Consider the following 72,089-nt stretch of genomic DNA (forward strand, 5'->3'; position numbering starts at 1 on the left):
TCTGCTGCAAAAGACCTCTTTAAAGTGTTCAAAAGCAAAGATGTCACTTTGAGGACTAAGGCGAGCCTGACCCAAGCCATGGTATTTTCCCTCACCTCGTATGCATGTGGAAGCTGGACAGTGAATAAGGAAGACCGAAGAAGAATTGATGCCTTTGGATTATGGTACTGGTGAAGGATGTTGAATAGACTATGGACTGCCAGAAGAATGAACAAATCTGTCTTGGAAGAAGTACAGCCAGAAGGCTCCTTAAAAGCAAGGATGGCAAGACTTTATCTCACGTACTTTGGACATGTTATCAGGAGGGACCCGTCCCTAGAGAAGGACATCACGCTTGGTAAAGTAGAGGGTCAGTGAAAGAGAGGAAGACCCTCGATGAGATGGATTGACACAGTGACTGCAACAATGGGCTCCAAAATAGCACAGATTGTGAGGATAGCACAGGATGGAGCAGTGTTTCATTCTGTTGTACGTAGAGTTGCTATGAGTCAGAACTGACTGGACGGCACCAAACAACAAATAAAGATAGCGTTTATAGTGTTATGGACTCATTACCTTGAGGCTGAAAGAAGGCTTCACAGACAAACCAGAGAACCTTGGACCTGCCTCTTCTGTGTGTGTGTGTGTGTGTGTGTGTGTGTGTGTGTGTGTGTGAGTGTGAGTGGGGGTGCGGGGTAGGAGAAGAGAAAGAGAGAGGTATTGGCAGCAAAAGAGGGATGGTAAAAGTAGTTACAGAACTGGCTGGTGTTTTAAAACATGATCGTATTTTTTTAAACACATTGATGTCCTCAAGAAAAATGATTCATGTAGAAGTACTCTTGAAATCACAGAATGTTTAAATGTTTTTCCAACAGACTCAAAATTGTCACTACCCATTGCCGTTGACTCTAAATCATGGCAACCCCATATGTCAGAGTAGAGCTGTGCTGCTCCATAGGGTTCCCAATGAATGATTTTTCAGTAGATTGCCATGCCTCTCTTCCAAAATGCCACTGTGTGGACTCGAACCCCTAACCTTCTGGTTAGCAGGCGAGTGCATTAACCATTTGCACTGCCCAGGGTGTTGAGTAGGGGGCCCTGAAATTGTCGTAGAAGGGAGAAGGGGCCAGTCTCAAAACAAGACCATCCAGAGACATTCCAGTTAATTGGCCTAATATCATTTTTAGCACTTCTGTTCCCCCTCCTAGTTCGTTGTATAGTGTCTGGGTTCTTAAAAACTTGCAAGCAGCCATCCAAGGTGCTATTTGCCTGGACCAACAGAGGAAGAAGAAGAGTCAGGAAGAGGAGGAGGAAATGGAATGCATGGCTAGTTGCCTCCAGGGACAACTGCCTCTTTAGTCATGAAACTAGAAGAACTGGATGTCGCCCGGCTACCATTACCGAATGTTTGGATAAAAGATTTTATAGAAAAATCCTGATCATAAGGAAGGAAAATGCAGAACAGAATTTCAGTTCTCATAGAATCCAGACTTTCTGGAGCCATGGAGGCTGGATAAACTCCCAAAACTATTGCTCTGAGATAATCTTTAATCCTGAAACCTTAAACAAAAATATTCCCTGAAGTCTTCTTTAAACCAATCAACAGTTTAGCTTTATTATCAAAGAATATGTCTTGAGCACAGTGTCCTTTTAAAGAACTGTCTATATGAGATCACATTGACAACATTAACTCAAAAGATTAGACAGGAATCTTAGCGGGAAGTCAGTTTATATCGATGGAGAAGAACAAGTCAGAAAGGGAGGGTGATAATGGCTGTACAATTTGAAGAATGTAATCAATGTCACTGAATTGTACATGTAGAAATTGTTGAATTGGTGTATGTTTTGCTGTGTATACTTTTAACAACTCAAAAATTGAGATCATGAGGCCAGACGGATACTCCCTTTAAACAGATGGGAGCCAGGCGGTAGATCCTTCTTTTACATTTCTTCCAGTCCCTGGTGCCCAATCCCAGGCTCTGTGTGCCTCCTGCTCACCCCTTGAGCTCAGAAGGCCTGGTCTTCTCATGTTTTTATCCTTTGGTCCACCTTCCCTAACTCCTCTTCCTGGATAGACAGTAGCAGTTTCGGGTAACGCCAGACATGCCACAAAGCCACAGGCTATCTCTTGTCTCATCACGGTAACTAATGGAACAGACTCGGGAGCTGGGCTGCCTGGGTTTGAATTTAGGCTTACTATTTACTAACTACTAGGAACCCTGGTGGAGCCCTGTTGGCACAGTGGTTAAGAGCTTGGCTGCTAACCAAAAGCTCGGCAGTTCGAATCCACCAGCCACTCCCTGGAAACACTAAGGGGCAATTCTGCTCTGTCCTATAGGGTCGCTATGAGTGGGAACCAACTCGATGGCACATAACAACAACAAGAAGGAACCCTGGTAGCCCTAGTGGTGCAGTGGTTAAGTGCTCAGCTGCTAACTGAAAGGTTGGCAGTTTGAACCCACCAGTGGCTCCACAGGAGAAAGATATGGCAGTCTGCTTCCGTAAAAACCTATAGCCTTGGAAATCCTTTGGGGGCAGTTCTACTCTGTCCTATAGGGTTGCTGTGAGTGAGAATTGACTCGACGGCAATGGGTTTTTGTCTGGTTTATTTACAAACTGTGAGAACTAGTTCAAGTCAACCTCTGTGTGTCTCAGTTTCCTCACCTGTAAAATGGGGACGTAACACCCACCTCAAAGGGCCACTGCAAGATGGAGTGAGCTCATTCCTCTATTGTTGAGTGTACAGCATTTAGAACAGTGTGGGGTGCCATGAGTTTGCCATCATCACCCCTACCTTTCTCCCCTTGCTCCTTCCTTCTCCTTGAACCTTTTCTACAATGCTCCTGCACCATGGCTCCCACCCTCACCTCACTCAGGGCCGTTAACTGTCACTTCCCCCAAGAGGCCTTTTCTGACCACCTCATTTCAAGCAGCCTGCCCTCCTCCACCTCCTCGCTCCTCTTTCTTTACTCCCTTCCAGAACCACCCAAATTCTCCTCTGGACCCCCAGACTGTGCTGTGGGCCTTCGTTCCTGCCAACCCTTCATGGATCCTCCCAGGGCCTCCCGGCTTCTCTCAGATGCCACAAACCAGCCCCCCCACCCACTGCATCCCCCACATAGCACACATCAAGCTGGCCTGTCCACCTCACATTTTATTGTAAAAATGTTAAAATAAGTTACACTCGACATCATTGCCAGTATGTACATACAGTGTGTACGGTTCCAGGCCAGCCAGTGCCACCCCAGTCAGGTGGGGTGGGGGACTGTGACAATCGAGTTAACACAGCTCACAGAAAAATGCAATATGCCCCCTGCCCGGCCCCAGCCTGGCAGACTCACATCTACTAGAAGGTGAATGGGCCCGGGGACACACATACCCATCACATTCTTCACATGTTGGGGGGAAGCTCTGGCCCATTTGCCCCACAGTAGTGGGGAAGGGTGCTGAGAGTAACCACCCACCTCTGTCTGGCATCCAGTTGCCTGCAACTGATGCCCCGCTCTGTGCTCACCTGCTGATCAGTGCCCCTCCCCACTCTGCATGGGGGTTGGCTCTTGACACCATGACCTTGGCTGAGGCCACTGAGAAAGGCCCAGTGGGTGGACCCTGGTCTTTAACCTCCTCTTTTCCCCACTGGCTCGGAAGCCAACAAAATTCCAGGTATATAAAAAACAGCAGTTTATTAAAAAAATAACAAAACACTCAGGGCTGGAAAAACCCCAGAACTCAGGCAGCAGTGAGTTCTACCAGCCCCCTCACCACAAACAGTCCGTTTACAGTTTCACATTATCTCTTGCTCCCCCATCCCAAATCCTTTCTTCAAAAACAAACACAAAAATGACAAACAGCAGCTGATCGGGGTGAGGGGCTTGATTCACAGATTTGGCTGCTCACCACTTGTGAGAAGAGCAATTTCGTCTCTTCTCCTCGGGAGGCAGGTGGGAGGGTGGGTGGTGGTCCTTGCTCAGGGCAAGCGGGAACGAGGAGACAGGCTGAGGTGAAGGGTGGGGAGGGCCGGGGCTTGGGGCTGGGCGGCGGGTGTGCAGTCTGTCTAGAGGGCTGGGGGTGGAATTGGCCAGAGTTGAGCCTTTCTTTCCCAGCAACCTGGCTACCAGCCCCGGGAGGCCCAGCCCCGGGAGGCCCAGCCTCCTGTGGCCCGTGCTCCGCCACCCTCTTCTTCCCACCACTTCCTGGGGAGGGCAGAGAGCCTTGCACCTGCCATCCCTTGCCCAAAAGGTATCTGAAGCAGGGCGCTGGGCCCTGGGCTTGGTCTGAGTAAATCAACAATGTGGGCCCGGGACACTGGGCCCACACTCTGGCCTTGCCTCAGGTCCTCTGTATCAGGAGTGTTTCAGCACCTGCCCATTCACTCCTGTCCCCAGCAGCCTCTTCTCGACCGAGATCTGCCATCGGGGGCCAGCAAGGCAGATGACACAGGGATGGTTTAAAAAAAAAAAAAGTACATGCCCAGCCCTGGGCCCCGCCACTCCTGTGATCCCAAAATGCACCTCCCCAAACACATTAGAGCTTGCAAAGGCAGGACCCAGGCCTTACACTTCCTTCCTCTTCTCCAGAATGCCTAGTTCAGTGCTAGACACACAGAAGGGGCTCATTTAACACTGATGAACTTAAATGGCTAAGGTCCCCCACCTAAGAGAACCGTGTGACATTATCAACCGAATGACCCATGCAGTTGTGTGCTGGCCTCTGCAGGGTCAGTATTGCCCACTGGCCCTGCCAGCCCACAGATGTCTTAGAACCATCCGAGGACCCAGCCATGCTCAGGACAGGTGCCTCCCACTGCCAGTGCCTGTTCAGCTGGAGAGCGGAGGCTTTGTCCTAGGCGTGCGCCATGTTTGATTGGTAGCATATAGCTGGAGGGGATGGAAGGTAAAGAAGGCCCCTGGCCCCCCACTCCCAGTTCCAGGGCTGCCCCTCACCAGGGGCAGGGGTCCCAGCCATCACAGGACACCTCAGGGTGAGGGGAAAAAGAGGCCATCTACTGTAGGGTGGGGAGCCAGGCCTGCCTCACGTGCCTTTGGGACTGTTTGCCTTATTGTACTCGTTCATAAGCTGTTCGTAAGGCACAGAGAGCTCAGACTCGGTGCTGGTGAAGGTAGACTCATCTGAGGAGGGGAACTCGCCCAGGTTCAGGGGTACCTCAGCCTCAGCCCTCTCCTGGGGCTGCTCCTCTCCAGCCACGTTGTCTTCCAGCGAGGACTTGGAGGTCTCCTCATCTGAGAGGCCAGCCTCCTCGCTCACAAAGGTGATGTTGGCATTATGGAAGATGAGTGGGTGGTAGTCCTGGGCATCCCACAGCTCACCTTCTTCGCTGATGCGGTCCAGCTGGTTAATGAACACCTCAGCGGTCGGGGAGCCATCCACGGGGGGCCCTTCCTTACCAGGGGGCCTTGACATATGGCCTTTGCTCCTTAGTGTTTGTGACACCTCTTCTAAGCTGGGCACCCGGTTCTTGGAGTAGACCACCAGAGGGGTCAAGGAGGAGGGGAGGGCTGGCAGCCCACCCTCTGGAGACCCTGGTCCGGGGACCCCCTCTCCAACCCCACTCGTCTTCATTGCCTTCTTCCCAATCTGCTTGATGAGGTCATTATAGGTCTCCTCCTTTTTTGAGAGAAAGCTGAAGATGTTGACGTCCTTGGAGGCTGCATTTCCCGGCATCTGCGGGGCCCTTTTGGAGTGTGGGGGGCTCTCGAACGACTCCTTCCGCCGCCGCCGCCGCTTCTTAATGGCTTTGTGGACTTCCACAAACATGCTAACCTTCCAGTTGACAAAGAGGGACAGCCAGGCCAGTCCCAGATAGATCCAGAGCTCCACAAAGTAGCGGTACAGGGCATGGTAGTTGGCGTCGGGGTTCACACCTGCAGGAGGACAAGAAGCCCAGAGGGCCAGGAGAGGGTCAACAGGGGCCCAGAAACACACAAAGGCCAAAGCTGTGTTATCTAAGAGGAGGCATAGCAGAGCTAGAATACAGAAGGGGGGCGCAGCGTGAGAAGAAGGAAGGAGGCCTGTTCTAGACCCAAGCCTACTCCATTGTCCTGAAGGACCCTGCCTCAGTCACTCGTGCCCCTATTCCCGGATCCCAACCTATCTGAGCCTCAGTTTCCCCAACTATAAAAAAGTCAGGAGAGTGGTTACCACTACGGGTGAGGGTTATATTGAGGAGGGTTTTTTTTTTTGGCGAGGGGAAGGTAATATAACCAGCAGAGTCAAGAAATATACTATACTTACCTATTCTGTGCACTTTTTTGTAAGTATGTTATATTTAAGTTAAAAACAGGATGGAAATTAAGTGAGGGGATACCGCAGACATGCACAGAGCTGGAGATGGGCTGGTTTAATATGAGGCTGGTGGCTAGGGGAGTTGATGACTCACACACACACCCCTCCACGGGTATTTTAGTAATCTCGCTGGGTCCACGATTGTGGCCAACTCTCATCATGACTATCAGTCAATGGGAAGTGGGTAACTATGGCGGGAGGTGCCCCCTCCTTCCTCATGCTTGGCTCTAGGAAGGGGATAAAGCTGGATAGGAAAAGCCACTAAGATGGAAGCAGAAAGGGCGAGATGCACTGATCCTGACAGGAAATATTACGACCCATTTTTATTCTTCTTGAAGGTCTGGTCTGCCTCCCCGTCTTCCTGCTTCTGCCTCCTCACACCAGCTCTCCTCTTGGCCTGGAGGGCCCTGCCCACTCTATATCCCCCTCCTCCAAGGCCAGGCTTCTGATGCCTGCTCCAGGGAGCCTTACCAGGTAACCCTCCACCACAGCTGATTGCTTTTCTATACTCCAGGATTACAGACATCCCTTGATATCCAAGGGGGACTGGTTCCAGGAACCCCCACGGATACCAAAATCAGAGGATGCTCAAGTCTCTTATGTAAAATGGCACAGTATTTGTATGTAACCCACACACATCCTCCTGGATACATTAAATCATCTCTAGATTACTTACCATACCTAATACAAAGTAAATGCTATGTTTCATCACAATTGAAGACTTGCTCTGGAAGGTAGTCTTTCTCTTCTATGAGTTTCTTGAGCTCTTCTGGGAACGCTGATGCTGCCTAGGCATCAGCCAATGTCAGTTCTTCTGTGATCTTGAAGTTCTTGAGGCTGTAGTGCTTTACACAGCTAGCCAGCCATCCCATACTAGCCCGAAACCCCTTCCACTCACTGTCCTCAACCCCCTCACACTTAGCCTTTGAGGACTGCTCTGTCTTTTCACAGAAACAAAGGGTGCCCACAACACAGGTAGCAAACAAACAAGACCTGAGGTGAACAGCGATCAAACATGGAGTGCTGGAGAGAGACGAGGATCTGTGAAATGGTGGGAGGCTATACAGGGGATGCCTACATGTCACTTCATTTGCGTGGATTCAGCAAAGTGCTTGGTGTGCAGCAAATTCAAGTTTTGCTTTTTGAACCTTTTTTTTTCCCCCAAATGTTTTCGATCCACAGTTCATTGGATCTGGAGACATGGAAACCGTGGATACAGGAGGGCCGACTGTATTTGAGTTTTCTTTTATAATTTTACACTTAGAGGCCTGTTGATCTATATTATTATGTCCCTTACAATCTGTATCCTGTCTCTTCCCTCAGACTGGGAAGGGGCTATATCTCCCTCATCAGATTATAGGTTCCCTGAATGCAAGGGCTGTGTCTCCCCACTCAGGCAGGTGATCTGAGGGGTTGGTTCTCTGGATCATTGGCAGGGTATGATGATGGCAATGATGACCACACTCACTAACCTAGCCAGGCCCTACCCTCAGCACTCATGAATAGCATTATAGATTGAATTGTGTCCCCCAAAACAAGTGTTGTAAATCCTAACCCCTATACTTGTAGATGCAATCCCATTTGGGAATACAGTTTTCTGTTATGTTAATGAGGCCATATCAGTATAGGGTGTGTTTTAAGCCAAACACTTTTGAGCTGTAAAAGGAGCAGATTAGGCACAGAAGCAAGCAAAGACAAACAGGGGAAAGTCAATGCCCAGTGGAGATCTCCAACGACCACTGAGGAGAACGCCAGAGAAGCTGAGACGAGGATTTTCCCCCAGAGCAGGCAGAGCCTTTCCCTAGAGCTGGTGCCCTGATTTCAGTCTTCTAGTCTCCTAAACTGTGAGAAAATACATTTCTGTTCACTAAAGCCACCTACCTATGGTATTTCTGTTATAGCAGCATTAAGGAACTAAGACAAATAGTAACTCATTTAATTTTCTACCACCCCGTGGGGTCGGTGCTATTATTTTTACCAATTTTACAGATGAGGAAACTGAAGCACAGACGTGTGACATCTTGCTGGAGCTGGTATGGGATCATTAAACACCCTACTGTACTTCCCCAATACAAAATGCTTCTCCTTACCCTGCTCTGGGCCCCAAGGACTAGACAATGGCAAGCTTGTGCTTCAGACTAAGTTAATCTCTCAGGACAGCAGACCCAGATTTGCTAGGGTCATTGGAGTGGTCAAGCCTCTCTTTCCTGTTCCTCCTACCCACTCAGCCATCCCCTGCCGGCACTCCTTGCACTGGGGTAGAAGGGTAGTGACCTCACCCCGGCCCCAGGAGGGAAGGGTGGCAGGGACCAGAGGCCCCTGGAGAGAGGAGAAGGTCAAATGGGCAGGGCAGCTGGCTTGGAGGGAACAAAGGCGGATCAGTGCAGCCAAACAGGGTGTCAAGAGGATTAAGAGCCAAGACGCTGTGCAGGCCACAGGCACAAGTCCATGAGTGGCTGGGGCCAGCTGCAGGCAGTCAGACAAAGGGCCAAAGAATCTTATCACCTCCTTGGATTAAGCCGGGAGGAGTGGGAAGGAGTGTCTGGGGCAGAGGGGGTAGGGCGGCTTGGGAGAAGGCCTCCTTTGTCTTTAATTAAGCTGCAAAGTTTTGGGCCTCTGAGCCAAGCCTGCAAGGACAGGCTCTGGAGTAACAGAAGGTGGTTCTAGACGAGGAGGCGGCCTGGTTTAGGAAACATGTACAAACCCTGCAGGCAGAAGACTGACTCAAGCCACTATCCCAGGCCTGAGGAAGCCCACACTCAGCAGACAGGAGGGAAGGAGGATATCAGAGACTAAACACCAGGAGAGGAAAGAAGGAGGGGAAAAGCCACATCCGAGAGAGGGATATAGACAGAAAAGAGTCTTCTGCCAGTCCTCTGTGCCTCAGTTTCCCCTTGTAACTGGCAGGCTGGAATGAGGATCCCACTGGGTAGAGGAAATGTCCAGAACACCGAACGCCTATCAGGGTCCCCAGTAAAGGCCAGCTGAGTTGGAATGGGAGAGGAGAAGCAAAATGAGAAGGTGGGAGGCAGAGAACAGGGAGAGGGCAGGGGCTCACCAGCCACGAAGTCGCCGAAGCCAATGGTAGAGATGGTGATGAAGGAGTAGTAGAGGCCCTCGATGTAGTCCCACTCCTCCGTCACCATGAACACGAAGGGCGGGATCACCAGGTGGACCAGGATGCCCCACACGATGAAGATGGCTGTGCATGTGATCTGTGCCTTCCGCTGATGGGGGTTGGGGAGGCCAAGTCAGACAACAGGGGAGACCAGGGAAGCCCAGCAGGGGCAACACCCAGGAAAGGAGGGAGGAGGGATGCTCCCAGCCTGACCCTGGAGGGCTGTGGGCCGAGAAACTGCCCTCTTGCCACCTGTCCTAACACCCCTGATCAATTCTTAGATCCTTCCCATCCCCCCATCACCTGCCCCAGCCCCCCATCTCTGCCCACTACCTATGGTAGGGGACATACCAGGCTCACTCCTCTCTTGGTTAGGAACTGGCCCAGCCTCTTGGCACGTCCCCCGAAGAACTTGCCCAGGGCACTGATCCATGTCAGACAGAGTGGCACCCCAAAGAGACCATAGAAGATGCAGAAGAGGCGCCCGGCAGGGGTCTTGGGGGCCACGTTGCCATAACCTGAGGAAGGAGGAGGGAGAGAGTGAGGCCAAAAAGAAGGGTCTTTGTAGGAAAGAAATGCAGTGGGGAGGGTGGGAGTGAGAACAGAGTCACTGCAAGGGTGATGGACCCAGACTCAGAGTGGCCCTCTGCCTCCTCTACCACACATATACGCCCCAGCTCAAGGGAGGCCCATTTCTAAGCCATACTTACACATACACTACACCAGTTGCCATTGAGTTGACTCTAACTCATGGCAACCCCGTATGAGTCAGAGTAGAGCTGTGCTCCATCGGGTTTTCAATAGCTGACTGCAGATCACAAGGCTTTTCTTCTGAGGTGCCTCTGGGTGAACTCAAACATCCAACCTTTCTGTTAGAAGCCGAGCACATTGACCATTTGCACACCCAGGGTCTCCAAGTCATACTTAAGTAATGACTTTCCCTTGAGCACACTATGATCACAGGATCATTTGTTGCAATTATGATGGCATGGGCTATGGCTCCTCCAGCAGACTGGGAGCTCTCGGAGAGCAGGGACTATGCCTCCTCTGTTAGGTCTCCCACTAGTCCATAAGGCACCACTGTGCAAATTAGAAAAAGATGGCTTGCAGAAGATGGTCTCCAACGATGGCTGTTCTCAGCTCCTTCCCTTCTTACGCATGCATGCTGCTGCTTACGTCAAGGTGGAGTCTCACGCCCCTCCCTTTGAATCTGGGCTGGCATTAGTGACTTGCCTGACCAATAGAATGCAGTCAAAATGAGGCTATGTAGGATAGGTCTAAGAAGTCTTGCTGCTTCTCCCTTGATCTCTTGAAATGCTTGCTCATGGAATTCTCCCTCTCGGAAACCAGCCACCATACTGAGATGCCCAAGCCACATGTGGAGGCCCCGTGCAGCCACTGCTATTTTCACTCCCAGCTGAGATCCCGGCCACTAGCCAGCATCAATTGTCAGACATGCAACTGAAGAAGCTGGATATCCATCCAGCTGGGCTCTCAGATGACTGTAGCCCCAGCCACCATTTGACTGAAACAGCTTAAGAGGCCCAAGCAAGAACTGACAAGCTGAACCCAGTCAACCCACAGAATGGGGAAAGAGAATAATAAATTGTTGTTTTAAGCCATTAACTTCTGGGGTGGTATCTTATGTAGCCATAGGTAACTAGAATAGACACTCAGCTTGGTGAGCGAGTACAAGCTCAGGCTGTGCAGTGAGCAGCCTGTTCAACCTCCTGCAGTGGCCCTGGCCATCAGGCCGTGTCACTGTTTCTGGACTCACAGAAACAATCTTCCAGGCAAGTCACCAAGGACTTACTAAATCCCAGGAAAGTGTCAAAATGACTGATTACAATTTGCCTGATTTTACCCCTAAGTCTGCGTGGCCAGAGCTGGACTCCTATAACATTCCTTGGAGCTAGGACAGGGCAGTGGGTATCCTGAAGGTCTCAGGAGACAGAGGGCTAGTAGGGGGAGCCTGGCCACAATATAAGCCTTACAGGAGCAGAGCCACCCAGACAGACACAGACCAGACAAACTTACCGATGGTGGTGATAACCGTGGCTGCAAAAATGACTGCGTTGGGCCAGTTCCAGTTGTTGAAGGTCTGGTTCCCTGTGATGGCCACTCCCTGTCCTGCAGCATCAGATACTACCTAGAAACAAAGAATGAAGGTCTGTGCTGAGGCCATACTTACAGGTGCTTTCTAAGTGGCAGCATTGTATTAAACTCCTTATAGGCCTTTTTATTTATCATCACAGTAACAGGATGGTAGTTATTGTTTCTACTTTACAGGTGATGAAAAGGAGGATCAGAAAGGTTAAGTGATTTGCCTCACACAGCTGGTAAGGATATGCACCCAGGCAATCTAGCTCCAGAGTCCATCCTCTTAATCACGAGCTAGTGTTTCTCAAAACTTTTTCGCATACACCAGAATCACCGGGAAGGCTTTTAACAGCAGCCTGCTGGGCCCCAACTCCAGAGTTTCTGATTCAGTAGTTCTGGGAAAGGGTCTAAGAACTGGCATTACCAACAAATTCCCAGGTGACGCTAACATTAAGAACCACGACACTACAGTATTCTGCCTTCAAAGGTAGATGTGACACAAACACACAGGAGCACCCATTTGCCCGCACCCAACCCGTTCAAGGTTGGCCTGGAAGAACTGGATGGTGCCTGGCTACCATTACTGAAGATTCTATAGAAGCATCCTGATCAAAAGGGGGAAAATGTGGAAGACATTTTCAAATTCTCATGGAATCCAGACTTTCTGGAGCCATTGAGCCTGGATGAACACCCAAAACTACTGCCCTGAGACAATCTTTAAACCTGAAACCAAAAATATTCCCTGAAGTCTTCTTTAAATCAAACAATAGTTTAGCTTAACTAGTAAAGAATATCTGCCTTGAGCACTGTGCTCTTTTAAGACCTCTCTATATGGGATCAAATTGACAGTAGCAACTTGAAAGATTAGGTAAGAAACTTAGGAGGCAGTGAGTTCATGTTAATGAGGGAGGAACAATTTGGAAAAGGAGGGTGAGAATGGTTGCACAACTTGAAGAATGTAATCAATGTCACTGAATTGTACATGTAGAAATTGTTGAACTGGTATATGTTCTGCTGTGTATACTGTTAACAACAACAAAAAAAATAAAGTATTAAAAAAAAAAAGTTTGCCTTGGGAAGGACCCCATACACCCTTCGCCACCACTGTCAGGATACCTGCTAGGGTCAGCTTAGTGCCCTCTTGGATCTGTTCCCTGAGGGCTTAAAAATCAACTGGTCCTTCTTTTCCCCATGCCTAGGACTCTAAGCCACCCTCTTCCCCTGCAGGCTCCCCCTTTCTTCTCTTCCCTGGATCTCCTTCTCTCTCTGCCCTGGGCTGAGCAGGGACGGAGATCATCTGAAGGTGGCTTGCGTGTGTTTCCAGGTAATTCAAAGTCATGTTATCAGTCCCAACAAGTTCCCAGGAACCCTCGGCAGCAGGTAAAAGGCCACCTGGTAAAGTCCACTGGGACGCCCCAGGAGAGGCCTTACCTGCCCCAGGGAACACTCAGGTCCCCATTGGGTTCGAATTGCTGACCTTTCAGATAGCAGCTGAGTGCTTAACTATTGTGCCACTAGGGCTCCTTCAGGGAATACCAGTAGTTGCCAAACCTGTTTCTACCTGACCAGACCCTACCTCTACCCCCTCTTCAGCTCTGCCCGCCATTCACCCCAACCTACCAGCAGGGCTCTGCAGGCTGCACAGAGCCTGGGCCCCAGAAGCCCCACAAGAAGGGACCAGAATCCACTCTAAATCTGGGGTTCCAGAGTCCTGTCTCCAGGACAGCCCCAGGCTGGGGCATCCAATCCAGAGACCAGGAGCTCAGCCATACTCCCTATAAGAATCCAGCAAAGGACTGAGGGAGAAGAGAGAGAGGAGTGAGCGATGGAAGTAGGAGGGAGACAAAAAACTGTATTTCTAACCCACCCGAAGCATGACTGAGGTTTGGTGGGAAAAAAAGAAAGGGTGGGTTGTTCTGCAGGAATGTGCAGTTTGCAGAAGCAGCGGTGGGGCTGTGTAAATGGATATGCATACTCTTATAAAGAATTTTCCATGATGACATGTTCATCTGACAGGACACACCACTCATTCCCCTGCCTTCTCTGTGGCATTTTCAGAGCATTTCTCTGAAGGCTGTGCAGTATATTAAAGTGGACAGTGGGGAAAGTTGGATTCAGCTCTGCCTGAGATGTGCCCTGCCCTCAGAGAGCTCACTATCTAGTTGGGCAGGCCACTTAAACATGAAATAACCAGAAGACATTTAAACACCAACAGGCCAACAGGAGAGCTAAAACAAATAACAAGGACCATCCCAAAGTTAAAAAAACAAAAACTAAATCTATGTTCAAAGCAAGAGAACGAGTAAGTCTGAGGGCCCTGTACGTTAATGGTATGGCAGACAATGCAGAACCACTTGCTCCCCTTTGGCTTCCACCTTTAATATCACCAATATCAATCTTCAACTGCCAAGGGTAAGTCATAATTGTTAGGGGACTGAGATCAAGCTAGACAGAAAGATCATACAAGAACACCATTACACGGGAACTCCATCACTGCCCAGAGAAAGAACCTACAGATGAGACTGTGGTACCACCGCTGGTCACCGCTATGGAATCCTGGTGAACAGGAACGATGTCAGAAGACAAGCTGTTCCTATTTTCACAAAGAGGGAAAGGGTGGATTCTAGAAACTTGGAAAGCAAACCTGAACTCTTGCAAACTTCTAAATGGGGACAACAAAATATTTGGAACACTCATAAGAGAAAGTGGTGGGCACTAGAAGCTAGCACGGGTTCACCAAGAACAAGTCATGCTCAGCTAAATGCATCTCCTTTTCCAAAGGGGTTGCAAAGCCTTGAAGTTTTGTGGAATGCAGTAAATCCAGATTTTAGCTGACAGATGGGGTTGAAGATATTTATGTGGACAAGACAGAAATGTGGGGTGGAGTTGGAATTAATTGGATCCATTCAAAGGCAAACAACCCCAAGGAGTACTGATCATTATCAACCTGAACTGGAGTCTCTATTATCATGCCAAAGGCCTGGACTCCTCATTATTTTAATCAGCAACACAGTGAGGACACAGATGGCTTACCAACCAACTGTGCAGAGAATGCAACTTTGGTAATAAGGATGGGATGGAAAGATAGCTAACATATTGTATCAAGACTCAAAATCATTTGGACTGGAACAATGGACCAAAATTAATAAGATACGGGTGTGCTTTTAAATTTCAAAGTCTTACACTTTGGGTAGGTGCCTGGGTGGTGCAAATGGTTTGTGCTCGAGTACTAACCTAAAGGTTAGCAGTCTGAACCCACCCAGAGGTGCCGTGGAAGACAAAAAGATTACAGCCAAGAAGACCCTATGGAGCAGTTCTACTCTCATGAGATCACCATAAGTTGAAATTGACTAGACGGCAATGGGTTTTTACACTTTGGATTGGAAAAGACAGGTATAGTCTCTAAGGGGAAGTCCTTGAGTTTTAGCTGACCATGACCAGCAAACACTAGGGCAAGTTGCCTCAAGAAATGTAAATACAATCTCAGGCAGTGTCAATGCCATATCTATCTGTCCAGGGCTGGGGGGGTACCAATCCCATTGTTCTCTGCAGGGTCAGGCCCCACACCCTGTTCCATTCTGGGCGTCAGACTTCACACGGATATGTTAACCAATGGGCCAAGGTCCAAGAAGAGAGAAGGGAGGCTTTTCTGGATAATGAGCTACCCAGGACAGAATGGGCTATCGTTTACAGTAATAAATTTCCAGTAATGGAAGTACTTAAACCAAGGTGGACCATCACCCACCAGGGATGTCACTGAAGGTGAGACTGGAACAAGGATTCTCAACCGAAGATGGCAAAGCCCCCTGGAAGGGTTTGGAAATTCCACCTGAGGGAAGATTTTTTTCATTGTCGCAATTCATTCAACAACACTGTCACACACCAGGCACCGTTTTCGGCACTGGGGAAAGCACAGTAAACAGACAAAACCTCTGTCATTACCATAGTTGTACTCTAGTGAACGAGGAGGCAAAGCTTGCTGGCACTGAGTAGGCAAAGTCAGGGATGCAAAACGCTCTGCAGTTCACAACCCTACCCACAATGCCAATACCGCTCCCACTGAGAGACACTGGCTTGACAAGGGAAGTCTAAGATTCAAGAATCATTTAGTACGTGCTAAGGATACATGAGCCCTGGTGGTGCAGTGGTTAAGAGCTCAGCTGCTGACCAAAAGGTTGGCAGTTCGAATCCACCAGTCACTCCTTGGAAACCCTCTGGAGCAGTTCTACTCTGTCCTATAAGGTCGCTGTGAGTTGGAATCTACTCGACGGCAATGGGTTTGGTATTTTTTTAAGGAGACATCAGGGGGCATTGGTGGTTTAGCAGTCTCGCCTTCCATACGGGAGACCTGGGTTCGATTCTTGGCCAATGCATCTCATGTGCAGCCACCACCCATCTGTCAGTGGGGGCTTGCATGTTGCTAGGATGCTGAACAGGTTTCAGCGCAACTTTCAGACTAAGTCAGACTAGGAAGAAAGTCCTGGTCATATACTTCCAAACATCAGTCAGTGAAAACCCTATGGATCACAACAGTCTGATCTGCAACCAATCACGGGGATGGCACAGGACTGGGTTGTGTTTTGTTCCACTGTGTGTGGGGTCACTGTGAATCAGGGTCCGACTCAACGGCAGCTAACAAAGAAATATCAAACACAAGAGCTGGCCAAGCAGGGTCATCGAAGACGACAGGAAGGCAGGGGGCTTTGAGAGGTGGAGAAGCCTAGGCTTCCTGCCCTTCACCTTACACACTCTGCCTTTGCAAGGGGCAGACAAAGGGGGCATTCTCAAAAGCCCCTAGCCCCCCAGGGCTGGAAGCATCACTGTTCCTTACAATGATCCAGTGGCAGTAATGACACCCACTAGTCAGGTCAGGAAACTGAGGCTGAGAGAGGTTGAGTGGCAGGACGGGGCTACGTTCTAGACTCTCTGATTCTGAGTCGGTACAACTCCCCACCTCCCACCCTTCACTGCTCTGCTTGCCCTGGGCTCCCTCTGCGCCCCTTGCTGTTGCCCTCTCTCGGCTCAGGGTTCCCCTCAAAGCAGCTGGCCTGGAATCAGCGTAGCTCCATCCCACTGCTAAGGGGAGAGACTAGTAATTTCGGTGCTGTTGTATGTCAGACACCCCTCTCTGGGCTTTTACATTGATTACCTGGCTGACTCTTCCTGTGACTCTGCCAGGCATCACTCGACAGGTGAGGAACACTTAGCTCTGGGAGCCGAGGTCCGGAGATGAACTCAGAATAGCTCTTCCCTTCTTTCTACCACAGTCAGCTGTGGCCCTGGCCAAGCTGCCTCGCTGGTAATGGTCAGCATCACTCAGGTCTCATCTCTAAATTGTCTCCCAGAACACAGGGGATGATCCAGGACCGAGGTCACCCCTGGGTTAGGGAGGGGGAACATGAGGGAGCCAGGCAAACAATCGGTTAGACAAGGTGTCCTGTCCTCGGGGTTAGGGAAACAGCTTTCGCGGGAGAAGGCGGCCCCTGTTCACCCACAGGACTCTTTAACTTGGCTCCCAAAGTCATACAAGACAATATTTTCATTTTCCATATAATCCTGGAGAGCGATAGGAGAGGGAGGATCTGCACACAGCCAGGCCCAGCTCTTGTTTGGGGATGGAATAGAGTTCCTCTCCTCGTCATCCTCATAATAAAGCAGCTGTGATTTATGGAGGGCTTACTATGAGCCAAGTGTTGGCTAAGCACTTTACATGCCCTTAGCTCATTTAAAGAGGACAGAACCCTGCTGGGGAGATAGTATAATCTTCTCCATTTTGCAAATGAGGATTTAAGGCTTAAGAGAGGTTAAGTAAGTAGCCTGAGGTCATAGTGCTGAGAGCGACCAAGCCAGCACTGGAACCCAGGCCCATCTAGTCCTCACTGCTGTCATCCTATCCCCTCTCCCCATAAGGCCAAAGGAAGGAGGCCTGGGCATACTTCCACCCCTTCCCACCAGCTGAAAAAACAGGGCCCTAGCCCAGTCCATCCACTCTGACCCAAGACCAGTGTTTCTAGCCGAGGAGCACAAACCATGCTCTTGCCCTGAGCTTCAGACAACCAGCTGCCCGGGCTCTTGCTGTCCACACAACCTGGGTTCATAGTCTTCCCCTCAAGATCCAAGGCTTCAGCTGCCAGGCATTCTCCCTTTCTAGAGAGACTCATCCTGATAAGTGGGGTGGACCTGAGAGGGCAGATCCAGGGCTTTGGACACAACCCTAGCCTTCAGAATAGGCAGGTGGAGTTGGGGTAGGGGAAACCAAAGTCAGGATGTTAGCCTGTCTCAGGGATCACAGCATCTGACATTCACAGGGCTACTCCCTACCATGACTCTGGCTCCCACTGCAGGCATCACTCATGGATCACAGAACACCTTCCTGCTTTGCAGGATGCAGCCTCAAGAATCCACCTCGATTCTAGCCTCTACTGGACCCTCAGGTTGCTGACAGTGCGCCAGCTGAACCTCCTTTGCCATCCCTGGCCTGCATCCATCCTTAATTCATACCGTCTAAGCACTTGGCCCCTGCGGTCTAGAAGGGGAAACAGGGCTAATTTTCATATATGCATGGTCCTTGGCAGTACAGAAGGAGCCCTGGTGGTGCACTGGTTAAGCACTCAGCTGCTAACTGAAAGAGTGGCAGTTGAAACCCACCAATCCGCTCCTCGGGAGAAAGATGTAGCAGTCCAATCAGCCTTGGAAACCCTATGGGGCAGCTCTACTTTGTCCTATAGGATCACTATGAGTTGGAATTGACTCGACGGCCATGGGTTTTTGGGTGGCAAAAGAGAAAAAACCACATCATTCTTCTCCCCTGGCCCTTCCAGCCACCTTCTCAGGTGGGAGGGGCGTGGCTGTAGTAGTTGATATTTGAGCACTTCTATGACAGGCACTCACCTTAGCACTTTAAATCACTTAGCTCACTGAATCTTCACAACCCTAAAACAGGTACTACTATTAGCCCCATTGTACAGATAAGGAGCCCTGGTGACGCAATGGTTTAAAGTGCCCGGCTGCTATCCAAAAGGTTGGCCGTTCAAGCCCACCAACGGCTTTATGGGAGAAAAGACCTGGCGATCTGCTCTCATAAAGATTTTAGCCTAGAAACTCTAGGGGCAGTTCTACTCCATCCTATAGGGTCACTATGAGCCAGAATCGACTCGACCACACACAACAACAGCAGCATTTTACAGATGAGGAAATCAAGGCAAAGAGGTTAAGAAACTTGCCCAAGATCACACAGCTAGTCAGTGGTGGAGCTGGGATGTGAATGCAGGCAGTCTTGCTCTTAATCACAGCGCCATCTGTAGATGGGAGGAAAGAGGGGAGCTGCTAGGACTGGAGTTAGGTCTAGGATGCAACTTCCCAGGCAACTGCAAAGGATATGCCACAGGAATACACGTATTCCCCTAGAATGTAAGCTCCAGGAGGGCAGGGACTTTTATCTGCTCTTTGATTGAGGGCCTATTCTCTGGCCTTGACTCCCTCTGGGGGTGCTGAGAAAACTAGACAAAGGTCATTCTTTAAAGCCCTGCTGCTGTATACCCAACATCTTCCCCACATCATTCCACAGTTTGGGTTTTAACTAAAACTCATCAGCAACAAGGTAGAGGCCTTCATCCAGCGAGGACAGGAAGGAGAGAGGCAGATCCCATCAACAGTTTGGACACCATGGGGTTGTCAGGGTCAAGGGGTGGATGCAGGGGCTGCTGGAACCACCAGCATCCTCCTGGGATCAGGGGGGTGTGGGGTGCCAGGCTGAGAGAACAGAGGGGCCAGGGGCTGAGGTACCTGGAGGCCTGGGATTAGAAGGAAGATGGGGGCCAGGGGCTGGGGCCAGGGCAAGGTGAGGGAGGCAGACGAGAGCCCCAAGAAAGGGGGTCCCAGACAGCAGAGGGCACAGCAGAGGGACCTTGGGGTGAGCAGAGGGGCTATCCTTCCCACAGGAAGGGGAGACCTGTCCTCTGGAGGCTCTCCATGGAGTCCTGGAGGTTCTATGAGCAGGAGAAGGAATATAAAAGTCAACACTGAATGCAACATTTACTACGAGCCAAGCACTTTCCTCACTGAATCCCTACAACTCCCTGACAACACTATCCAAACTTGCTTTGCAGCAGTAAGACCACTGAGGCCCAGGTTGAGCTGTCTATCTATCTAGAGTCAAACCTGAAAAAATGAGAAGCCACCTCTCGAACTCCAGACCCCGAGCTCTTAACCACATCGTGTGGCTTATAGAAATAGCCAGACTTAGCGGAGTGGGTGAATCCAAGGAGGGTCTGCCAACTGCTAACAGCAAAACTCTGGGTAAATTAGTTAACCTCCCAGCCTCGGTTTCTCTATCTGTCAAAATTAACACCTACTCTGAGCAGATGGGAGCCCTAGTGGCACAGTGGTTAAGCGTTAGGCTGCTAACCAAAAGGTCGGCAGTTCAAATCCACCAGCCCCTCCTTGGAAACTCTATGGGGCCATTCTACTCTGCCCTATAGGGCCGCTATGAATTGGAATTGACTCGACGGCAATGGGTTTCTGAGTAGATGACAAGTACCTAGGAAATAGAAAGCGCTGAGTTAGTGTATCTGCAATCAGTATTCTGAACCCCTGTGTGTGTCAGCGAGGAAAGCGAGCCCTGCGGTGAGCAGAGACCCAGGAGGAAAGGCCGCTATGCCCACGGCTAAGTCAGAGAGAACAGCATGCCCTGGACAAGGGACAGAGGAAGGGCAGGGGGTTAACTTCCCTACATCTGGAGGACAGGACTGGGGAGAACAGGAGACAGAGTTCCTGACCTTCCTCACACCTCCTGCTGCCTCTTCCCATCACTCCCTGTGTTAACGAAAACCGTCCATCTGAATCTGATCAACCTGCCTCCTCAGGCCGCATGGAAACTTCTCAGACATGGAGGGGAACAAAAAAAATTCATGGTGGGGGGGAGGGGGAGAGGGTCTATGGCTCTGCGGGTGGTCCCTGGCCACTGGAGAGGAGGAGTCAGGGGGCAGGGGTTAAAGCTCTCCACTGGAGGTAGTGAAGGGCAGGGGGAAGCAGAGACATGTCCAACACTTCCAAGATGTCCCGCCCCATCCCTCAGAATGCCCATCTCTCCTGACCAGTTTCCCACCCGGCCAAGCACGCTGGGCGGGCTGCAGAAAGCAGGAGTCCCACACACGGGTCCCTGCGCTGTGCTCCTCTTGGAAGGCTGAGGCTGAGCCACTGGTTTCCTGGCTTCTCTGAACCATGGTCCCAACTCCCCGCTCAGCTGCCTGCAGCCGCAGCCTGCCCCAGCTTCACAAGGTAGCGAGCCACCACCTGCCCACTGGCCATGCCCTCCCATGTCTGTCTGTCCATCTGTCTTTAACAAGGAGCCTCCCACCCAGGGCACCCCCACAGGGGTGGGGGAGTTCTGAGCAGGACACACAGAAGGGAGATTAGTAATCGCAGGCACTTTTCTGGTGAACATTTGCAGCTTGGGCTTGTTTGGTATAAAGGTTTTCAAATTTTCTAAAGCCATGAAACTATGAATGGAGACATGGAAAAGGAGGGAGAGGACCCCAGGTCCTATGGATTGGGACTCCCCATCTCCCTGCAGCACAGTTGGAGAACCAGGGGTCTAGAGGCCAGGCCGCTCTATCCAATATCCTTCAATCTGATAGTCTTCATTGGGTGTGTCAGCAAACTGAAGGATCTTGAAGAGAAAGTGTGAGGCTGCAGCTCTCTTATTCGCAAGGCAAATTAAACAATTTAAAAGTCCATTTGCAAAATCAATTATCTTCACTACTGTTCACTCTCCATCTCTCATCACTGACCCTTAAAGTAAATTGGGGGCACGTGGACAGGGCACGTGGGCAGGTAGGTAAAGATTGGTTTCAAATGAGGACATTGAGGCTCGGTTGGGGACCTTACCAACAAAACTGAACCAGTGGCCATCGACTGATTTCAACGAATGGCGACCCTATGTGTGTCTGGGTAGAACTGTGCTCTATAGGTCTTCAATGGCTGATTTTTCAGAAATAGATCGGCAGGCCTTTCTTCCGAGGCACCTCTAGGTGGTCTCAAACCTTCAACCTTTCAGTTAGCTACAGAGCACATTAACCATCTGTACCACCCAGGGACTCCCTGGGGACCTTAGGTAACTAGGGCTGCACAAATGGAATCACCTGGGAGTTTAAATAAATACTGATGCCCGGGCCCCACCCCTAGGTATTGTTCAGCTGATCTGAGCACTGGGACTTTAAGGGGCTCTGTAGGTGATTCTAATGTGCAGCCACCACTGAGTGGAGGGTGATGGGTTTTGTGTGTGGAGGGGGTAAGGACAGAGCTCGGGCCTTCCATCTTCCTGCCAGGAGCCTAAACGTCTACAAGAAGGTGCAAGAGGGAGTATGCCAGGGCAGGGAGAAGGAATTCTAGGTGTTTTCTCACCACCCTCCCACCCCAGCCCAGGTGACCAGGGTGTGGCTTGAAGGGCAGCTCTAGTTTATGGGCAAGAGATTGGTGTGGGCCCAATGGGTGCCACCCTGATACCTGTGCCAGCTGCAGGTCCAGCTTGCCTTGGCTCTGTTTGTCTCTCCCAGAGGAGAAGCAGGTGTCTCTGGGGGCAGAGGCAGGGACTCGAGGGGGCAGGGCCAAAGTCTCAGTTAAGACAGAATTGAGGCTACTATAAAGTTGGCTTCCTTAACTTCTTTCTTGTTTATCTGCGTTTTCAGATTTGCTCCAGTACCAAAATGTAGTGTATATATATATATATATATATATACACACACATACATATATATTTTTAGAAGGAAAAAGAAGACAAATAAATTGCTGGGGATTGGTGTGGTAGGATGTCAATGAGGGTCTGCAAACCCAGATTCTTGCTCAGTTTGGCCAGTCACTTGCTGAGATTCTCCAAGAATCATTTCTCTGCCCACTTCCTCCTTTGTAAAATAAGGAGGTTGGACTGAGATTATTGGGGTCTCTGGGTAGTGCAAACGGTTAATGCTCTCAACTGCTAACCAAAAAGTTGGAGGTTCAAGCCCACCCAGAGGCACCTTGGAAGAAAGGCCTGGTGATCTACTTCCAAAAACCAGCCATTGAGAACCCTATGGAGCACAGTGCTACTGACACATGCGGGGTTGCCATGAATCTGAGATGACTTTACAGCAACTGTTTTTCTTGCCTGAGCAGGTGACACTTTCCTAAAATTCATACTTTTCTCCCCCCATAACTATGACTTCTGAGCCCTTTAAGCACAAACCTACCCCAGCGTCCCTCCATCCCCACCCTTCTACAGTACAAGAGAACATACAGCTTTGCATCATTCTCTGAACTCAGCTCCCAGGGCTCAGCTCACTGGCCCTAAACTCCAGCTCCTTCCGAGCCCCCAGCAAGTCATGCCACACGAGCGTCAGGAGCTCCATTCCCCGGCTCATTCATGCTTCCATTCTTCGCTTCCCCCAGATCCTGCTGCAGGATGGAAAGAAGGTGCCTGTTATGGATTGAATTATGCCTCCAGAAATATGTGTTGTAAATCCTAGCCTCCTCTATGCTTGTGGTTATAAACCCATTTGGAAATGGGTTGTCTTTGTCATGTTAATAAGGCAAAATTAGTATAGGGTGTATCTTGAGTCAATCTCTTTCAAAATATAAAAGAGATTAAATGCAAGCTAGCAAGCAGAGATGGGGGAAGAGAGATGCCAAGCCACATGAAGATCATCCAGCAGCAGAAGGTGAAGAGACAAGGACCTTCCTCCAGAGCCGACAGAGAAAGCCTTCTGCCAGAGCCGGTGCCCTGAATTCATACTTCTAACCTCCTAAACTGTGAGAAAATAAATTTCTGTTCGTTAAAGCCACCCACTTGTGATATTTCTGTTATAGCAGCACTAGATAACTAAGACAGTGCCTCAGCTGAAACCTATCCACCATGGGTGACCCTGTTGCTATTTGAAATACTGGTGGCATAGCTTCCAGCATCATAGCAACACACAAGCCACTCCATTATGACAAACTGACATTCAGGGGGTGGTGCACACCTTAGGGATCACTATACTACTGCTTCTTAATCTTGACTGCACATTGAGATCTGGGCAAGCTTGAAAAAACACTCATCTGGTCATGCCTGGGTCCTCTCCCCAGAGAGTTTGAAAGAATTGGTCTAGGGTGTAGCCTGAGAACTGGGATGCTTAAAAGCTCCCCTGTTGATTTTTAATATTACACAGCAAAGTTTGAAAACCACTGCCCTAGAGTCAAACCATCCTCCTTATTAGGGAACTTGTTCTCCCCATGCTGGGCCCTGCTCCTTCCCCACCCCACTCGCTGAGGTCAGTGGCTGGCAGGGCTATGTGTATGTGATGACTGTCCTCCTATCCACCTTTGGGTTTCCTTTCTCCACTTCCCCCACGCCCTCCCGTCCTGGACTATCTCTCAGCAGCCTGTTCAGAGCCCAGAGATGCTGCTAGCTCTCACGCTCATGAGGCAAGCCTGTGCCAGATGTGAGCGCATTCTCAGCAGAAATCTCGGGGTTTCCGACTTTCAAAGGCCCGGGAGCCCTGTCCACGCTCTGGAGGGACAAAGAAAACAAGGCAGGTGACCCTGCCCCCATTGTTCTCAGGCTGGGACAGAAATCCCCAGCAGCTGGGCGTCCCTCCCGTGAGAGCAAGCCCGGGCAGAGCTTTGGAGGGATGGCTGACCTGGAAGGGCTGGAGGGTTTGCTAAAGCAAACAGGGAAGGGGCTGGAGCGGTCAGTGAGCATTCCCAGCAACCTGGAGGGCTGAGTCAGGCTGGAAATCTCTGTGCGTGGCTGCCCGGGGGGAGCTGGCTCTGGAAGGGTAGGAAAGAACCCCTTCCCTCCCAAACGCACACACCAGAGGACCCTCTGGAACCACATTCTCAAAGCCCACCCCCTGCCCCCACTTCATCTTCTGAAGGGCTCAGGGGAGGGGGGATTCCCAGTCAGGTGAAATAACAACACACACACTCTTCCTCCACCTGCAGCTTCTCCACCCTCAACTCACAACCACTGGCCTGGCCTGGGGGCTGGGATGGTATCTGTTCCTTACCTGGGATGCTGGAGCCTGGCCCTGTAACCTCCCTCCCATCCCCCTATTCCAGATCCTGGGATTATCTGACATCTCTCTGCCCTGATGTTAAGAGGTGTCACCTCACTAATGGATTAATAACTTGAGGGCAGGAAATTGTTTCAGCGAGATCACGCCTGCCACATGCTGGGCAGGCAGAACAACCTCCTCTTCTTCCCCTCGTGGGTGTTGTCAGTGGGTGCAAGGGGCCTTCCCGAGGTGGGCTGGGGGATCTGAGGAGAGGCCCTTGCATAGAATTCAGCTCCTGGCTTCAGGCAAGTTGGCAAATCCCTCTGGGCCCCACCCTTCTCCTTTATGACAAAGTTAAGGGGAGCCTTGAGCCGGAATCTCCCATCTCCTCATCACAAGCCCACATTCAAGCACCTCTCAGGCCCATAACTCCCCTGGCCACAATCTCATTTGAGACACAAGTACCTGTAGGGAAGACAGACAAAATGGATATTACTATTCCCATTTGACAGATGAGGAAACTGATCAGAGAGGGCTAGTGACATGGTGAAGTCACACAGCAAACTGATGACAAAGCAGAATAGAACTGGCTGGAAGTCCCCAGGCTCTCATCCTGGAACCAGACCAAGAAAAAACCAAAGCAGAGAACGGAAGGTGACAGGTAGACACAGGTGACAGGTGACACAGAGCTACAGAAGTGTAGTCTTATCTACAAATCTAATCTTGGTTACATTATTTAGGGTTAGAGTATGCTTATGGTCCCCAGCTCCCAACCCTAGAGATGTTTCTTAGATTGACCCCAACCTTGCAGCAGGGTATTAGGAGCAAAAACGGGAATCATCAGCCACTCAAGGTTTCTAAAAACAGCCCTCTGAGAAGGCCACAAAGGAGATCACAGGAACTGCTGACTTCCCATCTCCCCATCCTGGTTGACAACCTGAGAGAGAGCTGGCTTACCATCAGCCCAGCTACCCTGCCCGGGCTGGCTTGCTTTCCCTCCTCCCAAGCCCTGGTCTGGATGTTAGGCTGGACAACACAATCTGAGGTGGTCAATCCACTTCAAAATACACTCAGCAAACATTACCAACGTCGAGTTTGGGACCCTCCCTGAGCAACACGGGCAGAAGTTCTGGAAAAGGCCCAGGCTTTGGAGCAGACACACCTGGGTTCCAATTTTGGCTCCCTCAGTTGCCAGCTGGCCACCTGGGGCACATCCTGTCACCTCTCTGAGCTTCACTTTTCATATCAGGAGAATGGAGTGCCACAGCTTCATTGGGTTCTAGTGCAGGTTACAGGAAGTAGTGCACAGTTCAGTGCTGGGCACACAGGAAGGCTCCCTACATGGGCACCAGGTAGAAAAATGTGTGGCTAGGGCTCAACTGTAGAATTCTCACCTTTTATTTGGGAGACCATGATTTGATTCCCGGCCAATGCACCTCATGTGCAGCCACTACCTGTCTTTCAGTGGAGACTTGTGTGTTGTTATGATGTTGAACATGTTTCAGCGGAGCTTCCAGACTAAGACAGACTAGGAAGAAAGGCCTGGTGATTTACTCCCAAATATCAGCCAATGAAAATCCTATGGATCACAACACTCCGATCCCCAACCAATCATGCGCATGGCTCAAGATCTGCCAGTGTTTCATTCCGTTGTTCATGGGGTCACCGTGAGTCAGAGGGCCAACTCATTGGCAGCTAACCACAACAAGAGGTTACTTCACATGTTGATCAAGGGGCCTGGGGGTGATGTCTCTGTTCTGAGGAGCTGTGCTGCTACGCATGGCCTCCAGAGCTATGGAGCCGAGAGCTGGGGTAGTTGTCAAAAGCAACGCCCTTCCTTCCCTGCCACCACCACTCGAGACTCCAGACGATCAGGGCTTGGGGCAGAGTCCACCCCAGCTTTGCTGTTCTCCTTCACTCCTCCTTGCTAGAAACAGTCTGAGCCTTTGCATGTGCCTTCCCTTTGGTTGGGACACCCTCCCCCAGTAAGCCACACAGCTCTCGCCCTCCCTATCTAAATTATTAAGCACCCTGCCACAGTCCAGCCCCTCACTTCATTGTACATGACATTCTAGAATACATCTGCTTATCTGGTTTGCTCTTTATCTCCTCCGACTGGTCTGTGAGATCTGAAGGCTGAGACCTTACTCATTCCTTAGTCCCCAATCCCAGAACAAAACATAGCAGCAGTAGGTGCTCACTTAATATCTGCTAAATGAAAGAATGAATACATCTCCAGGAATCATGCCTTCGCCAGTCACTCCTTCCAGGGCATGGCCGTGGGTGCCAGGGTTGTATTTAAGGTGGGCTCCTGCCTCCACTGGATGAGGTGGGCACTCTTGGCAAGGGTGGGCATAGCCTGGGTGGATGACTTTGTGCTTCCCATGTCTCTCTTCTCCGCCCTCCCCACTCATCTGCAAGGTCAAAGCCCCCGAGTCCCTGGTGAGTCAGCTCCCCTGTGGACTTTGGAGCCATCAGAATTCCAGAGAAAGGAGGAAGGAGGAAGGCAAGGGCAGGGGGCGAGGTGGGATGTCAAGTCTGAGAGCTGCAGGCGTTCCAGTGCGTGACCTCACTTTCCTGCTCACTGAGCAGCACAAAGGCAGAGAGCTCTGTTCCATGAAGCTCTCTTATGACCTGGTGGCTTCCAGCCATGTTCCTTTGGACCCAGCAGCCTTTCCTGAGCCCCCTGGCAGGGTTCTGAGGACAAGGCTTCCCCGCCAACATCCCCAGACTCCCGTCTCCATGGGAAGAAACCTGTCCCCAACTCCTGCCATATTCATCCCTCCTCATTACACCTGTGCCTGTGAGAGAAAAGTGTGACTGATGCCCCACCCGATCTCAGAATGTCCCAAGCCACCTGGCAAACTCTCCCCAACTCAAGAAAGAGTCCCCCCTACTCCTTGCTCCTTTCGTCTCTCCCTTCACCTGTGGCTGGTGACTTGGGGTAATAAGTAACCACTCATCCTTGAAGGCTACGGTTCCAATGATAAAGGACTATTAAAACCAGTTGCCTGTCAAGCGGATTCAAACTCATGGCAACCCCATGTGTGTCAGAGTAGAACTGTGCACCATAGGGTTTTCAATGGCTGTTTTTCAAAAGTAGATCGTCAGACCTTTCTTCCAAGATGCCTCTGGGTGGACTTCAGTTAGCAGTTGAGTGCATTAAACGATGTGCCATCCTGGGACAAAGAGTTACGAAACCTCCCCATTTATTATAACTTGTTTAAGACGACTAAGTGGCTAAACTGTAAGCTCCTTCATTAATTTAAAAAAAAAAAAAAAGTCCAAGGGGCACTTGGCTAGGTAGTAAACCTGCACTGGGTTGGGCAGTTGAGCTTCCATCCTCCTACGAAATAACATCACCGCCTGTTTACAAACTATCCCGTCCCACCCAAGCCTGGCACCAAAGGAACATGTCCAAGAATGTCTTCTCCTCCACCTGTGGCCCTCAAGTATAAGCTCGCTTCATCCCTCACAACCAAACTCCCCACAGGATCCTCCCGAGGGCAACCACCTGTCATGAAATCCTTCCTTATTGTCTGCCTGGAACCTAAATCCCTGCGGCTGTAGTCCAAGCCCATTTCCTTGGGTTCAGTCTCCGGCGGGAGATGGACAACAGCTGACCTCCATCCTTTCTGAATAAATTGTATGCGAAACTACCGGCCAACCAGCACAGGCATCTCAGGATGGACAGTATTCTTTGGGGGGTGGGGAAGTCTTCGGCTTCAACAGTCCCCAAGCACCAGACTCAAACCCCCCAGGAAGACAGAGTCACAATTAGGGTCAACAGCCAGGACCAATTCCCTGCAAACAAGAAATTGGTGGGCGAGATACAAGGGAAGTCTCACCCTAAAGTGGGTACTTCCTATGTCCCAGACTCCCGGACACAGGCACGGATTGTGGACTGTACCAGTCACATGAGGGACGAGGTACAAAAGGATCCCCAGTGTGGGAAGGGGGGGGCTGATATACGGCACCCCCGCCACCACCCCCCAGGTAGGTCACGAGAGCAGAGAGGCAGACCAGATGCAGCTGCCTCTGCTTTGCCACTCTGCATGGACGGTCCTCCCACCCCCATTCCACGCCTGGCCGAATGGGGAGTGGGACGTGACCAGAGTTAAGAAACACAGAGCTGTTTTTGTGCTGAAGGTATGGAAAAGTACAGCTAAGCCCTCCTAGTACAGAGACACTGGGCTGAGGTGAGCGGTGGGGGAGTGTAGGAAAAACCTCCACCCCCTAACCTGGGGCCCAGGACCAGGGACAGGCCAGGCAACAGGAAATGGAAACTCTCCTGACACATACCCCGAGAGAATCTTGATTGAGAGATACAACCCTATCGCAAAACACAGGCAAAAGGATGAGGACCATGCCTTATACACGCTCATTCTGTCTCTCCTTCACAAAAGCTATGATTTTTAAGCAAAAATGTTTTTCAAGCCCGTTTAACCCCCGACCACCCACCCAGGCCCTAGCAACCCCTTAGTCTTCCCAGCACAGTGGAGGAGCATTCGACTGGCGGGCCTGCACAGCTGCCGCTACTCTGGAGGCCCTCCCAGTCATGGCCTCAGTTTCCTCTTCTATAAAATGGGAACAATGCCACTCTCCATCACTTCTCTGAGTGAAGGGTCAAAAGGCTTGCTGGCCATGAAAGATGAAGCATGGTTCACTAAAAGCTGGAGATGCTCTCTGACTTAGGACAGTGGTGGTTCAGTGGTTGAATTCTCGCCTTCCATGCAGGAGACCTGAGTTCAATTCCCAGCTAATGCACCTTATGCGCAGCCATTCCCTGTCAGTGGAGGTTTGCGTGTTGCTGTGATGTTGAACAGGTTTCAGCTAAGCTTCCAGACTAAGAAGGACTAGGGAGAAGGCCTGGAGATCTACTTCTGAAAATCAGCCAATGGAAATCCTGTGGATCACAACAGACCGATCCTGTTGTGCACGGGGTCACCAAAAGCTGGGGGCTGACTCGACTCTACGGCAGCTAACAACAGTTTATGAACATCCGGTGTGGCTGGGGGTGAGAGTGTGCTGTGTGACCGAAGGAGGCTGAAAGAGGGAACATAAATGCACCAGACTTTCAAGCCACCAAAGCGTCAGACTGGGGAGCAAGACCTGTTTCTCACGTGGCTGCATCCTGTCCTCCTGCAGAACTCAAGTTTCCCAGAGAAGCATCGTGGGTGGTGGTTATGGTGGCCACTTCAAAGCTCACCCAGAGAAGTCCGCTCAGCCCTCAGGGCTGCTGAAGCAGGACCGTTTGTCCTGGGCCGCTAAGGGCTAAACAACTGAGCTGGCAGTGGCCTTCCAGAACACAACCCGCCCTCTTCACGTGCCTCTGCCCTCTCCCCATGTGCAAAATGAGGCTTCTGGTCACTTCCCAGGAAGGGGGGGCGGGGGCAGGAGGGCAAGATGGGAGAACGAGGGGTACCCTGCACCCTCACTCCCAGCTGGTCCCCTGGGCCATTCCCCTTTTTGGATGCACAAAAGTCCAGCTGTGCTGTTTCCTCCCACTATAAATGTCACATCTGGCCAGATGCCACACTGACACCCACCCATGCACAGATCAACCCACCCAACCTAATTTAACCCAAAGAAAGAAGGGACCAGACTCACGAACAACCTTTTCTTGCTCTCTGCAGCTCGAAGAGGGGTTGATTGATTCAATAAATACTTGCTGAGACTGGGGCAAAACAAAGGAAGTACAAGACACAGGCCCTGCCCATGGGGAACGCACAATCTGCCAAAGGCAGGCCGGCAGACATGAAGGCGTTACAGGACAGTGGAAGGGAGCATATGAGAAAGCAGCCAACAAACAACGGTCAGGCCAGGACAGTCCCCGGGGCTCATGCCATGCCTCTTTCAAGTCCAAGCAACAGGGCAAGAAGCCCAAAAACAGGTGGGGACACTGAGGCTCAAAAGACACAAAGTAGGACCAGCGCAATCTCCACGTCAGATGTTCTACCCATCCTGAAAACTGCCTGCCCCGCCCCACTTTCCTGGCCCCAAACCTTGGGTCTTCCCCCTTTCCCCTGGCCCAAAACCCTCCTACGGGACTGACAGCTAACCTGGAAAACACCTACAAGTTTCCTCAGTCATCCCCTTCTTTCACTCTTCCTCGAACTGCGGTGGGAAGGTACGTTGTTCATAGTTCTCATCCCAAAGAGATGTGCCAGTCTAGCGGGATGACTCACTGGACCAATGACCCTAAACTCTAAAGAACAGGCTTTTCTCCACAGGTAGGGGAACATGGCGGCTTCACCACAGAGTGAAGATGAGGGGCTGGGGTTGCAGAAGGCAACGAGAAGGAATTTGGAGACCGTGAGCAACGAGTCAGACATCCATGAAAAATGACTCACATTCTATAGCACGGTGCCACCTCAAATGGAGTAAGGCTGACTGATGGCAGTGTTGGAAGATAAAGAATCACATGCCCTCCTCCCTGGAAGTATTGTTGTTAGGTTCCAGCGAGTTGATTCTGACTCATAGTGACCCCATGCGACAGAGTGGAAATGCCCCACAGGGTTTTTTGGCTGTGATCTTCATAGTTAGGAGTGGATCATCAACTCTTTTTCCTGCAGAGCCGCTGGTGGGTTCAAACTGCCAACTTTTTGGTTAGGAGCCGAGTGCTTAACCATTGCACCACCAGGGCTCCTCCCTCCCCTCGAAATAGACTCATCTGGGTCCAATGGCACTGACAGAACAATGCAATCAACACAGCCTGTGCAAACACTCTTTCTGTAAAATGGGCCAATAGAGCCTGCAAGTTTTCTAGGTTAGCGGAATACCTTCCCCCAAATCAGTACCTGCTCATGCTCCCTGACTCAAGGCTGCTGGGCCACCTCTCCCCTCTCCCACCCCAGAGCAGAAATGAAATTTGACCAGGCACAGACAGAAGCCAGATGTGGCAACAGGAACCTCAACACATTCCAACCCAACACTCCAGTGCTGTCCAATAGAACTCTCTGGGATGATGTAAGTGTTCTATATCTGCACAGTCTAATACAGTAGCCTCTAGCCACAGAAGCCTACTGAGCATTTGAAATGTGGCTGGTGCGACTGAGGGGCAGAATATTAATTTTAATTTAAAATTAAACAGCCACAACAATTAGTAAAATGTTTAAAAAAAAATTACAATGGCATGTGGCAACTCCATGTGTGGGTAGTGGCTACCATACTGGTACAGAGCCTATACTAACCATATCCTATCTAAATCACCCCTAAGCTGGACTCACAGCCTCTGGACCCTTGGGCCCACCCAAGCCTGGGGCCACTGTCCACAGTATTTTCCTGAGACTGAATTACACACATGGCCCTGGGCTGTTCCAAATCCGCATTGAGTTCATGTCTTTTATTCACCTGGAAGGCGGGACGAGGTCTTCTTGGCAGAGCTGGGTGTACAGAGGGGCTGAGATGATACCTGCCCACAGGCCTCTGAAGAAGCCCATCCCTTGTGGGGACACTGATTGCAACACTGGGAACAGCCAGCCGGGGCTCTGCTGGTTCTGCCAGACCTCTACCAGGGAACTACACTCTCTTCTTGGAGACTGTCAGCCTGTGTGCACGGTCTTAAACTTCTTGGTCTACAGACCAAAGGCCCACCTGGTTTCCCCAGCGTTGGAAGTCTGTCCCATCAAAATTGTTCAACAGCACTGCTGCCCAGGAGGTTACTGCTCTGGCAGCTAAATATAAAAAATAATAAGGTGCTGTCTAGAAATGACAGAATTCAGAGCAGATTCTGTTAAAACTTTATTTATTTGTGCTTTGTGTACCTCATACATTACAAAACAACCAGTGTAGAAGTAGCTAATGACACATGCATATTTTATCCTTTAAAAAAACTTTTCTTTTTGTCATAAAAGTAATATAACTGTATTACACTAAATTTAGGTGGCAGAGAAAGAAAAAGTCATCAATAATCCTACCTTTCCAATACTGCACTGCCTGGCTTCTGTTTTTAAATTGAGTTTCTATGACTCAATGCTAACAGAGAGGACCATAAACTGGAGTCTCCCTGCTTTCCTCACCCTCCGCCCCAGTCTTGTTTTTGTGTAACTTGAAGCTTGGCTCATACCTCAAACCCACTTTGAGAAACACCAGGAAGCCACCACCCGCTCCATGCCCAGCCAGAGGTCCCTATTCCAGTCTGTCTATGGGTCTCCTGCTCCACAGGCCAGAGCCCATCAATTTAATCAATAAGCAATGATTAAACTGTTGTGCATGCAAACACATGTAGGAGTGTATGTACAGAGACGGGAAACTGGCTTCAGGAAGATTACAGTTCAGGGGAAATTTTAAGACATGTACACAATGACCTCAACACAGAGCAGGTGAAGATGGGAGATCTGAGCAGCCCTCAGAGGCACTCCAATAAGACTGGGTGTGCCAAAACTGAGTTCTGTAAACTCTGAACCTCCAGCTTCTAGAACCTTCTAGGGCCAGACCCAAAAGTACTCCTACCCTGTGACTCCACAGCTGCCTGGCCTCTACCCCAGGAAGCCTGCCGTGGGTCTACAAAGACATACTCCTAGGGAGATACTGGCACACACTCTTGCCAGGCAACCTATACAAACAGAGAACGCAGTGTCCCCTGCCTGGAGGGCACTGCACAGATGAGAGGCAGAGGTGTGGGGTCAGTGCTAGGGCTCTGCGCAGGGAGAATCTGATCAGGCAGGGCCCCCACTGGGAGGGCTGGGGCAGGAGACTTTTCCAGGTTGGAGGTGAGCCCATCTGAAAGGCAAAAGATGGCTGTAAGGGTGCTAGTGGGGCTGGTGGGAGAGAGGAGAAATAAGAGTATCACAGTTCAGGACATTCATTAATAATTACCCTGTTACATGGTGCTAGATTCTGGATCCAATGCAGTACAAGTAAGGGCTTTGTCCTCAAAAAACTGCAGGGGGGTGGTGCAGACAAAACAAAACAAACCAAAAAACCCCAAAACCCAGTGCAATGTGCTGATGGTGGGAGGGAGTGGCAAAGAGTGACGGGGTCAAAGGAGGGTAACCCTCCCCCACCCCATCCTGGGGTCAGGGGAGCCTTCCCTGACAGCATCACCCAACAGGGACAAGGACTTTCTTTCCTTGGAGCACGTGAGGCCTTTATGATAAGCTCTGCACCTATTTAACCCTTAATATGTATTGCATGGTGTTATGGGTCGAACTGTTTCCCCCAAAAAGATGTGCTGAAGTCCTAATCCCTGGTACCTGTGATGATGACCTTGTCTGGAAGGGTCTTTGAAGATGTCATGAGTTAAGCTAACACAGGGTCATATTGTAGTAGGGTGGGTTCTAATCCATTGAGTGGTATCCTTACAAAAGAGAAGAGACACAGAGACAGAGGGAATGGAGGCAGAGATTGCAGTTACACTGCAGCTCCAACCAAAGACTGCCTGGGATGGCCAGATGCCGGGAGAGACAAGAAGGATCTTCCCCTAGAGCGTTAAGAGAGAACACGGCCTTGCCATCACCCTGAATTTGGACTTCTAGCCTCCGGAACTATGAAACAGTAAACTTCTGTTGTTTTAAGCCACTCACTTTGTGGTAATTCGCTACGGTAGCCCTAAGAAGCTAATATCCATGACAACTCACACGGCCATATGTTATGGACCCACCCCAAGCTCAAAGGCAGGGATAATGTCTAACATTTCTCCTAATTACCACACCCCTTAAACCAGTACAGGGCATACAGCTGGCACTCAGGAAAGGTTTAACTGCCCTTAGTGAGCAAGTCCATGGCTCAGCGAAGGGAAGTGACCAGGTCACACAGCAAGTGGGCCCGGCCAGGCCCAGAACCTGGCTCAGTCTTTTAGCCCTCCAAATGGAGGTGAGTCCAACTCATGGGGCCACTCATCCGAGTAGATCCCAGGGCTGAGGTTAGAGTCTGGGAGCTGGGGGAGGTAGGGGTGTTGAGAAGCTGATAATCAGGACACCCTCCCTTTTCCTGTTACCCCAGGGAGTGCTGACAAGACACGACTGCATCAGCTTATCCCACTCAGTCCACTCAGCACTTAGCCCCTCTGCTAGAGGCAGCCTTCCACCCCTGCTCCGAGGGGGAGGGATGCTGAGAAGGGAAGGGCACCCTTCCAAAGCTAACACTGTCAGGATGCATTCCACGACCCGGGAGGCGACAGTTTTATTTGAACAGGAGCAGTGGGGAAGCTACACGACTGCCGTTTACTCTCCTCCAGAGGGTCTGTGAGCAGGTGCCCACCTCCACACTGCACCCAAGGGCATGGGAGGAACCAGAACCTTGTATTAGACACGAGGGGCACCCAAGCCAAAATAAACATCCAGTTCCATAAAGGGCCAGCCTAAGGGTCTTCAGCATGCTGTAAAATAACCTCTCTCTATTCTCAGTCTAGGGAGCCCTGGTGGAGCAGTGGTTAAGCACTCGGCTGCTAACCAAAAGGTCGGTGGTTTGAACCCACCAGCTGCTCCATGGAAGAAAGATGTGACAGTCTGCTTCCCAAAAGATTTAGTCTTGGAAACCCAACGAGGGCAGTTCTAGTCTGTCCTAGAGGGTTGATACGAGTTGGAATTGACCAGAAGGCAACGGGTTTTTGGTATTCCTAGCCGGCCTGCAGTACTTGTACCCCAGGAAAAAGGAAACTAAAGCTCTTCCCTCCTGAGGTGCAGACCAGAGTCCTGTTAGGAATGAGCCCTGGGGAAACCAAGAGGGGGAACTGTCACAAGAGTGGGTTGAGCTGATGGGGAAGCTGCAGGTAATGTGAGGATTCAGACAGGAACCCCATAACTAAGAGGCAACTGCACCTCCCTCTCCAGTTCCTTATGCAGTCTCTCGGTTCCCCAACCCACAAACTTAGCAAGAGGCAGGGAGAGGAAGCAGTGAACAAGGGTCAGGGGCCTCAGCACCCCAAAATACCATCAAAAGGTTTTGACCTATAAGAAACTTTACAAGGGATTAGAAATAGGGTGAGAAATGGCTCAGAGGTCTGTATGGGTCTGTACAGATGGGAGACAGGGGAAAGGGGCTGGGGGTGCGGACAGAGTGACGGTCCCAATTCTGAGCTGCGGGCTTCACTTACATAACCCAGGTTTTCCTGCTTTAAAACTTGTCACGCTCAAAATGGCAAACAAACCTATATATGGTCAATGTGGTCAGGAGATAGCAGTAGATGGGTGTCAGAGCCCACAAGGCTAAAAAGAACAGTGTTCAGCAAAGGGGCCAGCTAACTACATGGAGCGCTTGCTGGGTGCTTGTAGCTACCAGGGTACGAGGAGGAGGAAACATGGTTCCAGGTGGAGTGGCTTGTAGCTTAGCAGGATCAGTAAGACTGATGCTAATTTGGGCCACTACAAGGTCAAAATGAGAGGCAGTTCTACAGAGCTTTGGCTCTGGACTCAGGCCTGGGTTCAAACCACTAGCTAGCTGTGTGACCTTGAGTGAGTTACTTAACTTCTCTGCCTTGGTTGCTGTCTTAGTCATCTAGTGCTGCTCTAACAAATACCACAAGTGGATGGCTTTAACAAAGAGAAATTTATTCTCTCACAGTCTAGTAGGCTACAAGTCCAAATTCAGGGCATCAGCTCCAGAAGGCTTTCTCCGTTGGGTCTGGAGGAAGGTCTGTGTCATCCATCTTCCCTTGGTCCAGGAGCATCTCAGCTCAAGAACCTCAGATCCAAAGGACACGCTCTGCTCCTGGCACTGCTTTCTTGGTAGTATGAGGTCCCCCTGTTTCTCTGCTGCTTCTCTCTTTTACATCTCAAAAGAGATTGGCTTAAGACACTATCTAACTTTGTAGATCTCATCAACATAACTGCCGCTAATAGATTTTATTACATCATAGTGATAGGATTTACAACACATAGGGAAATCACATCGGATGACAAAATAGTAGACAATCATACAACACTGGGAATCGTGACCTAGCCAAGTTGACAGATATTTTGGGGGGACACAATTCAATCCATCACAGCTGCCTTGTCTGCAAAATGGGGTCTCCTACAGCACCTAACTTTTGCTACGGTGGGGGAGTCAATGAGATGGCCCTTCTAAAGGGTTTAGCACAATGCCTGGCACAGGGCAGGTTTCCACTAAATGTCAGCTATTGTCACTACTGCTCTTTGTGGCTGTTATTATGCTGCCCCTTGCTGCCACCACTCCCAAAGTAATTTGTATTTTAAGTGGCTATAGACCTCTCATTCTTTGTAAAAACTAGATACTTGCTATCAGTGTACTGGGTTTAAGAGACGGCTTCCGCAGTTTCCTGTTTGTATCGAGGCCAATTTAGATCAAGGGTTAAAAAACAAAACCAAACCCACTGCCACTGAGTCGATTCCAACTCATAGCAACCCCATGTGACAGAGTAGAAGTGCCTGCCCCACAGGGTTCTCTAGGCTGTCTACTCTGTCCTATAGGGTCGCTATGAGTTGGAATTGACTCGATGGCAACGGGATTTTCTTGGTTTAATCTTTAGGGAAGCAGATCGCCAGGCCTTTCTCCCAGGAAGTTGCTGGGTGGGTTTGAACTGTCGACATTGTGGGTAGCAGCTGAGCCCTTAAACACTGCGCCACCAAGGCTCCTTTGAATCAAGGGCAGGGGTCCAGAAAAGGCAAGCTCACACAAGGAGCAGAGGCCAAATCACCTGGGCACTGTAAGGACTTTGGCTCTTACCGTGAGGGAGAAGAGAAGGCACGTGATGGTGTTCTGAGTTGGGGGGATGTGACCTGACTTTATTTATCAGGATCCCTCTGATTACTGCATGGAAGTGACAAGGAGGCGTACTAGGAGGTGTTGGAATAACCTTCAACCTACCTCCTCTTCTGCTGCTACTGCTCCCAAGAAGCCACCCCTAACTGCCCCATTTAGCTCTAATTGCTCCTTTATTGTACTTCTCCTTCCTCCTCCTTGAACACAAGGACCTTGGACAAGTTACATAACCTCCCAAGGTCTGGGCCTGGGCTCCAGGGCTATAAAGGCAGACCAGTTAGATAACCACTCAGCGCCCTCCAGCCTCACATTTTATGATTTGCTGCCAGGAAAGGTGCCCAGAGCATGACCCTCCTCCCCCATCAGCCCTGCCAGCTGCCAACAACAGCTCCTTGGGTGCAGATACATGGGGAGCAGAGTCCTACGATGGGGAAACTCCTTGGGAAGCAGGGAGGCATCCGATCCTTTTTCTGCCCAAGGCTCTGGATGGCCCAAAAAAACCTACTGAACCTCTAACAACAACAAAAAAGTTGCCATTGAGTTGATTCCAACTTATAGTGACCGTATGTGTTACAGAGTAGAACTGTGCTCCACAGTTTTTTTTTGGCTGCAAATGTCACAGCCTTCAACAGTCTGTGGAGCAGTTCCACTCTGTACCATGAGGTCGCCATGAGTTGGAATCGACTCAACAGCAACTGACAACGATAATCTTTATGGAAGCAGATCACCAGGCTTTCTTCTGCAGCACTGCCAAGTGGCTTTGAATTGCCAACTCTCATGGATTGAATTGTGTCCCCCAAAAATATGTGTATCAATTTAGCTTGGCTATGAATCCCAGTATTGTGTGATTGTCCACCATTTTGTCATCTGATGTGATTTTCCAGTGTGTTGTAAATCCTATCACTATGATGTTAATGAGATGGATTAGCGGCTGTTATACTAATGAGATCTGGAAGATTAGTTTGTCTAAAGCCAATCTCTTTTGAGATATAAAAGAGAGAATCGAGCAGAGAGACATGGAGACCTCATACCACCAAGAAAGCAGTGCTAGGAGCAGAGCACGTCCTTTGGACCTGAGGTTCCTGTGCGGGGATGCTCCTAGACCCAGAGAAGACTGATGACAAGGACCTTCTCCCAGAGCCGATGGAGAGGGAGGGCCTTCCCCTGGAGCGGACACCCTGAATTTGGACTTCTAGCCTACTAGACTGTGAGAAAATAAACTGCTCTTTGTTAAAACCATCCACTTGTGGTAATTCTAGTACAGCAGCACTAGATGACTAAGACACCGATCTTTAGGTTAGTAGTCAAGCACAAACCACCTGTACCACCCAGGGACCTTTCTGAGCCTCTACCCCATCACAATTTCAACTTTTGCCTCTTATCACGGAAGGAAGCTGGCACTCATGAGATTATAGGAACGTGCAAGCTGAAGCAGGCAGGAAATCAGGCATGCCAAACAGTTTAGTATAAGGACAATAAGTACCCTGTACCCCAAAATACTATCAAAAGGTTTTTGACCTAAAGGAGATTTTAAACGGGATTAGAAGTAGGGTGAAAAATGGCTCAGAGAAGAGAGGCCCATCCATAGCCTGGACCTGAGCAAGCCCTCACCGGGCCTCGGTTTTCCCATCTAGCAAATGGGCTGTCATTTGGCTGCACCTCAGAGTCAGGCTCAGAGAAAGCTCACAAGAAGGCATTTCTTCAGATGAATGGAAAGGGCAAGGACAGGAGCACACAAGGGTGCAAAGCCTGTGTATCTGCAAGCTTTTCAGAGGACTGCAGTGGTGTCACCCACAGCACCCACAAACACCTCTGCTCCCTTCCCCTGGGGCCAGCATCCTTGGTCAGCTGTGGAGGGGGTACCTCATGGGGTAGGCCACAGAATGGAAAAGCCCAATGAAGCTCGGGTCAGGCCAAAGGAAGCATCGACAAGGCCACACCCTTGTCCTCGACAAATAGCCTGGCCTTCTTCCTGCTCCTTACCAGAAGGCTCTGAAGATTAAAAAGCAGTTTCCACAAAGAAGGGGCAGGGGAGGGAGGGTGGTTTCCCTCCCCAGCACGTCCACTTGCCCTCTTGGTTTTGGAAGCGTGTGGTTTGAAGACATTCCCTAAGGGATTCATGCTCTTTGTAGCATCTTGAAACCAGCCTGGTTATGTAGCACGTGCTTAGCAGAGACCTGTTGCACAAGGGCCTGGACGTGTGCTCGGCCCTACGTTCCTTGAAAGCAGCACCTAGCCAGGTGCTGGTGTCAGACCTGTTGAACGTGTCCACACTGACCTGCCACACGCCCTCTGTGTTAAATGGCCCTTATTAACTACAGGGGAAAGGCATTTGGGAAAAGCTTATGAAATAAGTGATGAGAGTAGGACAGAGAATGCGGTTCATAAAGATGAACCCACATATGGAGCGCTCTGTATTCTGTAAAGTCACTCATCAAAGAGAAGAAAACAACGAACTGGTCTTGGTGGTTAACTCGGAGGATTACACACATTGTCTCACGTGATCTTCACTCCCCCACAAGCTGGGTATGATTAGTTCCATTTTCAGATGAAGCAAATGTGCTCAGGGGTTCACAATTTGTAAAGGCAGGAATCAGTATGTAATCCCAGGTTGGACTTGAAAGCTTATCCTTAACCTCCAGACAGCGTGGCCCCGCCCTACTTCAGCTTGAAGGGGGACAAAACCCAAAACCAAACTCATTGCTGTGGAGTCGATTCTGACTCATAATGACCCTATAGGGCAGAGTAGAAATGCCCCACAGGGTTTCCAAGGAATAGTTGGTGGATTCAAACTGCTAACCTTTTGGTTAACAGCCGAAGCACTTAACCACTGTGCCACCAGGGCTCCAAGGGGAAAGTAGGAGTAAATTTTTATAATGACAGCTCTCCCCGCTTGGAGCCTATGAGAATCTATAAGAGCCCGGGCTTGGCATAATTTACCAGGTAACAGCCTTGACCTTGTGAAAGGCTGGGCATCCGATTCTCATGGCTGGAACTTCCAACCTGAAGGTCCGTAACCTCTCAGCATCCCTCTCAGTGCCTAGCAAACTGCTGTGAACCCAGGACCCAAGAGACACATCTGAGAAAGTCAGTGGTCAACTAAAACCCATATGCTTACTGAGCATCTCTCCTGGACCTGATAACACAGGGCCAGGGTGAGGAGACACAGCCCTTGCCCATGTGGGGGTCATACAGACTAAAAAAAAAAAAAACCTCGTTAGTGTCAAGTCCATTGTGACTCATGGCGACCCCATGTGTTATAGAGTAGAACTGCTCTATAGGGTTTTCTTGGCTGTAATCTTTATTGAAGCAGATTGCCAGGCCCTTCTTCAGTGGCACCACTGGGTGGGTTCAAATCGCCCACCTTTATGTTAGTGGTCAAGCGCAAACATTTGTGACACCTACAGACCTTCATACAGACTTAGGTGCCATTGAGTCAATTCTGACTCATAGTGACCCTATTATGACAGAGTAGAACTGCCCCATAGGGTTTCCTAGGCTGCAGTATTTAGGGGAGCAGATTGCCAGGTCTTTTCTACCGTGGAACTGCTAGAGGGTTCAAACCACCAACTTTTGGTTGCTTAACTACTGAGCCACCAGGGCTCCTTTTCATACAAACTGGCCGTAATTCAATAGGCACTCAAAGCCTTCATGAATGAGTTTATTCAAAGGAATTGAAGAATAGAGTTGAAAGTACAAACCAGTACTGCAGTGGTTCAGATAAGGGTCTCCCGTCCACAAAGACAAATGGAGGGGCTCTACTGCATACTCCTTCCTACCTGCCACCCTCACGCTTCTCTCCCAGACTCAGGGACAAGCGTCCCCCTTGTAGGAAAGCCCCAGCTGAGCAGCTGCAGCCAGATTACAGTGGAGCATGGGAGGTGACAACAGCCAGAAGCACACAGTCCTGCCTAAATATTTCAGCAGGAAACCCAAATATTTAGATGGAGGAAGAGAAACAAGAATATACATTTCAAAGCCAATCAAAGAGACATGGCCACCCAGGGACCTTTTGATGGATGGTGTCTACCCCCAAGGAGGCCCAACTCAGGCCCCAGATCTTGAGATCCTCCATCCAGGGAGGATGCCTGTGAGGCTGTCTGGATCCAGGGATCCTCTAGAGGGAAAAGGTTTAACAAAGGCCTGGAACAAGGCAGGACTGAGCAGAGAAAGCCTTCCCTTTTTTCCTCTAGTGCAGGCAGCAGGGCCCAGATGAAAAGGAAGACAAAGTAAACCCTCATGTTTTCAGATGCTGACCATTAACTCTTTTGGGACAAGGTTGGGGATAAAATTTGAGGGGAATGCAAAGACTTGTGGGCAACTCCGGTAGATCTGCAGGGAGGCAAGCAGATTATGTGAGAAAATGTTATGGGGAGGCATTTTGAAGATTTATTGTCATTCCTGTTCCTGTCCCCAGATTAGGAGCTCAATGTATGGCATAGCCAGGAGTCGGGTGTCAGGAACAGACCCCATAGGGAGACGGGGACCAGGAACAGCAGTTAATCATAGCAAGGTACCTATCATGTGCTGGGTACTCTGACGAGTATTTATGTGGGTTCTGTGGGCATGAGAGAGAGATACTGTTCTATTATCCCATTTCAGAGATGAGGAGACTGACTACTCAGGGTCACACAGCTAAGCATCCTGAAAACCACCCATGTACACCACACATGCCCTGCAGTTTCCCGCTTCTAGGCCTTTGCTCCCTGTTTTTACCACCTTCAATGTAGCCTAACATATGGTAGGACGGTTCAGAGTGTGGGCTCTGGGCTCAAATCCCCATTATTCTACTTCCTGGCTATATGGCCTCAGGCAAGTTATTTTACCCCTAGGGGTCCATTTGGTTTCTTCTACTGTGAAGTGGTGACAGTAACAGCTCCTACTGCTGAGGCCAACAGTACCCACTGCAGAGGGTAATAGTACCTGCTGCAGCGAGTTGCTGTGAGGATTCAATGAGATTAAGCGTGTAAAGAATTTACACAGCCTGTGGCCCCATCTATCTTGGAAGAAGTACAGCCAGAGTGCTCCTTAGAAGCCAAGATGGCGAGACTTCCTATCACGTACTTTGGACATGTTACCAGAAAGGATCAGTCCCTGGAGAAGGACATCATGCTTGGTAAAGTAGAGGGTCAGTGAAAAAGAGGAAGACCCTCAACGAGATGCATCAACACAGTGGCTACAACAATGGGATCAAACATAGCAATGACTGTGCAGATGGGCAGTGTTTCCTTCTGTTGTGCATGGGGTTGCTACGAGTCCAAACCGACTCTAGGGCACCTAACAACAACATGGCCAAGTAGGTGCTCAATAACTGTTACTACCCTCCCACTCACCAATGCTACTCCTGCCCTTCCTGTCACTCCGACACCCTGTCTCTGCCTCCACTCGTGGGCAGGGCAAAGGCTCTGAAGTTAGCAAGGGGGATTGAATATCAGCCCTCTACCTAGCTGTGTAGACCTGGGTAAGTCACTTGGCTTCCGGTTTCCTGTAAAATAGGACCAGCAAGAACATCTAACCCATAGGACTGGTTCAATGAGCTACAGGTAGAGCACCAGCCCAGTGCCTGGAACATAGTTGGCACTTGAAAGAAAGCTTAGAGGCTGCTACCCACTCACACCTCTTATCCTTCAAGGCCTGGCTCAAGCAAACTCTTCTTTTTTAAGCATGGTAGCAAACATTCATTTCTCTCCAGGGTGTACTCTTGGAAACTCCAAGTACCGGTACTCACATCAGTCCAGGAAATAGCTCCTTACCCTTCTCCCTGGGTACATTAGGGGCTCCCTGAGGGCAGGGACTATGTTTTGTTCTGAGCCAGATCCCCCAGAGGCTAAAGAGTTCAATAAAACCAGCTGCCTTCTAGTCAACTCAGACTCATGGTGACCCCATGTGCGTCAGGGTAGAATTCTACTCCAGAGGGTTTTCAAGGGCTGATTTTTGGAAGGAGATCACCAGGCCTTCTTCTGAGGTGCCTCTGGGTGGACTCAAACCTCCAACCGTTTGGTTAGCAGCCACACGTGTTAACCATTTGCACCATCCAGGGACTCCAATGGTTCTACAAGCCTCAGGAAATGGAAACTGAATCCTCCAAGGGCCTCTGACCCTTCCCCATCTCTCCAGTCTCTACCATCTGCAACCCGTCCCTCAGCACTCAGGATCACATTTCCCTCATTTCACCACTGCAGCCCTGTCTTCTCTCCTCAGTGGTCTGAGCTCCCGAGAGCCAAAGCCCCTCTCTGGTTTCTGAGGCTTCACCACACACAGAAATGACAGCCAGCAGGGAAGGCCCCTTCCATGCCCCACCTCCACTTCACCCCAGGCCTCCAAGAACTTTGGGGAATCTGTAACTCCTCACAAAAATGCTAGAGGCCTCAGCAGACTATGCGGAGTTGGAGCTCACCACCCCCACTTTCACATAAAGAGGAAACTTAGGTATAAACCGAGAAGGCCATCTAACTGCGGGGGGTGGGGTGGGGGTGGTAAGGACACAGACCTTGGACCTCCCAAAGAGGTCACAATGGGAAGAGGGAGGTACGCTGGAGTGTGAGGGAAGGTGGGTTGGCTTCTTTGGGTGGGCTCCAGGCTCTACTGGCTTTGGTGGAAAAACCCGCCCTCCATCACAACAGAGGAGAAAGGAAGGAGGAGGCGTCCTTATCAGAACACCCATGGGGTGAAGGGATCAGCCCACAGAAATCCCGTTAATTTAGAATAGAATATTCCACTTCTTTGAAGTTGCAAACAGCTGTGAAGGAAGAGGGACATTTCTGAAATGCTGTTCACTCCCCTACTTGAAAACTGCACAAATTCGATGAGTTCAAATTCCTTGGCTAAACCCAGAAGGGTTTTGTCATCTGACCCTCACCTCCCTGCCCTGTGGTCGCAGCCCAGCAGACCACCACGCAGTTTTATGCCTCCCTGATGGCCTGGAAGGAGCCCTGGTGGCACAGCGGTTAGGCGCTCAGCTGCTAACTGAAAGGTTGACAGTTCTAACCCATCAGGCGCTCCTCAGGAGAAAGATGTGGCAGTCTGCTTCCATAAAGATTTATAGCCTTGGAAACTCTATGGGGCAGTTCTACTCTGTCCTATAGGGTCACTATGAGTTGGAATCGACTTGATGGCAGTGGGTGGGATGGCTGAGGGCAGGAGATCCACTGTCCCCCTTCTTTTTCTATCTGTCTTTAAAAACGTGGTTGGCATTCCCTCCACTCCAGGAAGGCCTCCCTCAGTCTTTGCAATATTATTTAGATAGCCATCCACACCTGTGCATGGATGGCCCCACTGTGGGGTAGGGCCACACCATACCTAGAAGCAGTAGTGGCAGCAGCAAACAATGAGCACATACTATATCCGAAGCACTCTTCTAAGCAACCTATAAAGCTGATAGTATTACTAGCCCTATTTTACAGATAAGGAAACTGAGGCACACAGCTCTTCAGTAACTAGTCCAAGGTCAATGAGCAGCCTGCCTTCCCAGGCCACTTCATAACCATCATACATACCACTTGTGTGGCACTTGGAGAAAGATCCCTGAGTGTGCTCCAACCATGTCAAGCCACTCCCCATCCTTGGGAAGACAGACAGGATGGGACTCCTCTGCCTCATTCCAGGGGTACTCTCAGTGAAATCTCCATGAAGATGCCCCTCTACCTTCTCCGCTCCCCAAAAGGAACGTCAGAGGGAGGTGAACCCATCTCACAAGCTTTCCTATAGTCACCTCTCCTCTCTGTATCACCCCAGCTCTGGCCAATCAGTTCTTCTAGTACCACTCAGATATAGCACCCGATTTGTACAAAGACTCTCTTGGGGCTCCATCTCAGGGGCCTGGTTTCTCTGCTCCCCAAAGCTTTGCACTTCCCTGCACGGCCCTCCCTCAACACATACACACACAGAGTTCAGAGGCTGAGCCCAATCAGACTGCAAACAACCAAGTTCAAGATGAAAGCCCATGGCCCAGGGTCACGGCCAACCAAGCACAGCATCCAAAACCAGAGGATTGTGTTTCTTTTAAACGCCAGGCTATAAATAGGGCAAAACCCCAGGAAAATACTTAGAAGTAACAGTCATCACCTCCCTTGCACCCCACTCCTATACCACTCCCCCTCCCACTGGAATCTTTCAACACTTGCTAATATCTAACCTCAGTAATTCTCCTTGCTATTACTGTGCCATCTGAATCATCCTACCAAATCCATTGTCATCAAATTGATTCCAACTCATAGCGACCCTACAGGACAGAGTAGAACTGCCCCATAGGGTTTCCAAGGCTATAAATCTTTACAGAAGCAGACTGCCACGTCATTCTCCCGTGGAACGGCTGATGGGTTCAAACCACGGACCTTTCGGTTAGCAGCCACGTGCTTAACCACTGCACCACCAGGGCTCCTTGTAATCATCCTAAGGGCTCTAGTAAAACTCTCAAAACAATTTAATAAAAATTCACTTTAACTGCTAAAGCTCCAACCAGGGCAGTTAACGAAGGCGGATTTATGAGCTTACTGATCTGGAGTTTTATTTGTTTATTTTTTGGCTGCCCTCAACTTTGAGCAGAACATAAATAAGAAAATGAGCCGTTAGGAAGGAACCTCTTTCTTCTACTTCCTCTCAAAAACCCAACTTTTCCACTTTCCACTTCTGCAGTCCTAGACAGTGAGACTTCAAGCTCGAACTCACGACACTGAGGCCTCCACGATCCTCGATAATCAAAAGATCCACTGTGTTCCCTTTACTTACAAAGGCAGTAAAGTGGACCAGTGCGTTTTACCATTTGTAACAGGTTTGAAACACAAAGGGTTTTCATGTTAACCCTCAGTTCTCTAGAAAATTCAATTAACGTCCCCCATTCTAAAGCATTTTGGTCACATGTCATGTAACCACATAATCCATGGTTTTATTCTTCAAATTTTGAGAAGAGGAGTGGTGTTAATAACAGGATGTCAGAACTTCAAAAATGGAATGAGCTTACTACTATAGACAGGAATATGTACATAACAGTATGAAGGGTCTGGAAAATGAAAGGAGAGAGGTCTGGCACACATGGGAAACCTCAGAATACAATAATACAATAATGCAGTCTGGAAAAGCAGCCGTGGTGGCACAGTGGGTAAGCATTTGGCTGCTAACTGAAAGGTTGGTGGTTGGAATCCAACCACTGCTCCACAGGAGAAAGACGTGGTAGTCTGCTTCGGTAAAGATTTACAGCCTTGGAAACCCTATGGGGCAGTTCTACTCTGTCATATAGGTTTGCTATGAATCAGAATTGACTGGACAGCAGAGGATTTGGGTTTTAGGGGGCAGTCTGGAGTTTAGGAGGAAAGGAGGCCGGCGGGATTGGAGAGTCTTCTGAGAATGGGTCAGCTATGTGAGCAGTCTGGGACAACCAGACTTAGATCTGGGGTGCTATAGTGGGGGTAGACCTGGGGTCACTTCCACCCCACTCCCGGGACACAAGGGAACCTCAGGAGCCATCACGAGAAGCCCATGGTCTCTCTCCCCATGCTAGGAGAAAGGGCAACACCATACCCTCTGATAGGGCCCTCTTCTCCCCTTTTCTCCCAGCTAAGTCCTAATTACAAGACCCCACTCTGGCATGAGGCCATCTCAGGCTGAACCCTCATGCAGAGTGCCTCCTGACCACCTGTCGTGGTTCTTACTCAATGTCTTGTTATGCGGAGCTTACTCATCTGTCTCCTCAGAGGACAGCCTTAGCGCTGCCGCTGCCGTGTCTAATTCATCTTTGCATTCCCAGAGCCTGGCCTAGTGCCTGGCACACAGCAGGTGCTTAATAAATGACTGTTGATTAACCACATGTGCTTTGTAATATGGCACACTTAAGATTTGAAAGCTGACTCTGCCCTATAAGATCTGAGGGGCGAGTTACATTATCTTTTCAAGCTTCAATTTCCTCATCCATTGAAAGGGAACACTGACTTCCCGAGGTAGTCTTCAGGATTAAATTAAAATGAGATGTACGTAAAGTGCTTATTCACAGTGCCTGGCACAGGGTCGGGTCAGCGCTCAAAACCTTCTTGCTTATTACTACTGCATACCAGCCGCAGGAGGCTGAGAGGGGCTGTCTTTCCTCCCCTTCAGCCCAAGCCTCTGCTTTTTCTGTGCTTCTAAAGGAGAATCAGGGTGGGGTAGACAAGTATGCTGCTTCAGCAGTGGAGGAGGTGCAGGTTAGTCAGGCAACAACATGGGAGAAGCCCGTGTGCCGATTCTAGGGGAAACAGAAAACAGAATTTCCCAGCAGATCAGAGTCCAGCCTGAACCAATTTACTAAGTTGACTTACAGAACAACAATTACATAACTTCATAACCCCAAGAGAGAGGGCAGGGTATACAAAGGTGCGAGCTCAGGAGCCAGACTGCCTGGTTCACATCCCAGGGTTTGCCTCCTGCCAATGGAGCAGTTCTGTTCTGCACATGTGTGGTCACCATGAGTGAAAATCAACTAGACAGCAACAAGTTTGGTTTTGGTGTCACTGGAGCCACTTTAAATTTCCTGTGCTCCAATTTCTTTATCCGAAAATATAAGGTTGCTATCAGGAAGACATGATATAATGCAGGTAAAGCACTTAGCAAAGTGTCTTGCTCAACACCAAACTCAAACCCATTGCTGTCCAGTTGACCCCGACTTGCTCACTTTTGTAAAGTGTGTCCACACACATCTTGCCTAATATATCTACCTTACTGGTGCCTCACTAAAGCCTCATTTTGCAGATGAGGAAAAGGAGGCAGAGGTAGGTTGAATGACCAAGCCAGATGGCAAGACCAGCTTGCGTCCTCTCATAAAATACAGATAACACTACCCACCATGCTTAGCACATAGTGGGTGCTCTGGAAATGCTAACTTCTACTATGGGAGCCTCTTCAAGTTAGGAAGAGGCTGGGGGAGTCATCCATCACTTGGCGGAGCAATCTCTTGAGAACAAGGATACAAGATGGTTCTGAAGACAGGGAAGAGGGTGACCACGTGGTCTGAGGCTAGCGGGCACTGAGCACTTTAATGTCAACCTCTGCCACCTGCTTAAACTCAGTTCAACTGCAATGTAAGCAGGGGAGGAAGCACCTGACCGCCCTGGGAGTATTTCTAAGGAGAGGTACGTTAACTCCCTTTCTCATGCATTTGAAAATGCACACACAATTTCCAGACTGCGCTCCTCTTCCAAGGATCCTGCCCGCCTCCCCACCCCCCCTCCCCAGGAATTCTTCCAGCTATGACTCCTTTATGATTACAATGTGATTCAGAACCAGCTAAAACACAGAACCTCTGGTGGACAATACCCAAGGAGCCAGATGGGAAGGAAAGACTTTTGAGTTTTCACTTTTCCTTAAACCAATTTCCTAAGGCAGTGCCCCGAGTCACAGATCTGAAAGCAGAGCAAAGCAGACTTCTGCAGACAGAAACTGATGCTGGCAAAATGCTTCCAATGGTCGGTTTTCATTTCTTGGGTTTATCTTATGAAAGGAGGGGACTTGTCCAGGGTCGAGGTTAGTTTCAGAGTTTTTTGGCTGAGAATGAGGATGGGGTTGACCTTGTTCATGAACCCGTCCACAATGGTCTTCAAATCACACTGGCCTGATGCCAAAATTCTTTTTCTAAAAGTTACCTGCCCACTTTCAGAGGCTAACTATTTACCGACTTAGCAGGACCTCAAAATAAGAGGCATTTTCTTTGTTCAAACACCTTACGGAAGCTGTCTAGCCTCCAAAGCTGCCACCAGCAGCTGCACCCGGCTGCCTAACCCCTCAACTCCCACCCCACCCCCTTCCCTTCTTCTTGTGTTTTGAAGTTTATTTTCCCACATTTAGCCTTGAATTCTTTCCTTCCTTCCCCTATGGTGGCGGAGGAGCAGCGAAGAGGGAAACACTTCGAGGGCAGCTCAAGGCTTTATCACCCCTGCCTGCCCTCTTCCCCTCTAAACAAAGCCCTGGAACAAACTAAACAAAAACTCGTTCTCCAGAGGAATTGTTTCCTCAAGGGAAATTATAAAGTGACCCCTCCCCTCAACATACACACACACTCTGCAGATGTGAGTCAGAAGGAACCTGCATCATCCCAGCTCTCCTGCTAATAGATGCTAAACCTACCAACTGCCTTTTGAAGCTCACCCTCCCCACCATCACCTCCCACCTGCCCTCATCCTGGAACCTGCTACAGGACAAGTGACCCTCCCCATTAAAACCCAGTCCACAACCTGTCTAGACCGTTCCTCATGGGTCTCCTTGGAGGGCAATCTCCACATGCCCGGCCACTAGCGGGAACCTGTATGCTCATCTGTGTGAACTTCCAAGGACTCAGGAAAAAAAGGGAGACAGAAATCTGGCAATTTGAACCCACCCAGAGGCACCTCAGAAGAAAGATCTGGTGATCTACTTTCGAAAAATCAGCCATTGAAAACCCTATGGTGCACAGGGCTACTGACACACACATGGGGTAACCATGAGTGGGAATCCACTCAACAGCAACTGGTTTTTACTGGCAACACATCCTCATGTTTTCCAAATGCTTTCAACCTCACAACAGTCCAGGACAGGAAGGTGGGATGAACACGGGTTAATTTTCACGGGTTAATTCTCACTGGTTAAGTCCCATTTTACATATGGGGAAACTGAGGCAGAAAAATGAGATACAACTAGATAAAGCATACGGTATTGGGAGCTGCTGTAGATTAAATGCTGTTCCTCCTCCTCAGACTTTCTTTCTGACATCTTTTGTCCAAAAGAAATGTGAGACTTTGGACAATCTAACCCGACTTCGCTCCACTTCTAGAGCCCTCACCGGGTGTCACCCAGGTCCTGGTCATTCCATTGGGAAGAGGCCACTAGCGCACCACGAGAAGGAAAGATAGGATGGTTGTGAGGCTAAGAGCCCTGGAGAAACTGGGTGAGGGCCTAGGTCCCCAAACTGGCAGAGTGCAAGCTAGAAGGCCAGCACACAGCTTATGTGAGTGAGGTCAATGCCATTGATGCGGCTGCACCCAGAGAGGATAAGGAGCTCCAATGCCAAGGAGGAGGAGATACTCCCCCCCCCCACCTCCCATTCCGCACACTCTCTCTCCCCACTCCCCAAGAAAAGTCCGTTTGTTTAACCTGCTACTTGGACGAAGTTTTCCTCCAAGAGGGGATGTCTCTGCAAGATAAGCCTTCCCGGAAGCAAGCTTGAGGGCGTCCGCAGCATTCTAGCCACCAACCCTCAACCCATGGGCTCGGTGAGTCCCCGCACCACCACCATCCCCCCACCTTCTCTCCTCGGCTCTTCGGAGGCAGGGGACTTTGCCCAGGCTGGGGCTGGGAGACCCTCCTGCAGCTCCACCGGCTTCACGTTCCAGAGGAAAAGCCGCGCGGCCGCGGCACTGGCCCGGAGAGGGGAGGTGGAAACGCGAAGGGTTGGCAACCGGCTAGGCTCCCGGACTCCGGGAGCGTCTCCAAGGAAAGATAAACGCCTTTATCCGCCCCACAGCCTCCCTCCAAGTAGGGAGGTACCCGCACAACCCTACCAAGCGACCGCGGAGGGCGGGCTCAGTTCACCTGGGGTCAACCCCAAGTTCTCTCCGGACAAGCTGGGCTTCAACGAGTCCCTATGCGTGGTGACCCCCGTGTACCCGGTAGAGGAACAGATTCCCGCAGCCTGACCCATGTTGGGACGTCCCCTCCTCGTCATCCCCGGATTCCCACTAGGTCTGGGGGCCATCAAAACCTGTGAGGGAACCTTCCCTTCATCACCGCGAAACTTCAGTCCGCTTCAGGTAAACGTTTACGGGGCACAGGCGGCGGCTCACCTGCAGGATCTTGTCCAGGCCCTCTTGGCCCAGGCACGGGAACTCCTTGAGCAGCTGCAGCTTCTGCGTGTAATAGTTTTTCTTGGCCTCCTTCCAATGCGGCTCCTCGAGCACCTCGAAGATCGCCGCCCCGATGGACAGGTAGAAGATGATGGCCGAGGTGAGCAGAGGGCCCCGGTCCACCATGACTCCCCAGCCGCCGCCACCAGAAGACAGCCTCCCCTTGCCCCTGCGGCTCCTGGTCCGCCCACCCTTTCAGCCTCTGGCAACAGCTGTTTGAATTTGGAGCTCCGCATGCGCAGTGCCCCGTCCCCTCAGCGCCGCTCGCAGACAAAGTGCTCGGGCAAGTTGGCCACTGAACGCGGGCAAGTGCGCGGAGCCCAACTAATGTGGCCCGGGGTAGGCTGACACGAAGGGGATCGAGAGGGCGCCTTGGACCGCGAGGGCGCAGGGAGCCGGGAAAACCCAGAACTCAACCCTAGAAAGACACGTGGGCCGCTCCTCCGCGCGCAACTAGCCGTCTGCGTGGCGCTCGCCTCCACGCGCCTCTTTAACCAGCGCTCTGCCCGCCCTGCCTGCCCTGCCCGCCAGCGGCAGACCCTGGAGGGGGAGGGCCCCTCCCAGGCCCCGCCCAGGCTCCGCCCCCACAGGTCCTGCCCCCGCGCGCGCGAGTCTCCGCGAGGTGCGCGCCCCAAGGAGTCTGGCGCTCTCTGCGCTCCTGGGGGCTGCCGCCAGGGGAGGCTGTGCGTTCTGCCCCGACCTCCGCGCCCCGCAATGCCCAGGGGATTGCCGCCTCTGGAAATCGGCTTGTTATTAGTGTTAGTGTATTAACTACAATGATTATGTACCTTATTACTGAGATCAGGAATTTATTTCTATTATTTTTATTGTAGTTCAATTTTGAATTACTGATTTTTTTTCCAAGGAGCCCTGATGGTGCAGTGGTTAAGCACTTGGCTGCTAACCAGAAGGTCGGTGGTTCCAACCCACCAGCTGTTTCGCTGGAGAAAGATGTGGCAGTCTGCTTCCATAAAGATTTACAGCCTTGGAAACCCTATGGGGCATTTCTACTCCGGTGTTACAGGGTCACTGAGTCGGAATCCACTTGATGGCAGTGGGGTGGGATGTTTCTTCCGAGAAGGCTTGATTGTCGCTTTCTGTCTCTGTCTTCCTCACAAACACCCTGACACACCTTCCTATAAGCCTGATGGGAAGGGGTAAAAGGGGGCTGGTGAAGTTGTAGACAATCAGAGGACATCAGGAACTAATTCAACCACAGACGCCTGGCTCCTCCCATTCTAACTTACCCTGGTAAGACCCCAACATCTGGAAGGCTCAGTGAGGGGCAGCACTGTGACCTCCCCCCCACAAACACACACTTTGTAACTCTACAGGAAACGCTTGACCTCTTTGATACTCTCAAGCCTATTTAAAATTGCAACTCCCCCACCCACCCACACAAACACTCCTTACCCCCTTGTTGACTTTATTTTCTTCCTAGCAATTTCTTCTAATATACTATATAACTGTATTTATTTTGTTTACTCTCCCCCCACCCCCACTGGAATGTCAGCTGAGGGAGTGGTGGTGAGGGTTCTGTTTTTTTCACTGATGTATCCACAGGGTCTGGTACAGAATAAAAAAACAGCAACAAAACATTGCCTCCGAGTGAATTCTGACTCATAGCGACCCTATAGGACAGAGTAAAACTACCGAACAGTTTCCAAGGCTGTAACTCTTTAAGGAAGCAGACTGCTGCATCTTTCTCCTATGGTTAGCAGCGGAGCACTTAACCACTGTGCCACCAGGGCTCCTTGGTACAGAGTAGACAATAAATATTTGTGCAGCGAATGAGTGAATGAATTTGTCAAAAATACATCTTTCTTCCCAGGATATTTCTCAGTCACCTCATCTTGCTACCATTTACGGAGTATCTATAAACCCCAGGCAGTACTACATCCTTTCTCCCCAAATAGATCCCTTTTCTCTAACCCCTTCGGACCTCGTACCCACCTTGCAACCACAGGCTGTGGCCTGAACCCCAACTTTGCGGTACCCCCTTCCATCCCTCAACTGGTGTGGAGACCCGCCTCAGACTTCCCTCCCAGGTCCCCCTCTCTGGATGGGGCTCACACCCATTGTGAGAAAGTCAGGGACTGCGGTGTGAACCGTTCACCCACCCAGCATGGGGTGGGGGCAGTTTGAGAGGCCAAAGGCTCTCTCTTTGTTTGGAAAAGTCTCTGCCATTCCTCTCCCACCTCCTGTCTGTGTTCTCTTCCTAAGAAAATAAAAGGCCTCTTCCTATTTCGGCTTCACTGCCTCTCGAAAACTCTGCAGAATACTTTAGGATAAATTGATTTTTATTTAAAGCTTTATAATTTCTAGTTGCTGTATCCTTCCACTTAGCTATTTCTCTATTTCCCTGCCCCATTCTCTTTCTGGCTGTCTCCTCATTCTTGCTTTCTGTTGACTTTTCCCTTGTTGTTGTTGTTAGCTGTGACCCCATGGACAACAGAACAAAACAGGTCCTGTGCCATCTCCATAATCAGTTGTAGATCGGACCGTTGTGATCCATAGGGTTTTCACTGGCTAATCTTCAGAATTAGATCCCCAGACCTTTCTTCCTAATCCGTCTTAGTCTGGAAACTCCACTGAAACCTGTTCAGCATCATAGCAACACAGAAGCCTCTATTGACAGTGACTGCACTTGAGGTGGATTGGCTGGAAATCAAGCCTAGGTCTCCCGCTGGAAGGCAAAAATTCTGCCACGAAACCACCAATGACCTCATGCCCTTCCCTTCTCTTCCAGTATTTTTCCAAACCACTTTACCTCACTCTCTATTCCTCCTTCTCCTATCTCTCTCTTTCCTTTGTCTCCATCCAGGATGAACTTGCTTCTCTTCCTTCATTGTTCTCCCCTCTCCCACCCTCCCATTCCCAACCACACATTTGGATCAACAATTTTCAAATTTTCCATGAAGATTAGGGGCACACACAGCAACATGTATTATCCTCTATCTCTGCACAGCAACCAGTGGGGACTTTTAAAAATACACCTACTCCTCATTTATTGACTGTCTCATTATCTGACATTTCACATTCATGAAAACAGTAAAAAATCTACTATATGACCATTTTTCACATTAACCATGTACAGCTGACTGACAGTAACACTTTCATGACCAGTGGGACATATTGCACCCACCTACATTTTTAGCCTCTTAGATCCAGAGAGACATATGCGTCCCACATAATATTTTGTAATCTGATGTGGTCATCCTCCATTTTCACATAGTGCTGGTTTTTGCATACCAACCTGGTCTTTGGAACCTATGTCAATAAATGAGGAGTGGGTGTATAAGAAGAATTGAAACCAATTAATATCCAGACAACATGAGCGTCAAGAATAAAAAATGAAAAAGTAGGCATATTGATTCATGAGGTGCTCAAGTATTTTCTTAAACACTGCTGATAAATCTTACAGTTTATCTTATTTCTGATTATTATATTTACTGAATTTACAAATTAGAATTAAAAAAAAAAAAAACCCATTGCCACCAAGTCGACTTCAACTCACAGCAACCCTATAGGACAAAGTAGAACTGCCTCATAGGGTTTCCAAGGAGCAGCTGGTGGATTCGAACTGCTGACCTTTTGGCTAGCAGCCGAGCTCTTAACCACTGCGCCACCAGGGTTCCAAATTAGATTTAGAACTTGTAAATTCAATTTAATAAATATAATAATCAGAAAAAGAGTGCCATCTTCTGAAAGGAAATTAGCTTTAATTTGGACTTGAGGCTCACCTTGGTAGCAGTGATAACTAGAACTTAACAGGGGTCCTGTCACGAGAAATTGGCAGAACAGATCAGTCGTTATCTCAAGGTCAGCCTCCCAGGCTCCAGCCACAAAAAAAAAGCCACAAGCAGGCACCTTTGTTTCTTCCTCATTTCAATTAGGTGAAGGGATTATTTACTTGGTGAGATGGAACTTTAATAATCCTTTCATTATACTCAAACACTATCTGTTAATTTCTGTTTAGGAACAAATATTTCTATTTTTATTCTGTTTAAAATTTCAGAGGATTTTCCCTCTGAAACTCATGTCTGAGCAAAGAAGGTATATAAAAAGCCATCAATATAAAAATAATTAATGTCACTCATTTGTGCATGTAAGAAAATGTTGACATAGCAAATATTTGTCATATCTATTATTACCACAATAAAAAAAAGCCATCAAGAGCGTAACATTGTTCAACATCACGATTACTTGAAAGCCTTGTTTCCTTAAATTAATAAAAGAAAAAAGCTTTATTTTTATTTTTGTTCTTGTTATATTGCTTGAAAGACAGACAATGTCAAATGCCTTATAAAATAGCTTGCGTTATGAAAGATTATCAATTATTTTATAAACTTGCTCTAGTTCTAATGGATCATTTGGGAACATGAGGGACATATCTGTTAAGTTTTCATGTGTACAAATCCTCTACTTATTAAGTTAGAATGTTTTCTGAGTGGTAAATTCAATGTACATGATAAGGTAACTCTCATGTTTTATGCCAGGAAAAGCAAAATCAAATCACAAAACATTAATTCATAAGGACATAGTAAAGGATGTAGTAAAAAATTAGAACTTGTAAATTCAATTTAAGATATTTGAAGTTGCAAGAATTCACTTGGACTTGCAGCTATGTAACAATAATTAAGTCATGTTACTTTGGCAGGATTTCGGTTACTTTTAACATCGAAGCTACATGTCCTTCACACTGAGAGCCAGTTAAGCTATAGAGAAACATGCCTTTGTTGGTTAAGAGCAGTGCATGAATTATTTGTATTTGAAGGTTTCAGATGGAGTCTCCGTGTGGTGCAAATGGTTAATGTGCTCAGCTGCTAACAGAAGTGTGAGTCCATCCAGAGGTCCCTCATAAGAAAATCTTGTTGATCTACTACCCAAAAATTAACAACTGAAAACCTCATGGAGCACAGTTCTACTGACACACATGGAGTTGCCATCAGTTGGAATGTTAAGCATTGCCCTCTACGTAAGATGCCTTTTAAAAGCTAGGGAAAGAGTATGGCATTAAGATCTTAACACTTTACTTCTGTGGATACTAACCTATCATTTGTTTGTATTGGTCACTTTGAGTATGAAAGTTTTTATGTTTCTCCAGAAAAATGCATCCATGTGCATACCCACCAGATTTTTAGCTCTGATGCTTCACAGACCCTCCACAGCTGCTCCGGGCTGGAAGAGTCCACAGGCGCCATGAATGGGGAGGTTTGGGGTGACTGAGGAGGTGCTGGTTGGTAAGGAGAATGAAGTAGAAGAAGGTGAGTGGAAAGGGTAGGGGGCACTAGGACTGACTTTACAAATTTGCCTGTAACAATAGTAAGGTGCTTTTTAAGTGCTCACTTAGTGCTGAATATTTAGTAAACACTAAATGAGACAAGGCTTATGGATATTATCCTATCACTGACAGTGTCGTACTACAGAATAGATCCTAAAATGGACAGATCCATATGCCTACAAGGAAGACCAGTTAATAAGATTATTATTCAAATTTACACACCAACCATTAATGTTAAAGATGAAGAAATTGAAATTTTTTACCAAACTCTACAGTCTGAAATTGATCAAACATGCAAGCAAGATACATTGATAATTACTAGTGATTGGAATGCAAAAGTTGGAAACAAAGAAGGGTTGGTAGTTGGAAAATATGGCCTTGGTGGTAGAAACAACGGTAGAGATCGCTTGAAAGAATTTTGTAAGACCATCCACTTATTCATTGCAGAAACCTTTTTTCAACATCATAAATGCTGACTATACATGTGGACCTTGCCAGATGGAATAATACGAATCAAATCAACTATATCTGTGGACAGAGGTGATGGAAAACCTCAATATTATCAGTCAGAACAAGGCCAGGGGCCAACTGTGCAACAGACCATCAATTGCTCATATGCAAGTTCAAGTTGAAACTGAAGAAAATTAGAAAAAGTCCACGAGAGCCAAAGTATGACTTTGAATATATCTCACCTGAATTTAGAGACCATCTCAAGAATAGATTTGATGCATTGAATGTTAATGACTGAAGACCAGACAAGTCATAGGATGACATCAAGGACACCATACTTGAAGAAAGTGAAAGGTCATTAAAAAGACAGGAAAGAAAGAAAAGACCAAAATGGATGTCAGAAGAGACTCTGAAACTTGCTCTTGAACACAGAGCAGCTAAAGCAAAAGGAAGAAATGAAGAAGTAAAAGAACTAAACAGATGATTTCAAAGTGCAACTCTAGAAGACAAAGTAAAGTATTTTAATGAAATGTGCAAAAACCTGGAGTTAGAAAACAAAAAGGGAAGAATATGCTTGGCAATTCTCAAGCTGGAAGAACTGAAGAAAAAATTCAAGCCTTGAGTTGCAATATTGAAGGATTCTATGGGCAAAATATTGAACGACTCAGGAAGCATCAAAACAAGATGGAAGGAATACACAGAGTCACTGTACCAAAAAGAATTGGTCAACGTCCAACCATTTCAGGAGGTAACAAATGATCAAGAACCAATGGTACTGAAGGAAAAGGTCCAAGCTGCCCTGAAGGCATTGGTGAAAAACAAGGCTCCAGAAACTGAGGGAATATCAACTGAGATATTTCAACAAATGGATACAGCGCTGGAAGTGCTCACTCGCTATGTCAAGAAACTTGGAAGACAGCTACCTGCCCAACCGACTAGAAGAGATCCATATCTGTGCCCATTCCAAAGAAAGGTGATCCAACAGAATGTGGAAATTATCAAACAATGTCATTAATATCACATGCAGGTAAAATTTTGCTGAAGATCATTCAAAAGTGGTTGTGCAGCACATCAACAGGAAACTGCCAAAATTCAAACCAGATTCAGAAGAGGATGCGGATGAGGGATACCATTGCTGATGTCAGATGGATCTTGCTTGAAAACAGAGAATACCAGCAAGATGTTTACCTGTGTTTTATTGACTGTCTTAGTCCTCTAGTGCTGCTGTAACAGAAAGACCACACGTGGATGGCTTTAAGAAAGAGAAATTTATTCTCTCACAGTCTAGTAGGCTACAATTCCAAATTCAGGGGATCAGCTCCAGGGGAAAGCTTTCTCTCTCTCTCTCTGTCGGCTCTGAAGGAAACTTATTGTTATCAAAATAACTAGGAGCTTCTCCTTGCAGGAACCCTAGGTCCAACAGACACACTTTGCTCCTGGTGCTTCTCTCTTGGTAGTATGAGGTCTCAAGTCTCTGCTTGCTTCCCTTTCCTTTTATCTCTCGTAAGATAAAAGATGGTGCGGGCCACGCTCCAGAGAAATTCCTTTTACATTGGATCAGGGATGTGACCTTAGTAAGGGTGTTACAATCCCACCGTAATCCTCTTTAACATAAAATTACAATCACAAAATGGAGGACAACCACACAATACTGGGAATCACGGCCCAGGCACATTGATACACACATATTTTGGGGGACACAATTCAACCCATGACATTGACTATGCAAAGGCATTCGACTGTGGAGCATAACAAATTATAGATAACACTGAGAAGAATGAGAATTCCAGAACACTTAAGTGTGCTCATGCAGAGCCTGTATAGATCAAGAGGTAGTCATTCAAACAGAACAAGGGAATACTGAGTGGTTTAAAATGAGGAAAGGTGTGAGTCAGGGTTGTATCCTTTCACTATACTTATTCAATCTATATGCCGAACAAATAATCTGAAAAGCTGGACTATATGAAGAAGAACATGGCATCAGGATTAGAGGAAGACTAACAACCTGTGATATACAGATGATACAACCTAGCTTGCTGAAAGTGAAGAGGACTTGAAGCGCTTACTGATGAAGATCAAAGACTACAACCTTCCGTATGGATTACACCTCAATGTAAAGAAAACAAAAATCCACACAACTGGACCAATAAGCAACATCATGATAAATGGAGAAAAGACTGAAATTGTCAAGGATTTCATTTTACTTGGATCCACAATCAACGCCCATAGAAACGGCAGTCAAAAAATCAAATGATGTATTGCACTGGGCAAAGCTGCTGCAAAAGACCTCTTTGAAGTGTTAAAAAGCAAAGATGTAAAATGGTACAACCACTTTGGAAAACAACATGGTGCTTTCTTAAAAAGCTACAAGTAGAAACAGCATACAGTTCTGCAATCTCACTCCTAGGAATATACCCTAGAGAAATAAGAGCCATCACACAAATAGACACATGCACACTCATGTTCATTGCAGTACTATTCACAATAGCAGAAGGATAGAAACAATCTAAATGCCCATCAAGAGATGAATAGATAAACAAATTATGGTACGTAACACAATGGAATACTACCCAATGGTAAAGAACAATGATGAATCCTCCAAACATCTCACAACATGGATGAATCTGAAGGGCATTATGCTGAGTGAAGTAAGTCAGTCACAAAAGGGCAAATATTGTATGAGTCTACCATTATAAGAACTCAAGGAAAGGTTTACACACAGAAAAAAACATTCATTGATGGTTATAAGGGTGGGGAGGTGGGGGGAATCACTAACTAGATAGTAGACAAGTGTCAACTTTGGGGAAAGAAAAGACAACACACAATATAGGATCAGTCACCACAACTTGACCAAAGCAAAGGCATAGACGTTTCCTGGACACACCCAAACACCTTGGGGGACTGAGGTGCTGGGGCCTGGGGATCATAATCTTGGGGGACATCTTAGTCAATTAGCATGACATAGTTCATAAAGAAAATGTTCTACATCCCACTTTAGTAAGTAGTGTCTGGGGTCTTTAAAGTTTTCGAGCGGTCATCTAAGATATATCTATTGGTCCCATCCCATCCTGAACAAAGGGAATGAAGAAAACCAAAGACAAAAGGAAAATATTAGCCCAAAGGAGTGAAGAATCACATGAACCAGAGCCTCCACCAGCCTGAGCCCAGAAAAACTAGATGGCGCCTGGCTACCAGCACCAATCGCTCTGACAGGGAACACAACACAGAGTGCTGGACAGAGCAGGAGAAAAATGTAGAACAAAGTTCAAATTCATGAGAAAAGATCAGACTGACTAGTTTTACAGAGACTGGAAGAACTCCTGAGACTATGGCCCCTGAACACTCTAACTTAGAACTGAAGCCATTCCTAAAACACACTTTTCAGACAAAGATTAGACAGGCCTATAAAACAAACAATAACACACTCGTGGAAAGTGCTTCTTAGATCAATCAAATACAGGAGACCAAATGGGCCACTCCTACCCAAAAGCAAGATGAGAAGGCAGGAAGGGACAGGAACTGGACAAATGCACACAGGGAACCAGAGGTGGAGAGGGGGAGCATGCTGTCACATTGTTGGGATTGCAACCAATGTCGCAAAACAATGTGTGTATAAATTTTTGAATGAGAAAGTAACTTGAGCTGTAAACTTTCACCTAAAGCACAAGAAAATTTAAAAAAAAAAAGCAAAGATGTTACTTTAAGAACTAAGGTGCACCTGACCCAAGCCATGATATTTTCAATGGTCTCATATGCATGTGAAAGCTGGACAATGAATAAGGATGACCAAAGAAGACCTGATGCCTTTGAATTATGGCGCTGGCAAAGAATATTGAATATACCATGAAACTGTCAGAAGAACTAACAAGTCTGTCTTAGAAGAAGTGCAGCCAGAATACTCCTTAGAAATGATGATGGTGAGACATATTATCAAGAGGGACCAGTCCCTGGAGAAGGACATTATTCTTGGTAAAGAAGAGGGTCATCAAAAGAGAAGACCCTCAGTGAGATGGATTGACACAATGGCTGCAACGATGGGCTCAAGCATACCAACAATTATGAGGCTGTTGCAGGATCGGGCAATGTTTCATTCTGTTGTACATAGGGTCACTACGAATAGGAACTGGCGCGACGGCACCTAACAATAACAAATGAGACAGCGCAGATAAATAAATTATTTAGCCATTATTGTTATCTCAAAGTCCCTGGGTAGTGCAAGCAGCTTGCCATCAGCTATTAACCTAAAGGCTGGCGGTTCGAGCACACCCAGAGGCGCTAGGAAAGAAAGACCTAGCTATTTGTTTCTATAAAGATTTAAAAAAAAACTGCCCTCCAGTCAATTCCGATTCATGTCAGTTCCATGTTTTTCAGAGTAGGACCATGCTCCACAGGGTTTTTAACACTGTGACCTTTTGGTTAGTAACCCAGCACTTAACTGTGCCACCCAGGACTCCCTGTAAAGATTACAGCAAGAAAACCCTGTGGAGCACTTCTACTCTGACACACATGAGGTTGCCATGAGTTGGAATCAACTAGCTGGCAACAAGTTTTTTTTTTTTTCTTCTGTATTATCTCATTTAAAGGCTGCAATGACACCATTTGTGTTATTAACCCATTTTACAGAGGAGAAAGCTGAGGCAAAATAACTTATTCAAGATTCCCAGGGTCACCTGAGTTGAGAGGCCACGGCTCTTCTCATTACACTTTACCTAAGCATGTGCTGTCACCACCATCCTGTGGACTTCTCTGGTTCCTGGAAGCCTCCTGGTTACCTTCAATGCCGGGACTACTCTCCATGCTGGCCCAGCCCCACCCCCACTCATTGTTGGGTGACTGGGTCCACCTGGCAGCCCAACATGGATGCCCCTCTTGTCTCTCTGTCCTGTGGTGAGCAGCTTCATCTGGAGCCTGGGGTATGTCTTTGGGAGATTGTGACTTGTCCCAAATGGCCTCTTCTAGCCGGCTCCCTTTGGTATTCACCCTCCACGCAAATGGGGGCACTGGGGATAAGAAGAATAAATAGTCTGCGGGGACACTTGCTCTTCTATGTAAAGATGACAATGCTAAAGTGACCCTGCCATTGTCTTTGGGTGACTGTTTATAATGCCTCATATGTATACGTTCATTCATTCCTTCAATATTTTTTGAGCACCTGCTATGTGCCAGGCCCTGTGCCAAACGCTGAGGATACAGCATAATACGACATTATCCTTGTCATATTATGAGCAGGAGGCAAAAAGGCAGTAAAAGTCTATCCAGAGTTGAGGGCCAGGGAGCACAAACGTAGATGAGGGGAGTGGTCAGTTCTATCTGGGGAGATTTAGGAATGACTTCAAAGACGGGCTGACCTTAATTTTCATCTTGGAAACTAGATAAGAGTTCACCAGGTGGATTGGGTGGACACAGCTGCAGCTGAAATAAGCCGTGAAGGCAGAAAGCAAGGAGGTGAGTTTGTTCAGCACCTCCAAGAGTCCCTGGGTGGTGCATATGGTTAAGTGCTGGGCTACTAACTGAAAGGTTAGTGGTTCAAACCCACCCAGAGATGCCTAGGAAGAAAGGCCTGGTGATCTACTTCCAAACGGTCACAGCCATGAGAACCCTATGGAGGACAGTTCTACTCTGAAACACATGGGATCGCCATGAATTGGAACCGACTCAACAGCAACTGGTATTGGTACACTATGGGGAGGGCACGGCAAGAGATTAGGCCGGAGAGGTACAAAGAGGCTGGAGGATGCGGTGGTGGAAAAGGGTTTTGGGTGCCATGCTGAGGGATTCTAACCTGGAATGACCAAGAGGTCTTTGGATAGAATTCACAGGCTCTATGAACTTGTTTAAATACGTGCCCTGGTGGCGCAATGGTTAAGGGCTCGGCTGCTAACCAAATAGTCGGGGATTCAAATCCACCAGCCACTATGTGGGAGAAAAGCCCTGGAGATCTGCTCCTGTAAAGATTACAGCCTTGGAAACTCGATGGGACAATTCTACTCTGTCCCATAGGGTGGCTATGAGTCAGAATCAACTGGACGGCACACAATAACCACTTCTTTATTTGTACTAACCTCTATCTGAAATTCAGCATCACCTTCAATATGAATATAGGCAACAAACCACAGAAGTTTCAGCACCCATGACTTTGTCATCAACAGATATCACAGTTTTTTTCATGTCACTTGAGCATGGTGCCAGATATTTCAAAATATTGTTTCAAAATTACTTCAAAATATTGGCATTTATTAGACCCACTGCTGTATTTTGTAATAACCCGTTGCCATCGAGTGGATTCTGGCTCATAGCGACCCTATAGGACAGAGTAGAACTGCCCTATAGGGTTTCCAAGGAGCGGCTGGTGGATTCGAGCTGCTGACCTTTTGGTTAGCAGCTGATCTCCATATTTTGTCATACAATGTGTTAACAACAACAACAAAAAGAACATATGTTAACTATATGCAAATTTTCTTTTTAAAAAATATATTGATACTTCGGTTTCAGTATAAGGGATTGCCTTTGTTAATACAGTGGACTTTATTTTACGTATTTAAAACCATTATATTAGGAAGGTGTCCATAGACTTCACCAGACTGCCAGAGGGGTCCGTGAAACAAAAATAAAATTAAGCAGCCCTGCCTGGGCTAGCTAAGCAGGCTAGTGGCCTGGTCATGGTGGCATTTTCAAGAGTTCACCCAGACAGCTGTGTCCTTTAGGAGTTGGTGGCAGTACTCTAGGGGAGAAACCATGGGGGCCAGAAGGAAGGTGGGAGAGGTGGCAGGGAGGGGCAGGGACAACTCAGATGTTAAGGAGCTAGCAATTCTGCAGCTGGGTTTTATGCTGCTCTTTGCAGGATGTACTGCAATCTAGAGTTTGGCACAAATGATACTCTGCCTCTCACCCGCTTGCCTGAACACTGTGCTCACACGCTGGGCCTCTCCCCTGCCCTGCCTCCCCTAACCTCCCTCGCCCCCTGGCTGCACTAAGCTCCCCCAGCAGGCCTCATTCACATCCACTGTCTAATGCCTACAGCTGCCCCATCTGGCTGACCCTGAGGACATAAAGATCCCAGAAGACAATTGTTACTTGTTACTGAATGGGAGAGGGGTCTGAGGATTGGTGGAGAGGGGGGCGGGGAGGCGAGGAGGATGAGGAAGATGCCAAGGGGAAGGAGGAACCAGGATTCCTGGAATTTCTGCCTCCTGAGCCAACATCCAAGAATGAGCTGGACAATAAAACCTGAGCACACACGGGGCTTTGGCTTTGAACTCCTAGGACATGGCATTTTGGTTTGATGGGTCACATGGCACTGGGGCTCCCCATATAACACGTTAGTTATTTGTTATTTAATATCAACAGGGAATGGAATCCTTGTCCCTCATCACAAAGCAACTCCTTCCTCAAACCAGTGATTTAGAAAATAATATTGGAGTTATTATTCCCTGTCCTTGAGCATAGAGGATGTGACCCAGCTGGAGCTGGGCTCATAAGGGCTCACAAGGACTCACAAGGGCTCACAAGGACACATCAACTGGACCCTGAGGTATAAAGACAGTAGCTAAGATAATCTTGGAAAATATCTTTAGGGAATCTTTCACATGAGCCAATCAAACAGAACACAAAAGACTTTTCACTCTTATCTTTTTCTATTAGTATTCAGTGAACGGAAAATTTATTGGGCCAGTGAAGACCCTCCTAACTGTTATTACTGAAACCTGTACCGATGATTGTTAAGAAAGACAATCAAAATACAGGATCACAGTTTTCAGCCAGTCTGTGAAAAAGTGAAGCTTTCAATGATTTTGTCCAGGTTCTGTAAAGTTCCTGGGACTTGGGCACACATGGCTGTGGCAGCATGCTTGTCGATTTTCCCACTCTTGCCTACTCTGTAATATACTTTGGACTCGGGCAGACATGACTCTAGCAGCGTGCTTGTCCGTTTTCCCACTTTGTCTGTTCTGTGATATTTCCTTGGACTCAGGCAGACATGGCTCTGGCAGCATGGTTGTCCGCTTCCCACTTTTGCCTTTTTGAATATATGCCGAATAAAACTTTCTTTTTGCTTTACTAAACTTTGTGATATTTTTCTCTTACAACAGCAGTCACCCAAGTTTTCTTGTCCCCGTATCAGGGACTCAAGTTGGCCCAATCTGGAAAAACCATTGATTGGATCCAGCTCAAGGACCTTACTGAGGGTGAACATATCGTGGTGTATGGTCCAGTCTATTCCCCCCCACAGCCTTACTGTCAGGGAAAGGAAGGGACTGTTGTTGTTGTTAGTTACGTCGAGTCAGTTCTAATTCATGGCAAGCCCATGTGTTACAGAAAAGAACTGCTCCATAGGGTTTTCTTGGCTGTAATCTTAACAGGAAGTAGATTACCAGAACTGTTCTTCCACAGTACCGCTGGGTAGGTTTGAATCACCAACCTTTAGGCTATCAGTTGAGTGCAAACAGTTTGCTCTATCCAGAGACCTTAAGGAAGGGACTAGTTACAATACTATGATAAGTAAGAATCACTGTTATTGTGTGAGTGGCACGTGCCGGGCACTACACTAAGCACTTGGTATACATTACTGCGTTACATTATGATACACATTAATACATTTCTGCATTTAACCCCACAACCATCCTCTAGCAGAGGCCCTCTAGCAGAACTGCACCATAGGGTTTCCAAGGATATAATCTTTAGGAAAGCAGACTGCCACATCTTTCTCCCACGGAGCTGCTGGTGGGTTTGAACCACCAACCTTTTGGTTAGCAGCCAACCACTTAACCACTGCGACACCAGAATCTCCTCAGAAGGAACATCAGCAGTGTTTTAAACCATTCAAATAGGAAAAAGAAATGTCTGGAAAGAAATACACCAAAATGTTGACAGTGGTTGTTTTTTGTTTGTTTTTGGCAGGGATTGGGGATAAAAGCAGGGATGTGAGTAATTTTTCTTTTCTTGGATATGCTTAGGTGCATTTTTCCAGCTTTTTTCAGTGAATGTCAATGAACATCTATTGCTTGGCTGTTAAAAATATTAAAAATCCAAGAGAGCAGAGAAGCACTCTTTTGAGCCAGGTAGTAAAACAAAGACCCTACTAACACAAATAGAGGTAGAATAACTAAATAAACCTACAACAAAAGAAGAGATTTAAAAGGTAATTAAAAAACTCCCAACAAAAAGAAAGCCCTGGCCCAGACGGTTTCACTGGAGAATTCTACCAAACTTTCAGAGAAGAGTTAACACCATTGCCACTGAAGGTATTTCAGAGCATAGAAAAGGATGGAATACTCCCAAACTCACTCTATGAAGCCAGCATAACCCTAATACCAACCAGGTAAAGACACCACAAAAAAAAGAAAATTACAGACCAATATCCCTCATGAACCTTGACACAAAAATCCTCAACAAAATTCTAGCCAATAGAATTCAGCAACAAGTCAAAAAAATAATTCACCATGATCAAGTGAGATTTATACCAGGTATGCAGGGATAGTTCAACATTAGAAAACAATCAATGTAATCCATCACATTAATAAAACAAAAGACAAGAACCATATGATCTTATCAATCGATGCAGAAAAGTCATCTGACAAAGTTCAACACCCATTCATGATAAAAACTCTCAACAAAATAGGAATAGATGGGAAATTCCTCAACGTAATTAAGGGTATTTATACAAAGCCAACAGCCAACATTATCCTAAATGGAGAGAGTCTGAAAGCATTTCCCTTGAGAAGGGGAACCAGACAAGGATGCCCTTTATCACCACTCTTATTCAACATTGTGCTGGAGGTCCTAGTCAGAGCAATTAGGCCAGAAAAAGAAATAAAGGGCATCCAAATTGGTAGGGAAGAAGTCAAAGTATCTCTGTTTGCAGATAATACGATCGTATAGACAGAAAGCCCCAAAGAATCCACAAGAAAACTACTGGAACTAATAGAAGATTTTAGAAAAGTATCAGGATACAAGATAAACATACAAAAATCAGTTGGCTTCCTCTACACTAACAAAAAGAACTTCAAAGAGGAAACTGCCAAATTGATACCATTTACAACAGTCCCCAAGAAGATAAAATACTTAGGAATAATTCTAACCAGAGATGTAAAAGACCTGTATAATGAAAACTACAAGACACTACAGCAAGAAACCAAAAGAGACCTGCATAAGTGGAAAAACATACCTTGCTCATGGATAGGAAAACTCAACATTTGAAAATGTTAATTCTACCCGAAGTGATCTACAGATACAGTGCAATCCCAATCCAAATTCCAATGGCATTTTTTAATGAGATAGAGAAACAAATCACCAATTTCCTTTGGAAAGGGAAGAGGCCCCGGTTAATTAAAGCATTACTCAAGAAGAAGAACAAAGTGGGAAGCCTCACACTACCTGATTTTAGAACCTATTATACCACCATGGTAGTCAAAACTGCCTGGTACTGGTACAACAGATACACAGACCAATGGAAAGAATTGAGAATCCAGATATAAATTCATCTGTACTCATTAAGCAATAACTCCCTATCCCCCTTATCCCCAGCCCCTGGTAATCTCTAATCTTCTTTCTACTTCTATGAATTTGCTTATCCCAGATATTTCATATGAGTAGGATCATACAATATTTGTCCTTTTGTGTCCAGCTTCTTTCATTCAGCATAATGTTTGCAAGGTTCATCCACGTGGTAGCATGCATCAGAACTTCATTTCTCTTTATGGCTGAATCATATTCCATTGTATGTACATACCGCATTTTGTTTAGCCATTTATCTGGTAATGGGCACTTGGGTTGTTTCCATCTTTTAACTATTGTGAATAATGCTGCGATGAATATTGGTATACAAGTATCTGAGTCCTGCTTTCAATTCTCTTGTGCATATGTCTAGGAGTAGACTTGCTGGGTCTTGTGCTAGTTCTGTGTTTAGCCATGTTGGGGGCTTTTTAGGTGTAAGGTGATTTTGGACACTTGGGTGAAGAAGCCCGGAGGACAGTGGGGACATAGACCAGGAATTCAGGAATGAAGTTGGGTTAAAGAGACAGATTCAGAGGTCACAGCACCCAGGCAGCGTTTGTCTTCTCTAGATTCTCTAGAGGGGATCAAACTGCCCCACTCCTGTTCTCAGGCTAGAAAACCAAGATACTAGCAGCTGTGGTTTGCTTCAGAGCTCTCAGATAGAAACCGGAATCTTCTCTGAGACAATGAGACAATGTTGCAAACCGATCCCAGGTGTGAGACAGAAACCCGGGAGAACTGGACCAGCCCTCTGATCTGAGCACTGGAACCAAAGCAGCCATCAGCTATGTGTACTGAAATCAGAGACCAAGTTGAAGTTTAAGAAAACACATAGGAATACTTAGAGAGAGGCAGATTGAACTAGAAGTAGACCTTTCTCTTCACTAGAAATCACTGGCATGGACCAACTGAATCGCCCTTCAGCGCCTGCCTAGACCGAACTACTTCTCATTCTGGGTGCATCCTTGTTCTGAAATGGGCATATGAGTCACTGGGAAAATAGAATTCAATTAACAAAAATTCAATCAGACTACAGCTGTTGCAAAAACAGGCACACCTACAAGCCTTCCCCTTGAGCAGCCAGGGGTGCCATGCATTCCGTTCAACCCTGCTGCCTGCCACTGAGCCCCAAATCTCACCATCACCAGGGCTTGTCTTTGGGTGAAGAAGGCATGGCTGCCTTCAACGGTTTTAGTTCCACATGCAAATGTTCCATCCGTGATAACACATCCAAGTGGCTACGTGCTTGTTGCAAATTTGTTTTCAGTTCCCTCTTCTCCTTGAGGGTTAGCTAGGATCAGGACCCTAAGAGAAAGGAGTTTTAATGAGGGAGGGGCAGAGGGAATTTGTAATTTGGTGTGATGCAGGGGATGGGACACAGCTTGAAGGCTGTGGGCTTAGGGTGCGGGTGGGGTACACTATGGGAGGGTCTGCATAAAGTGAATCTGCTGTGCTCCAGATGTGTTGGAAAACGGACACTAGAAGAACCCAGCTGGCAGACCCTGCTTATATTCCCCCACATCCTGTGTGCCCTAATGGACTGTCCTCAAGGTGGTCCATGTATATTTTCTGTGGCTGTTGTCCCAACTGTATGGAAAACCTCTTCCAAGCAGGGGCCTTTTTTTTTTCCTTTTTCTTTTTTAATTAGGGTAAATATATATGTAACAAGGCCCCCAGGTGGCGCAAAAGTTGGCACTCAATTACTAACTGAAAAGTTCACAGTTTGAACCCACCCAGTGGCACTGTGGAAGAAAGGCTTGGTAATTTGCTTCCCGTAAAGATTACAGCCAAGAACACCCCATGGAGCTCAGTACTCCGTACTCTGTAACACATGCGGTGACCGGGAGTCAGAATTGACTCAATGGCCATGGGTATATATGTCACAAAACATTTGCCATTTCAGCATTCTTCACACGTACACCTCAGTGACATTAATTATGTTCATCAAGTTGTTTAACAATCACCATTTATCCATTTCTAATTTTTTTTGAATTTTTTAAATTGTACTTTAGATGAAGGTTTACAGAACAAATAGTTTCTCACTATACATTAGTACACATATTGTTTTATGGCATTGGTTAACAACCCCATGACATGTCAACACTCTCTCTTCTTGACCTTGGGTTCCCTATTACCAGCTTTCCTGTCCCCTCCTGCCTTTTCATCCTTGTCTCTGGGCTGTTGTGCCCCATTAGTCTCATTTTGTTTTATGGGGCTGACTAATCTTTGGCTGAAGGGTGAACCTCAGGAGTGACTTCATTACTGAGCTAAAAGGGTGTCCAGGGGCCATACTCTTGGGTTTTCTCCAATCTCTGTCAGGCTAGTAAATCTGGTCTTTTTTTATTTTTTTAAATCTGGTCTTTTTTTGTGAATTAGAATTTTGTTCTACATTTTTCTCCAGCTCTGTCTGGGACCCTCTGTTGTGATCCCTGTCAGGGCAGTCAGTGACGGTAGCTGGGCACCATCTAGTTGCATTGGACTCAGTCTGGTGGAGGCCATGGTAGTTGTGGTCCATTAGTCCTTTGGACTAATCTTTTCCTTATATCTTGGTATCTTCATTCTCCCTTGCTTCCGAAGTGGTGAGACCAGTGGAGTATCTTACATGGCCACTCACAGGCTTTTAAGACCTCAGACACTACTCACCAAGGTAGAATGTAGAACATTTTCTTTATAAACTATGTTATGCCAATTGAGCTAGATGTTCCCTGAGACCATGGTCCCTACAGCCATCAGCCCAGCAATTCAATTCCTCAGGGAGTTTGGATGTGTCTATGGAGCTGCCATGACCTTGCCTCGTACAAGTTGTTCTGGCTTCCCCAGTATTGTGTTCTGTCTTACCCTTCACCAAAGTTACCACTTACCTATTGTCTATTTAGTATTTCCCCCCCACCCCTCCCGTCCCTTGTAACCATCAAAGATTGTTTCTTTTTGTGTGTAAACCTTTTCGTCAGTTTTTACAGTAGTGGTCTCATACAATATTTGTCCTTTTGTGATTGACTTATTTCACTCAGCATAACGTCCTCCAGATTCATCCATGTTATGAGATGCTTCGCAGATTCATCATTGTTCTTTATCGTTGTGTAATACTCCATTGTGTATGTACCATAGTTTGTTTATCTATTCATCTGCTGATGGACATCTAGGTTGTTTCCATCTTTTTGCTACTGTGAACAATGCTGCAATGAACATGGGTGTGCATGTGTCTATTTGTGTGACAGCTCTTATTTCTCTAGGATATATTCCTAGGAGTGGGATTGCTGGATCGTATGGTATTTCTATTTGTAGCTTTTTAAGGAAGCGCCATATTATTTTCCAAAATGATTGTATCATTTTGCTTTCCTACCAGCAGTGCATAAGAGTTCCAATTTTCCTGCAGCCTCTTCAATATTTGTTATTTCCAGTGTTTTTGATTCGTGCCAGTAATGCCGGGGTGAGATGGTATCTCATTGTGGGTTTTGATTTGCATTTCTCTAATGGCTAGTGATCGCGAGCATTTCCTCATGTGTCTGTTGGCTGCTTGAATGTCTTTTTTGGTGAAGTGTCTGTTCATTTCCTTTGCCCATTTTTTAATTGGATTATTTGTCGTTTTGTTGTAGAGGTGTTGGATTTTCTTGTAGATTTTAGAGATTAGACCTTTGTCTGGCTTGTAATGTCCAGAAATTTTTTCCCAATCAGTAGATTCTCTTTTTACTCTTTTGATGAAGTCTTTTGATGAGCCTAAGTGTTTAATTTTTAGAAGATCCCAGTTATCCAGCTTATCTTCTAGAGTTTGTGTGTTGTTGGTTATGGTTTGTAGCTTGTTAATTCCATGTATTAGGACCTCTAGCGTTGATCCTTTTTTTTTCCTCTATGAACTTTATAGTTTTTGGCTTTATATTTAGGTCTATCTGATCCATTTTGAATTAGTTTTTGTATAGGGTGTGAGGTATGGGTCCTGTTTCATTTTTTTTGGAGATGGACGTCCAGTTTTGCCAGCACCATTTGTTAAAAAGACTGTCTGTTCCCCATTTGATGGACTTTGGGCCCTTGTCAAAGATCAGGTGACCGTAGGTAGATGGATTTACATCTGGGTTCTCAATTCTGTCCCATTGGTCAAAGTGTCTGTCGTTGTACCAGTACCAGGCTGTATAGTAGCTGTATAGTAGGTTCTGAGGTCAGGTAGTGTGACTCCTCCTACTTTCTTCTTCTTCTTCAATAGTGCTTTACTTATCTAGGACATCTTCCCTTTCCATATAAAGTTAAGGATTAGTTTTTCCATCTCTTTAAAGAATGTTGTTGGTATTTGGATTAGGATTGCATTGTATTTGTAAATTGGTTTGGTTAGAATTGTCATTTTCACAATGTTGAGTCTACCTATCCCTGAGCATGGTATATTTTTCCATTTATGTAGATCTCTTTTGGTTTCTTGCAGTACTGTTTTGTAGTTTTTTTGTATAGGTCTTTTACATCCCTGGTTAGATTTATTCCTAAGTATTTTATTTTTTTGGGGGGGCTATTATAAATGGTACTGTTTTCCTGATTTCCTTTTCATCATTCTCCTTTTTGGTGTATAGGAATCCAACTGATTTTTGTATGTTTATCTTGTATCCTGCTACTCTGCTGAATCTTTCTATTAGTTCCAGTAGTTTTCTCATGGAGTCTTTTGGGTTTTCTATGTATAGCATCTTATCATCTACAAATAGGGGCAGTTTAACTTCTTCATTACCAATTTGGATGCCCTTTATTTCTTTTTCTTGCCTTATTGCTCTAGCTAGGACTTCCAGCACAATGTTAAATAGGAGTGGTGATAAAGGACATCCTTGTCTTGTTTCTGTTCTCAAGGGGAATGCTTTCAGCCTCTCTCCATTAAGAAT

General features: G+C 47.8%; 1 protein-coding gene across 1 annotated transcript; it reads right to left on the bottom strand.

The window, feature by feature from the left end:
• Positions 1 to 4,485: 4,485 nt before the first annotated feature.
• Positions 4,486 to 51,202, bottom strand: KCNK5 (potassium two pore domain channel subfamily K member 5). The gene is made up of 5 exons (XM_004379424.2): positions 50,952 to 51,202; positions 11,438 to 11,549; positions 9,752 to 9,918; positions 9,341 to 9,509; positions 4,486 to 5,861 (listed from the first exon to the last, which is right to left on the bottom strand). Exons 1-5 carry the CDS (start codon positions 51,135 to 51,137, stop codon positions 5,011 to 5,013), a joined length of 1,485 nt encoding a protein of 494 aa, XP_004379481.1. The 5' UTR covers positions 51,138 to 51,202; the 3' UTR covers positions 4,486 to 5,010.
• Between the last annotated feature and the right edge of the window lie 20,887 nt (positions 51,203 to 72,089).

The sequence above is a fragment of the Trichechus manatus genome, unplaced genomic scaffold, assembly GCF_000243295.1.
Source record: "Trichechus manatus latirostris isolate Lorelei unplaced genomic scaffold, TriManLat1.0 scaffold00065, whole genome shotgun sequence".
Lineage (NCBI taxonomy): Eukaryota > Metazoa > Chordata > Mammalia > Sirenia > Trichechidae > Trichechus > Trichechus manatus.

Bases quoted from the DNA above. Each gene is read 5' to 3' on its own strand.
- KCNK5 (XM_004379424.2), bottom strand. From the start codon at position 51,137: ATGGTGGACCGGGGCCCTCTGCTCACCTCGGCCATCATCTTCTACCTG. The intron at 9,919-11,437 runs GTAAGTTTGTCT...CTCCTTCCTCAG, and splicing joins CACGGTTATCACCACCATCG to GTTATGGCAACGTGGCCCCC. The intron at 9,510-9,751 runs GTATGTCCCCTA...AACCCCCATCAG, and splicing joins CCAAGAGAGGAGTGAGCCTG to CGGAAGGCACAGATCACATG.